The sequence below is a fragment of the Miniopterus schreibersii genome (genome assembly GCF_964146895.1).
Source record: "Miniopterus schreibersii genome assembly, chromosome: 1".
NCBI classification, from domain to species: Eukaryota; Metazoa; Chordata; class Mammalia; order Chiroptera; family Miniopteridae; genus Miniopterus; species Miniopterus schreibersii.
In genome coordinates, this window is record NC_138101.1 from 201238196 (window position 1) to 201288854 (window position 50659).

Sequence of the window (50659 nt, forward strand, 5' to 3'; positions counted from 1 at the left end):
CGCTGACCCACCTGCCGGACTCGCCCGCCGGGCTTGCCCTCCGCCCCCCCTGGACGGGGCCCCTACCCTCCGTGCGCGCCCATGGGTGCCTGGCGCCGTCGCTGCCGGAGGCTTCAAGGTGATGATGCGGGAGACGAGTTACCCGCACGCGCGCCGCGGCGCCTGGTGTGACCGCAGGGCCCGAGCCAGCGGGGCTGTCCTGCGTGGACGCGGGGCCGGACCGGCAGGCTGCGCCCTGGGGGGGGGCTGCGCCCTGGGGGGGGGCTGCGCCCTGGGGGGGGGCTGCGCCCTGGGGGGGGGCTGCGCCCTGGGGCGGGGTGCCCTGCCCCGCCCTCCCCGCTGCCCCGCGCGGGCTGCAGCCCTGCTGAGCCCTTCCCCGTGTCCCTGGACGGACCGGGACGGGGCCCAGCCTCGGGGGCACCCTCCGTGTCGCCCCTGCCGGGCTCACCCCGGGCGCGCCAGGCCAGGCCGGGCTGCAAGAGGCCGGTGCACCCGGCGGCCTGAAGCTCCGCGCGGCGTGGGTTTCCCTGCGGGGCGCGGAGGGCGGCTTGGAGGCGGCCGTGGGCCTGAGCAGGATCCCGACCCCATCTCCAAAGGCCGAGGGCCGAGAGCTTTCAAAGGAAAAGACGCCACTGCCCCGGGGGCCTTCGTGCAGGGGGCGGCCTCGCTGGAGAGCGCGGTTTGGCACAAGCCTCGGAGGCCTGCAGCGCCTCCCGACCCCGCCTCGCACAGCAAACCGCCCTCCACGGGCGCCTGCAGAGTGCACCCTCCACCTCCCTCCCGGTCTGCCTCTCAGCGGCTGTCTGTGCTCCCCTCTTCTTTCCTTCAGTCCCCCTAAAAACAAGCTCAACTGTCTCCTAACCTTGCTAAAGCAATGACAAGCTTTGTTAACAAGGAAGGAGGGAAGGAAGGGAGGAAGGGAGGAAGGAGAGGGAGGGAGGGAGGGAGGGAAGGAGGATGGGAGGGAGGATAGCGTATCCCTTAGAAGTACTTTTGGGTTCAAGCCGCAGAAATTCTGACAGGTGCAGTGGTTTGAGTTAATGGGGATTTCTTTTTCTACCCAAACAAGAAGCAGGGGCGGGGGGGGCAGTCATGTCTGTGTTAACCAAGCGGCCCAGGGGTGTCGGGCCAGCACCTCTGCAGTCCTGTTGCCCTTTTTCTCGTGGCCGCAGAGGGCTGCCACCGCTCCAGGTGCCACCTCCCTGCTCCAGACTGGATAAAGCGGGGAGAATAGCGAGAGAGATGTCCATCTCTTCTATCATGGAGGCAAAATTCCCAGAAGCTCTCCGTAGGCTTCCGGCTCCAGCTCACTGGCCAGAACTATCTCCCGTGCCCGAGGCTCCCGCAGCACAGTGTGGGGAGGGGGCGCTAAGTTTTCCAGTGTTTAGAGTGGGAGAGGGGAGAAGAGAACAGAGTTACGGACTGGGGCCGCCCAGCGCCTTTTGAATGTCCCCTCTGCCTTTTGATCGCTCCATATCTCGAATCCGGTTTTCCCCACTTAGAATTCAGAAGGAGGACACTGGTCTGCACCCCCTCTCCACTAGGGGCAGGCATGGGACCTGCCCTGTGATGGGGCTGTGGGAGCTGGCCCCTGCCAAGGCACCATCCTTCTGGGGCTGGGGAGGTGTCAGCTTCCTGCTGCTGCAGAGACAGAGTAGTTCTCGGCTTGGTGGGGGGAGCAGACCCGTCTGGCAGGGGGTCTGGCACTGTTCCCGGAAGCTTAGCCTGATCCGTGAGCCATCCCACGGCTCCGTAGGAGTTCGTATCTGCTTAACTGAGCTGCTGGAGTGGATTCTATCTGCAACGGTTATGGGCTGGATTGTGTCCCCTGCCTCCAACGCTGCTGCATTGAGTCCTAAGGCCTGGCACCTATGAATGAGACTTTATCCAATTAGGGTGAGGTTGTTAGGGTGGCCTCAATTTGGTGACCTTATAAGAGGAGGGAAATTTGGACACAGATGCACGGGAGGGTGCCATGTGATGACAGACAGAGAGACTGACACGCTGCAGCCACAAGCCCAGGACTGAGGGTCACTGCCTGAACTGCCTCCTACTCACCCAGACACTGCTTGGGGAATGGACTGGGCTCTTAGCTGCTGTGTGAGCTGGGGGGCGGGGAGGAGCTGTAACAAAGGAGCACAACTGGGTGGCTTACTCTCCCCCATTCTAGAGGCAGACCCACTATTTTTTTTTTAATGCTCACCTGAGGATATTTTTCCCATTGCTTTTTCAGAGAGAGTGAAAGGGAGGGGGGGAGAGAGAGACATGGATCTGAGAGAGACACATCAATTGGTTGCCTCCCACACCCACCCCTGCCAGGGCTGAGGATGGGGCCTGCAACTGAGGTACATGCTCTTGGCAGAAATCGAACCTGGGACCCTCCAGTCCTGGGGTGGACACTAACCACTGAGCCAAACCAGCTAGGGCCAGACCCACTCTTCTTGGTGTCAGGTGCTGGAGCCAATGAGCAGCCCCCACCCCCACCCCAGTTTAGATCCCTGAGTCACGGCTATGGCCAGCAAGGGGAATTAGTGTGGGAGGGGGCCTACACTGGCAATGAGATGGGTACTTTAAATTACCTGGCCCGTTCTCATGCCTGAACTTTGTGGGCCCTGTCTAGGCCTGAGATGCAATTACAGGATGGAAGGAGCACAGGACTTTACATCCCGGTGAGCTGAGATGCCTCCAAAGAGCAGGTGCAGGTGGATGATTCAGTGGGTTGAGGATGGATGGGTGGATGGACAGATGGCTGTTCGGGTGGGTGGAGAGGGAGGTGGCTGGATGGATGGACGATCAGCAGGGACATTGCCTGGGAACTCTGGGAGGTTCAGAAACCCTGATCATGTCCTCCGTGGGTTACTTTGCTACCCTGTCCTCGCCGGGGGGCCCTCTGCATGTCAGTGACCTGCTGTGCCGGCCGAGAGGCGAGGGGGAAGCTGTCCCGGGGCCAGCTGGAGGCCGTGCGGGGCGGAGGTGGGGAGGCGCGGGCCCCGAGTTGAGCGCAGGTGTTCTCGGGGCAGGGCCTGCGGTCTGCTGCAGAAGCCACTGGGGGCTCCCGGTGATTCTAGGCCCCGGGGCCCTTCTGGGTGGCATTCATGGGGCAAGTTCTCCTGTCCAGTGGGCAGAGAGGAGAGACGGGATGACCGGTGCGAGGGCGTGGCACGGGAGATTTGGCAGAGGCGGGAGGGTCCCCGCAGCGCGGGGGCGTTGGGCGCAGCCAGGCGGCCGGTGGTGGCGCCCTGACTTTCACTCCGAGCGTCGGGGCGCAGCTGGAGGGCCCCACCCGCCGACCGCCGAGGGACGCGGGTCCTGGCCGCGCACGGCACGCAGGGCGGGCGGGAGCCGGGGGCCGAGCCCGCAGCCTGGCCGCGGAGGCGGCAGGATCCCGGCTCTGGGCTGCGCGGGGTGGGCCCCGCCCCCGGGACGTGCGCTGTGGTCGCCCCAGCGGGCCCCAGGGGCGCGCCCCAAAGAGGGCTCCCAGGGCGGCCGTGCGGGCGGGGGCGGCCGGGCAGGGGTCCCACATCATGCCGAGGCCCAGCGCCCGCCCGGAGCCGGGTCTACCGGGGGGGGGGGGGGGGGGCACCCCGCGCCCGGGGCCGCCCGGCTGGGTCCCCGCGGCCAGCGCGCCACCTGGCGGCCAGGCGCCGCAGTAGCGCCCGCGCAGGGCCCCTGCTTGGGGCTGCGCCCCGGGCTCATCGGTGCCAACGCGCCCCCCCCCCCCCCCGAACGCTGCTGACGCGCCGAGGGGCGGGCGGGGCGCAGGCTCGGGGGCAGAGACGGGGCGCCCCTCTCCATCCGCGGGGGGCGAGAGGGCCGGACGGGGCTGAGGGTCTGCAGGGCGGGGGCGTCGGGGGGGCGAGGGGAGGACGCGCGTCGCGGGGGGTGACCCACGTGCCAGGCCCGGGCGGCAGGGACGCCCAGGCGCAGGGATGGGGCTGCGGGAGACCCGAGGGGAGCGGGGTGAACGTCGCCGAACTGGGGGGGGCCCTAGGAGGAATGGGGAAGCGGGGTGCACTGCGGGAGAGCTGGGAGGGGGCGGCTGCTGGTCCCGGCTCGGGCGAGCCCCTGCGCCCCTATGCCCGGTGCGCCCCCGACGTGTTGAAGGCCTGGGTCGTCCACAGGTGTGGATGCGGGGCCCAGGACCCCGGTTAGGGAACAGGAAAGGTTGGGGGGCACCAGGGCAGTGACCTCAGCGCTGGCACCGGAGTGGGGGGCTGTGGTGGAACCCGGGTGCAGGACAAACCTCCCGCCCCCAGCCCTGCCCTCCCAGATGCCCCAGGGGAGAGCGTGGCCTGGAGCTTAGAGACAGGCGCTGGGGAGGCCCCAGGTGCAGGGTCCCCCACCCAGCTCAGGTGAGACTGGACCCTCAAGGCCACAGGGAGCCAGGTGGTGTTTAGGGGCCACGGCTCACTGCCGGGTGGTGGAGACAGGGGTGAGAGAGCACAGGCCTGGGAAAAGGGGTGAAGGAGGCCAGGCCCGGCTGCCATCTGCTTACCCAGGGTCCCAGGACGGGGTGGGGTGGTGGTGAATCAGCCACTATCCTCCTGAATGGGCTGAAGGGGGCAGTGGGGTATTCTGGGGAAAGCCGGGCTCCTGCTCCTGCACCCAGGTGTGTGCCCCCCCCCCCAGCTACCCCCCAGCCCCTCCCAGGTCAGGCCCAGACCCAGGCATCCTCACCTTGCCCGCAGCCTGCAGGCCAGCTCCCCCTCTCCAGTCAGGACTCCCTGATATGGGGGCTCTGCACGTCTGTAGGGTGTCCCAGGAGCAGACCCCGAGACAAGGACTGGAGTGCACACTGAGGAAGGGGGTGGGAAGGGCTGGAAAGGCAGCCCTGGGGCCGCAGGAACCTCACCGCCAGGGGAACCTGGGGGAAGGTTGGCAGTGACCTCCCCGCGCTCAGGACACAGACTCCTCCACCGAGAGATGCCCCCCAGGGTCTGCGGAGGTTAATGGCTACTAGACTCCAGGCAGGTTCCTAATTTCAGTTATTTTATGGTTAATTCTAGAATTCCCATCGGATTGTTTTTGTGGGGTACTTTTCCCCATAGATTCTAGGCCTCTGGTAAAATTCTCCATCTTGTCATTTATTGTGGAGTGTTTAATCATAATTATTTAAAAACCCATGTCCGGTCACCTGTGAGTCCACTTCTTTTCTTTTTTCTCTAGTTTTTTTCTTTCTTTTCTATGATTTTGTTCCTGTCTCCTGGCCCACCTGGTGATTTTGAGTGGATGTTGGATTGGACATTGTGCATGACAACCTACGGAGGGTGGGGACGGGGTGTGTTTCCAGTTTGCTGCAGTGACCGTCACATTCGGGGGCCTCAGCCGGGAGCCTGGGTGGTTTCCACGCAGCTGCTGCTTGATGCCCGCGGGCTCCGCCTGCTGGGCTTTTAGCTGCCACTTTCTGACCAGCCTCTTAGCTCTCGCCCCACACCCCTTAGAAATGGGCAGGTACCTGGAGGGAGAGAGGCACCGAAGGGTGGGTGGTCGCTCTCAGCACCCACACTTGTCCCTCAGGCCAGGAAAGCTGCCCACCCTTGGCCTGCTTGGCCTCTAGGCCCAGCACCATCCACAAATCAGCCAGTTTCCCCAAGGAGCAAAGCCCCAGAACTCGGCTCACTCACGTCAGCGCCGTTCGCTCTGCTCAGGCCCCCGGCCCCTCGAGTCCTGGCTGCCTCGTTGCTCACCGATCCTTCCAACAGCTGTTTTCAACGCAGCTTTCAGAGTTGCTTTCGGTGCAGGGTTCTGTCTGATGCTTGCTTTCCTTGGAAGCAGAAGTGTTTCATGATGATGATTAAAAACTAAGTGGTCTAATAAATATTACGACTGGTATAGATTTGCTTGGTAGACAGTAAAAATAATCCACTGGATGATTCGATTGATGTAGGAAATTTCTAAAATGTGTGTTTTAAATTTTATAACAGAATAAATAGCAAAAGAAATCAGGTTGCATAAGAACCCTATTAAGAAAGGAAGCCTGTCGTCCTGGCTGGTTGCTCAGTGGTTAGGGTGTCGGCCCTCGGACTGAAAGGTCCAGAGTTTGATTCTGGCCAAGGGCATGTACCTCAATGTTTCTCTCTCTCTCCCTCCCTCCTACTCTCTGAAAAGCAATGTACTGGGCTCCCCCTTCCAGTGTCTCTGAAAAGCAATGGAAAAAAATCCTCAGGTGAGGATTACAAAAAAATAAAATATCTTTCAAAAAAAAAGACATATCAAGATAGAACATTTACTTTTCTTCTCCTAAAATTTGTCCTAAGAGAGGAAGAACCTTCATCCACCCGCCTGGTTCCCCTGGTGGGTGATTTCCGTGGGAGTCGTACTCTCAGCTCAGCCTGGTTCCTTCCAGAATAGTCTGGGAAGCCCAGTGCGAAAACCTCACAGGAGGCGGCGGCCAGCGGCCGTGGTCCCGTCTCGCACGGAGGAATTGAACTCCGGCTCGAGTCGGTCCAGTGCGGGACCTCGTGTTCATGTGCAGTCCCTCCCTGCTGAGCCACGGAACCCAGAGGGACAAGTCCGGCAGCCGACGTCACAGGCACCCTGACGCATGTGCAACTCGCAAACCCAGGGGCCTGATGGCAGCAGCGGGCGGGCAGGGCTGGCGCTGTCTCCTGGGCGGGCAGAGCCGACCTGGGCCTGGTGTGGACGGGGAGAGGGGACCCTGGACCTGGCCTGGTGTGCGCGGTGGGACTCCAAGGTGGGTTGTGCATAACAATATCTATAAATGCTGCTGTAACACTTTTAAAAATTTTGTTGAATTTTATTAAAACTTTCAATCTGGACAAAGAGCACAAGTCACAGAGGACATCAACGCAGAGTGTTAAAAATGTAAAATAAATGAGATGTGAAACAAAAAATTCCATTCTGTGCGTCAAAATAAAAAGGCACTTTGCTGAATAAAAGGGGGTATTTCAACATATTAAGAAGACTTTGATCCCGGCCCTGGAGACCTCCCTGTCCCTTCATTATAGACCCGATCTGGCCTCAGGGACCCGTGAGGCCAGCACATGATGTCACCAGCCCGGCAGCCTGCTCCCCGGGTGTGCAGTGGTGTCTCATCTGCGGGTGGGACAGTGAATTCACCGTGGATGTCATCCTTCAACTTCCATCCGGGAGACCCAGCCATTGTTCCGCTGTGACTCTCAGAGGGGTTTTCTCATTTAACCAGAGCTGTGCCCAGTGCTGGGGGTGGCTTTGCACTGTCCCACTTCTGATGCAGGAGACCAGCGGTGACCTTTAGGAAGGCCACCAGGCTGTGCAAGTGCAGGGAGGGGGCAGTGGGGACAGGAATGCGGTAGGGGGGTGGTTACTGCCTCCCCGTTCCTGAGTTCCCTGTGTAGGGGTGAGTCCTGCGAGGGGTGCGGGCAGACACCATGCCCTTCAGAGAGGGACTGGGGGACAGCCTTGAAGCCCCTCCACTCCGCCCCGCCCCTCGAGTTTAGTGGTCCTGGGGCCAATGATTGTCCTGCCACAGCCCCGCACTCTGCTCCTTCATAGCCAGGCCCTGGGAGGACAGTGCTCCATCCCCCAGGGGTGGGGCCCCTTTTGCTGCTGGGCCTCAGCTGGACGAACAATTGAACATGGAGACCGCCAAGCTGAGGCTCTGTGGACCCGGCCCTCCTGCTGTCTGAGGGTAATTACCTTGGCCTAAGACGGGGTCTCAGACAGCGAGGCCAGCAGGCCTGGGAGAGCAGCTGGGGGCCTCCACTTCTGACAGGGACGAGGCCATGGGGGGCCTATCTGGCCGGGACCCCTGCCTCCTGGCCAGAGCACAGCCTCTGCCCCTGCTGCCCAGCTGGGGGCCGCCAGGGCGAGGCCTGCAGGCCACTCCTGTCCTCTCCTGGGCTGGACAGGTCCACACAGACCTGGGCAGCCACATAGGACACATCAAACTGGAAGTCAGCGGGGTGTCCTTAGCCTCACTCCGGGAGGCCCAGCTCCTGGCTGCAGCTGACCGCTGGCTCTGGTCACCACCAGGGCCTGCAAGGCTGGACTCTTGGAACCTGCCTGTATTCCCTGCTGGGGTCTGTCTGCCACCTTTGTGTCACACATACATCATTGGCCAGCGCTGGGGTTTCCTTCTCCTGTGAGTGGCAAAGGCGTCCAGCTCCTAGGGCTTGGCTGTGGCCAGAAGCTTGTAATGCACTGAGCGAAATTGGAGGCTAAATGCAAACAATCCAAAGGCAAAGGGACAGCCAGAGTCCCACAGTCCTACAGTCCTGCCCTCGGAGGACAGGGCAGCTGTGCGGACAGAGACCCCGGCCCAAGTCAGGTTCAGGAGGAGGCCGGAGGGAATGTGGGCTGATGACCTGCACGTGGTCCCAGCCCCAGCCCCAGCCCCAGCCCGCCCGGACCTGCTGAGTCCAAGGCTTCAAAAGGCAGCAGGGCCCTGAGGCTGGGGACAGGGCGGGAGCAGGAGGGGAGGCCCCTGCCCCCTCCACCTTCCTTTTCTCTTCTACTCACCCCCTGGCTCCGCTCCCACCCCAGGAAGGGGGCATCTGCACACCCCACGTCAACCCCAGGCACCAACTCAGGCCCCTGCCAGGCCCTGAAGCCAGGCGCCCTTGGACCGAAGCCCACCAGACAGACCTGCTGGGCTCTCCCCGGAGTGGAGTCTCTGCTGCGTTCTGCAGGGGGACCCCCAGTCCCCTCCTGTCTCCCCTGAAGAGCACAGCAGGTCTTGTCACGGTTAATACGGCTTCACGGTTTGAAAATTCAGGCAGAACCAAGGGCTCGCAGGAAACAAGGTCCAGTTCCCACCACTGTGAGGCCGCCACTCTGAGAGGGCAGGGATGAGGGAGGGGGCTGGGAACATCACCGTGGTTCTGTGCCCGCCCAGGGAGCGTGCCTGTCGCGCCCCCGGCGGTGGGTGCGTCTGACCCACAAGCGTCCCAGCTGTTTCCAGCTTGGCTGGTAGGGGCAAGGTCCTCATCACACCTGTGCTGGGTGCACTCGTGGGTGCCAGAGGCAGACGACAAATCCCTTTAGGAAGCTGACAGGCACTGTCTCCCCACCTCGAACCCCAGACACACTCCAGCGCATAACTGGGGTTCCCGTCTCCCCACCCCGCCCCTCCCGTGTTTGCTGGTCTGCGGGCGAGAGCTCCATTCTCAGCGGCGCGGATTCGAGTTTCCCCGGTTAGGTGATTGAGTACAGACCTACTGTCACTGGCCCTCATCCATCACTGGACGCGGCGGCTGCCAGCTTTTGGCTGCTGTGACCGCAGGCGCCCAGCTCCTGCGCGCTCCTGCTTTCAGTTCTTTTGGGTGAATCCTCAGAAGTGGGGTCACTGGATCACATGGTAGTTCTATTTTTAAGTTTTTAAGGACTCTCTAGTCTGTTTTCCATAGCGGCTGCACCACTTGCGTTCCTGCCCGCCGAGCGCAGGGTTCCCTTCTCCCCACATCCTCGCCAATACTTTTTTTTTTTTTTTTTTTCTTGACAGTGGCCCTCTAGGTGGTTTCGATGTGCGTTTTCTTGCTGACTGCGGAGGTTGTGCCTCCTCCCATTGGCTTCCTGGCCGTTCGCCTATCTTCTCGGGATACCTGTCTATGCAAGAACTTTCAGGCTATTTATTCTTAATTTTTTCAATTACAGTTTACATTATTACCTTGTATTAGTTCCAGGTGTGCGGCACTATTTATTCGCGCACCTTTGTTCTCCTCCTGGACTTCAGACTTGGTTCACGTGGTTATAAAAACATCCTGCACCTTCTTTGCTGGGTTGCGGTCAGTGTATGGAACAGTTTGGGGGAACTGTGGCCTCTCCTCCTCGGTCTCCCCTGCAGGCCCCTGACTCAGTCTACCGCCTTCTTTCTACCGCCTTCCCTGTGGCTGCAAGGTCCACCCACACCTGCTCCCCCAGCTCTGTGCTGAGCTCCCAAGCGCTACTGGACAGCTCGCCTAAGTGTCCTCGGGCCTCTCCATCCCTGCACCAAACTCTGAACTCCTTCCCCTGCACACCTGCTCTCACCTGTTTCCCAGCAGGGGGTCCAGGTGACCACTGGGCACCATCCCTGCCTCCCCCGCCCTTCACCTTGGAAGAAGGCTGGGTCCTGGCCGGTGAAAGATGCACTTTTGAAGGGCTATTCACCAGGGTGTGGACAAGGGGTTGGAGGACCTGCAGGTGGTGGAAGTCCGGGGTGGGGCTGGTCCCAGAGCCCTCAGCAGGCAGAGGCTGGGCCTCAGGGCGAGAGCTGGGGAAGTCCCCCAACTTCTGGGCTGGAGGCCAGGCTCAGTGGGGTGCAGGGAGGATGGGGCTTAGGGTCACTGATGCTGCCCTGAGGTCTGGGGGGGACACTGGGACTACGCTGCCCGACCCCCTTCCCCTCATGGGCCTCCCCCGTTACAGCCCAGGCCTCGGGCTGGACACAGGGGCCCTGCCCCTGCCCGGGACCGTTCTCCAGCTCGCCCTGCACCCGCCCTGAGCGGGCCTCGCGGGCACCGCCCCTCCCGAGGCGCAGTCCCGGGAAGGAGTCCGGGCTGGGCGGTCACCTGCGCAGGTCCCTCCCCGCCGGCCCCTCCGGCCGCGCCTGTTCCCACCGCCCGTCCTTCCGCACGGCCCCGCCCACGGCCGCGACCTCCCAGCCCCGCGGGTGGGTGTCCACACTGCCGGGTGCCCCCCAGGTCGGGCCTGGACCCAGACGGCTGACCACGAGGGCGGAGTGCGTCCTAGGGCCGGGGGCGGGGGGGCCCGGCCTTCACCTGCGGGCGCGGGCACGGCGCCCGCCCCCCCGGGGCTCCCCTCCGCGCTCGCCGCGCGCTCACCCCACGCAGCGCGGTCCCCGCGCCAGGCGCCCCCGCGGGGATCCCCCGCCCGCTCCTGCGGCACCGACACCCCTATTGCGGCGCCCAGCGCGGGGCCGGACCCCGAACTCTGCCCGGGAGTGGGGAGCCCCTCGGGGCGCCCAGCCAACCCCGCCCTCCGCGGGGCCTGGCCACGGTCGGCGCCCGGGTAGGACGGTGCCGCCCCCGCCACCCCCCGCCGCGTCCAGCCCAGAACGCGGGGGGCGGGGGCGCGGGAGGGGGCCCCGGGGGGAGCCTGGGGGCCACCGCCCCTCCCCCTCCCCTTCCCATCCCCCCGGAGGGCGGGGCCAAAGGTTCGGGCCCGCGCTCCCGAGGCGCGGTTAAGCGTTGGCCAGGACGCGGGGCCAGGACGCGGGGCCAGGACGCGGGCGGCTGGACGCCGGGTTCCCACCGGCTCGCGGGGGCCGCTCCGGCCCCGACGGGGCCCGGGGAGAGGGAGGGGGCGGGGCCTGGCGGGGGCGGGGCCTGTGGGGCGGGGCCTGGCGGGGGCGGGGCCGAGGGTCGGGGGCGCGGGCCGCGCTCACCTGGCGCCCCACCGACCTAACCTGAATTTCCGGGGGCGGGGCCGGACCGGGCGGGGCGGGGCGGGCGGGGCGGGGCGGGCCCGGCGGGCGGGGCGGGCGCCCGCAGACGTCAGGGACCCGCCGCGGGAGGCCGCGGCCGCCGCTCTGCCCGGGCTCGGCCGGGGCTGCGCCTGGCAGGTCCTCGGGGCGGCCCGCGCGGCCCAGCGCCCGGCGGCCGGACGGGAGGCCCGGGGCCGAGCCGCAGGTAAGACGCGCCGCCTGCGCCCGCCGCGGCCCGAGCCTCCGCCGCCCGCACCTGTGCGCCTGCGGGCCCGGGGCGGGGGCCGGGGGCCGGGGGCCGGGGGCCGGGGGCCGGGGCGGGGGCCGGGGCCGGGGAGCGGGGTCCCCGCCGGGCCGGACAAAGGCGCGGGGTGGGGGCGGCGGGCGCACCTGGCCAGGCCGGTGCCTGCGCTGCGGAGACGGCCCGGGTCCGTGCCAGGCTGGGCGGGGCCGCGGGGCGCGCGTCTGCGTCTCCGCCGCCCGGGAGGGGCGCGGGCGCGGGCCCGGCTCCGGCTCCGGCTGGGGCTCGGCCTTGGCCTCGGGCGGCGGGGCCGGCGCCGCTGCCTCCGCTCCGGCCGCGCGCCCCGCGGCCGCCTCCGGCCTGGTCTCGCGCTGCCCCGCGCCGCTGCCCCGGCCCCCGCTCCCCCGCCGCCCCGTCTCCCCTCCCAGCCTGTCCCCGGCCCCGCGTCTGCGCCGCTTCCCCGCCCGCCCCGCGCCCGGCCCGGCCCCGCGGCGACTGCGCCCCCCCGCCCTGCCCTCCTGGCGGCGGCTCGCTGGCCGGGGCGCGGGGACGAGTTTGGGGGGTGCCTTCTCCCGCCCGGCGACGATGGCGCGCAGCCCCGAGCTCGGCGGGCGGCTGGGGCGCATCCCTGGCCCCAGGCCTGGGCCTTCTCAGGACCGGCCGGCGCGGCCCGGCTCCGGCTCCCGGCTCCCGGCTCCGGCTCCCGGCTCCCGGCTCCGGCTCCCGGCTCCCGGCTCCGGCTCCGGCTCCCGGCGGCAGGACGGGCTTTGGGGGCTGGGCCTCCCTCTGCACTAGCGGAGGCTGTGGCCTCCCGGGGCGGGGTCTCCGAGCCGCCGCCTCTGGGTAGCAGGCCCGGGCACAGCGTGGGCCCCACCGGGCGTCGGGGCTGGGGGATGGATGGGGCCTGGAAAACACGATGGGGCGGGGGCTCTTCAAGAGGGAGCCCTGTCTCTACCCCAGAGGGGTTTCTGAGGAGGTTGGGGTTGTGGAAGCCTCTGGGGGCTGCAGGGGCCTGGAATAGTGCCGGCCCCTTGGTCCCCAGGGTCAGCCCCCCCCCAGTGGACCCTGGAGAAGTGCAGGGGACCCAGGGGCTCTGACCGGCCAGAGCTGCCTTCGGGGGTGGAGTTACCACATCTTCCCACCTGCCTGCCCCAGGTGACATGAGGGTTTGCCGGGGATGCATGGTCACTTGGCCTTCACAGATGGGTGGGGCCTGGCGTTGGCCTGCCCGGAAGGTGGCTGAGGCCTCTGGGTGTGGGCCTGCAGGAGCAGGGCCTGGGGCACCCCACCTGGTGCCAGCACCAACAGCTCCCCTGGTTTCTGACTCAGCTCTTAGCCAGTCTCCTGCTCAGCCTCTGCCTCTTCTCCAGGCAGTCAGGCCATGGACTTGGGACCATTATCACAGGGCCCTGCACTCAGGCTGGGCCTCCAGGGATTCCCCGCTGGCTCCAGGACCAGCCACAGGCCTCCCAGATGCTGGAGGGCCCAGCACCTTTGCTCTGCCTAGAATGCGCCCCCCATGTTCATGTACCCTCTTCCACCTGCTCCTGTGTTGCTCAGATGTCACCTTCCCAGCAAGCCTTCCCTGACCACTCTCTTTAAACAGACCCCTCTCTGTGTCACTCACACCTCATTCTTTTGAGGGAAGCCCCAGGATGCATTTGACCTCGTGTGTACATGAGCTTGTGTGAGTGTGCATGTGTGTGCAGTGTGAGCGTGTGAATGTAGTGCAAGTGTATATAGTGTGACTGTACATGTGTGTGCACATAGTGTGTGTGCACATATTTTGTGTGCCCTGTGAGTGAGCAGTGCAAGTGTGCATGTAGTGTGTGTCTGGTGAGTGTGCATGTGTGTGCCATGTGAGTGTGTGTATGTAGTGTGTGTCTAGTAAGTGTGCATGTGTGTGCCGTGTGAGTGTGTGTAGTGAGTGTACATGTGTGTGCCATGTGAGTGTGCATGTGTGTAGCAAGTGTGCATGTGTGTGCCGTGTGAGTGTGTGTAGTGAGTGTACATGTGTGTGCCATGTGTGTGCCATGTGTGTGCAGTGAGTGTGCATGAGTGTGTGTGTGGTGTATGTGCAGTGAGTGTGCATGTATGTACCATGTGAGTGTGTGTGCAGAGGAGAGTGGCCAGGACCTTGTGGGCTTGTGGGTGGTGCTCCAGGTGCACATGAGTGTGGCACAGGCGAGTCTGCACGTCAGTGCCTATGCCCCTGTGCTGGTGTACCCCTCTGCTCCTGCTCTGGGCGGATGAGTGCAGTGACTGCAGGTGGCCGGTGCTGCTCCAGGGCCTGGTCTCAGGTGGCATTGGCCCTTTTCATTGCTCAGGTTGCCCCCACTGGGCCCCTCAAACCACCCTGCATCCCCTGCTGTCCTGACTACATCAGCCCTCAGATCCTGCTTCGCCAACGCCCCCAGGACCTTGGGCACCAAAGCACCACTTCCCTCCTGGGCAATAGAGAGGCTGCCCCATGCCCTGACTGCTGCTCCTGTCCTGGCCTGGGGGTGTCTGCGGGATGGTCACCGTGACCACTGAGGGATATTTGGTCTTCTCAGTGGTGGGAGTATTGGTGGGCCAGGCAGGGGTCCTGTCCCCAGCTCTCCCCCTAGCCCCAGTGCCCAGGGCTCTGCCCAGAATGTCTGGCTGGGAGAAGTGGAGCCTCTGGTTCAGAATTTGTGTTCTGGGGAGGGTCTGGTGCATGGGCCTGACATTGTGGGGACCCTGACTGTGGGGAGCTGCTCCTGGTCAGGTCACAGGGACACCTGTGGATCCACACACAGGCTGTGCAGCTGATGCCCACAGTCTCCACCCTTCCTGCACCTACAGGAGAGAGAAGGGGCTACAGCTTGGGTGGGGATTCACGGGGACAGACACGCCCAGGGAAGGACAGGGGGCCTGGTGTGGCTGGAGCTCAGCATTTCTGGAGGTGCTGCAATGGTGGTGTGGGGAAGATGCTTGAACCTCAGAGGGATCTGTCTGTGCTGGGCCTCGGGGTGTCAGGGGCCTGGGCTTGGACAGGGGAGCCACTCTGACAACCCCTTTACCCCCAGGGCCTGCCGCCAAGATGAGCGTCACCTCCTGGTTCCTGGTGAGCAGTAGCGGCACCCGCCACCGGCTCCCGCGAGAGCTCATCTTTGTGGGGCGTGATGAGTGTGAGCTCATGCTGCAGGTGAGTGTGGGCCCCTCTGGGGCCTAGAGGGTGGGGCCACGACCAGGGGCCCCCACTTGCTGTGGGACACCTGGTAAAGAGGCCTCCGCACAGCTCCCTGGGCCCTGGATCCACAGGTGGGCTCTGGGCCTGGGGTGGGCGTGTGCAGGCCCAAGTGCTTGCTCCAGGGTGAGGGTCTGACACAAGGCTGCTCAGGTTTCTGTTGGACTCTCACGATGTTGGGGGCCCACCTCTGGAAGGTGTTGGAAAGCCGATCTGTCCATGTCCTTGTCGTCTGAGGGCCCGACTTGGGCTGTGAGTCTGGTGGGGAGCCACAGGGCCAGCTCCGACCATCGGGCCTGTCCACGGTGGCTGGTGCCCCTTCGAGGTGCCCTGGGAGGAGGGCTTTCTCATGCATGAGAGGCTGACAGCGGGCACAGTGAGCCAGGCACTGGACACTTGACAGCCAAGACTTTGTTTCTGGCCAAAGTTTCAGAATCTGAGTTCGGCTTCTATGGGACTCACATGTCTAACTCTTTGGGAACAGGATGGAGGGGCAGGGCAACGGGCTGATCCTGCAGGGCCCACCCTAGCCTGGGTGTCCTTTCCTCTGCCCCTCACGGTGTGATTGAGTGGGCTCCCCGTAGCCCTGATGGGGCCTGTGGGGGCCGCGGGTACTAAGGGTCTTTAGGTATTAGGGGCCTGGGTGCTCTTCCTGCCCCCCAGCCCGGGTCTGTCCCCCCTACCGTCTCCCACAGACCCTCACTCTGCTTCTTTTCCCAGATGTTGGGAGAGGCTGGGGGGGGGGGCAGTGTGCTCAGTAGGAGTTTGGGGTCCCATTCCTAGTTTCTGGATGGTCAGTAGTGGAGCCTTGAGCAGGAGGGGAGCAACAGGGACAGTCCCTGGCGTGGGCCTGCCTATGTTGCTGTCCCTTGCTGTCTTCCATCCTGTGGGGAAACTGAGGCTCGGGGAGGTTACGCAGGTGTAGAGTGAGTGTGGGAATGCCACTCATCTCCCACCACCCTGTCCTGGCCTCCTGCCTCCTGCCATTGACTTCTCAGAGGCAGCCCAGGCCTGGTGCCAAACCAGACCCATCCTTCTCTGTGCCCCCACTGGGGTCCCTGCCAGCATGAGCGTCCCGCCAGCTCTCTAGGGGCAAACCCTGACCTTCTCTCACCCTTACTCGAGCCTTAAGGGTCCCTGAGGGCACCCCACCCAACAGGCCTGTGCTGGGCCCCAGCCTCTCCCACACCTGCCCTAAGAAGGTGGCACCGGGGATGGGACAGGGCTGCGGGGAGTGGACATGGTGGGGGAGGGAGGAGGCGGCCTGAGGAGGGAGAAGCCGAGGCCAGGGAGCAGGGACGGCCTGCAGGCCTGTGCCCAGTCTGGGCAGGAGGGGCCGTGGCTTGGACTCCCAGGCAGAGGAGGTGGGGGAGGCTGTGTCCTGGAGGCGGAGCTGGCCAGCCTGGCCTTGTGCCTCCCCCGCTCTGCAGCAGCCCCACGCTTGCTGACCGCAGTGTCCTGGCCCCTGCACGCCTGACACAGCGAGGACGTTACGCGACGCAAACGTGAGCGGAGACGCGGCCCAGGTCTCCTGGTGCCAGAGCTCCGGCGCAGGGCAGGCACACGTACCCTGGATGCGTGTGCACTCACACGCCTGTGCACACCTGTGTGTGTGTGTGAGCACACGTGTGGCTGCACGCTGTGTGCACTGCCTTTGTGTCTGTGGCGGGTCATCTCTCCGCCCTGCCCCTTCTGCCCCGTGGGAATCTGTGACAGCCGGGATTTGTCCGCTCACACCCTGCCCGGAAACCGTGGCCGTGGGCGGCTCGAGAGCCCCTGCACACTCACGCTCACACTCACTCACACTCAGGGCCGAGCGGTCGCTGGGGTGGTGCTGGGTGAGCTGGCAGGAGGGCGGGCCCAGCCCGGGGTTTGGGCCTCCGCCCGGTCAGCGGAGCCCTGGGCGGGGCTTCCCCTGAGGAGGGCGGCAGGCACGAATTTGGGAAGCGCATCTTGGTTCTGTTTTAAAATGAGTGCAAACAGACCCTTTTCCAAAGCTCCGTGTGTTTGAGCGTTAGGCCCTTTACGAGCCTCTTGTAGCCGCCGCTCGCCCGGTGTGTGGGCACTCTGCACACAGCCCGGTTTGTGTCAGGGCCCAGGCCCCGGCCCCGGGGCGCCCAGCCTCTGCGCACCTGGGCTGGGAGTGGGGAGGGGCCCGGAGGAGGCTCTGGTGGGGGGGCTCCTCCCTGCTCCTGGGAGCCTGATGCTACTTGAGGTCTAGGGAGGGGGCTTGGCAGGAGTTGTGCCTGGTGACAGGCCCTGGCCAGGAGTGGATGGGGCAGCACAGGCTTTGGGTACAAATTGGGGGGTGGGTTGTGCCAAGTCCAAGGAACCAGAGGAGGGTGGGGCATCTTGCTGGGAGAGGGAAGGTGGGCACAGGGCGGGGGGTGGTCCTGGGCACAGGACCCAGACCCGGCAGAGAGCATGGGAGCTCCAGAGCTGGCAGAGGCAGCGGGCCTGCTGGGGAGGAGTGTGGAGGGGAGGGTTTGGAGAGGCTTTCAGGGCCTGTGGCTCATGGGAAAGGCCGACCTTTCCTCCCAGGAAATTTCAGCAGAAGAGAGACATGCAGGGCCAGGCGGGGGCTGGGAAGACAGGACAGAGGTAGCCACAGGGGTGGAAACAGGTGTACAGGTTGAGGGGCACTGAGGAGGAAGACCAGTGGGCACTGGCCCTGGTGCGAGAGGGTGTGTGGCTGGGGCAGGGAGCTTGGCTGGTGATGTCCTGGAGGAAGGTGGGAGGGCCAAGTGGGGCCATAAGCAGGGTAAGGAAGGATCGTGGTTTGGCCGGGTTGGGCTTGAGCTGCCTGGGGGTGGCCAGGGGGGTGGCCAAGGGTTGGGAGGGAGGAGAGTGGTTCCGGCTGGATCAGCCCAGAGGCCCCTCCAGGGGTTGCTCTCAGCAGAGGTGGCACCCAGGCGTGAGGGACAGGGTGCCCTTGCTGCTTCCCACCCGTGTGCCTCGGGTGCGGCAGAGCCTGGGCCGGCCCTCATCCCACTGTCCTGGTGTGGAGCATGGAGTGATGGGCAGCCCGAGGCTGACGTGCCCCTCTCAGTGCCCCTGCCCGGCCGATATCCCTGTGAGGGCTGATGCCCGGCCCCTGGGCCTCAGGGTTCGCTTTCTTGAGATGGCGGGTCCCTTTGGCCCATTGGCATCTGTGTGCTGGGCAGGGCTGAGGCTGGCAGCTGACCTGTTCCGAGCCCTGGGCTGTGCATGGGAGGGGGGCAGAGAAGGAGGTGAGCCTGCCCGGTCGGCGTGGCTCTGTCGTTGAGCGTTGACCTAGGATCCAGGACATCAAGGTTCGATTCCTAGCAGGAGGTGTGCAGGAGGCAGCCAATCCATGACTCTCTCATCACTGATGTTTTTACCTCTCTCCCTTTCCCTTCCTTTCTCTGAAACCAATAAAACTATATGTATATATATATATATATATATACATACATACATATATTATAACTTTATTGATTTCAGAGAGAGGAAAGGAGAGAGAGAGAGAGAGATAGAAACCTCAATGATGAGAGAGTCATGGATCAGCTGTAGCCCGCAACCCGGGCCTGTGCCCTGACCGGGAATCGAACCCTGGTCTCCTGGATCCTAGGTCGATGCTCAACTGCTGAGCCACGCCCGGCTGGGCAATAAAACTATATTTTTTTTTAAAAATTAGGAGATGAGCCTGGTCCTCCTGCTGCTAGACTGGGCCCTAAGAAATCGTAGTGCCTGACCCTGGGGCTGCTGAGAGGGGTAGTGACCTGGCCTGGGGGGGGGGGGCGACACAGACCCCGTCGCTGGGTCCTGGGAAGCTCCTCCAATGCCCTGCGGCTGGGAGACTGAGGCCTGGAGCCGGGACTGCAGTGTCCCTGAGCGAGCCAGGGTGGGGCGGCCCCAGGCAAGGCCAGTGGGCAGGGTCATCAAGGTGGCTTCTGGGGGAGGTGAGTGCCCAGCAGGCCTGCGTGGGGACAGAGCAAGGAGTCCAGTGGAGGAGGTGGTGCCTGGTGTCCGGGGTGGGTGGCCAGGAGCTGTCTAGCTGTAGGTTCTGACTTAAATGAGGCATCAGGACAGGCAGAAGTGAGGCCGAGGGGGCGAGGGCAGTGGGTCCTAACGTCAGACCCACCTGCCAGGGACAGGCAAGTTGCACCAGGAGTCCCACCAGCATCCTTTCTGGGGGCTTCCTGGGGAGGCACCTGGAGCAGGGGGAACTGCTTGTTCTTCCCTGGCTCGGGTGGGTGGTGCTGGGGCAGGTGACTCAGGGATGGCCTGTGTCCCGGGAGCCTGGCTGGCCCTGTAGACAGTACTCTGCCCTCTGAATCACCCCGGCCCCCTTCGGAGGATCCGTGGCAGGAGGATGTGTGGGCCCGCCCCCCACTTCTCTCCCTCCTCACGATACCCCCAGGTCCCCCACTGCGGTGTCATTGTTGTGGGTTGAAGCCACCACCTTGGGGCGTCTGATTCCAGAACAGCTTGGGGCATGGAGGCCGCGCTCAGGCCCAGGGCTACAGCCCCACGAGCCCTGCCTGCTGGTCTCTCCAGGGGGAACCTGGTGCCTCTGCCAAGCTCAGTGACCTTGGCTGGGGCAGGGCAGGGCTGGGCCGGAGCCCATATCCACGCCACCTCCCCATGTCCTGTGCTCGAGCCTCTGGGTGAGAAAGGAAGCCTGACCCTGGGAGCTTCCAGCCCTTGGGTGGATGCTGGGGCCTCCCCAGCCTCTGGTCATTTCAGGATGGTGCCCAAGGTGCTGGGCAGGTTGGGAGTATGGGAGACATGGGCTCAGAGGTGGTGGCCCGCTACCCGGGCGAGGGAGGGTCTGGGCACACACCTGTGAGAACTGAAGCCTGGTGCTGTGGGGACGCAGGAACTCAGGCCCTGGTCTGAGATGTGTCACCCGTTTGAGTATGCAAGTGCCCATCACTTGGAGAGCTTGTGAGCCCCGGGGGGGAGCTGGCTGGGCCGACCAGGAGTGGGGGAGGCCTCTCCCTGAGCCACCGCCCCAGCCCTTCAATCCTCTCTCCGGGCTCTGCCCGACCTGCCTGGCCTCCCTCGCCTGCCCTTGGGAGCGAACATCACGTCCCAGCTGACCAGGGGTTCCCAGCCCCTCCCCCGGCAGACCCAGGAGCACCCACTGGGGTGGGAGGGGCACTGGCCTGTGATGCTGTGGAGGGCTGGTCACAAGGGAGGGGCCCGGGTGGCCTCAGTGGGGTGGGAGGAACTGGCCCAGGCATCTTGGCAAATCTCTGTGGCCTGATCTGGTTGCTGGGACGGCTGGCCGAGCCCGGCCCGGGCGAGATTTCCGGGGAGCACACACTCAAGGTGTGAGGGTGCGGGTGGGACCTCAGGGGCTCCAGGGCCCACGGGGCTGGCGTTGGTGTCCTGGTGGCAGAGGGGCGATGGGGGCTCCTGCAGGGAAGGTCCCCTGAAGGTCCCCTGTGTCTCCCAGTCCCGCAGTGTGGACAAGCAGCATGCTGTCATCAACTATGACCAGGACAGGGATGAGCACTGGGTGAAGGACCTGGGCAGCTTGAACGGGGTGAGTGTTGGCCCTGCCCCTCCACGACCCCTCCCTCTGCACTGTCTCTGTCCCTTTCCACGGCTCCTCAGGCCTCTGCACTGTCCCTGCCCCTCCACGGCCCCTCCCTCTGCTGGCCTCACCCCAGCTCTGTCCCTCTCTGGGGCCCCACCGCCTCCATGAACACACCCCTCTGCTGTGGCCCACCTGGCCCCTCCAGGGCCTCTGCTCAGGTGGGGAGCCAGCCTCCTCAGGAGGGTTCCCGCTGGACCGTGCCTGGGGGGAGAGGGATGGGCCTCAGGTGAGCAGGGGAGGTACCGGGACCCCCTGCGGGCTGGGAAATGGGACTCCGGAGATGGATGGGGCTGTGCTGGGGTATCATGTGCTGGGTGGGCGTTATGTGACCTCTTTTGTGAGTTGGGGTGCTGAGGACAGGGAGGTGACCAGGAGGAAGGCCCTGACTGTAGGAGCAGGGATGGGGGTCCGGTGAGAGGAACCTGGTGTTTGGGGTGGAAACGGGGCAGGAAGGACGGGAGCAAGGGTGGGGCCCAGTGTTGGTCTGTGTGCTGTCTGTCTGTCCAGAGGATGTCTATTTGGGAGTCTTGTTTCTTTCTGGGTTTGGTGGACAGGAGCCTGCCCTGGGCACTGTTTTAATGAGAAAACCAAGCCACCAACCTCTGCCCACTTTTGCTGGAGCCAAGGAGGGCCCTTCCCCAGCCCTCCCTGTGTGGTCCTGCCCCCCATCCTGAGCCGGGGTCCCACAGGAGGCTCAGGCTGGCCCCACCTCTGTCATGCCTCACCCACTGTCTCCTCTCGGGGTGCTCGCACCCAGCTGGGGTCTCAGACTGTGCTGGGTTCTGCCCCCCGGGTCCCTCTCCCGTCTGTCCTCAGGATGGGCTGCAAGGGAGGCTGGCACTGGCCCCCTGATTGAGGGGACTTCAGGAAGGTCCAGGGGTGCTGGCCTGTTCCCTGCTCTTCACCCCAGGGGCAGGCTCTGCAGAGGCCTGTGAAGTGGGGCCAGCGCCCACCTGCCCGTTCGACACCGGGCTCAGACAAGGACACAGGCTGGCAGGCAGGGTGGTTCTGCAGAGCCTTGCAGCTGTCCCCACGCCAGGCCTGCTGTCCTCTGCTCCCTGCTCGGTGCCCAAGGACCCCTGTTTTACATCAGTGTGTCCAAAACCATGCTCGCCTTGGCTGCAGCGCTCTCCCAGGCCAGCCCGCTGTGCCACCTCTCGGATCACAGCTGCCACGATCCACGTGTGCTCAGCAGACACCTGCCCGGAGCTGCCCTTCCTCTGGGCTCCAGACTGTCCTGTGACGAGTCCTGATAGTTCCTTCTTTCTTTTCTTTTTTAAATTTTATAATTATTTTTTTAATCCTGAGGATATTTTTTCCATTGCTTTTCAGAGAGAGTGGAAGTGGGGGGGGTGGGGAGACATTGGAGTGAGAGACACATCAATTGGTTGCCTTCCAAACTCACCCCAACTGCGGCCAGGGATTGTGCCCTTGACTGGGAATCAGACCCGGGACACTTCAGTCCTTGGGCCGACGATCTAACCGCTGAGCCAAACCGGCCAGGGCCCGTTCCTTGTTTCTTTACCAGACTCCAGGCACAGTTCATGCCTGAGCCACCTCTGCCATCCCCCTGGCAGCCTGGCTTGTCCCAGAGGCGTGCAGAGCCAGCTGGGGTCTTGTGTTCACCTGAGCACAGTGTGGTGTTGGGTGGTGGCCCATGAGGGGCTCCCCCTGGAGGGAAGACTGTTTTCGGGGGCTGGCTGCCCGAGGCCCTGCGAGCCTCCGTGGAGAGCATTGGAACAGCCTGGCCAGCCCTGCCATGGGGCCACCCTGGAGGCATCGTGGGGTCTGGGTGGGGGGCTGCAGCCAGCATGAGTCTGTCTGGACGAGAGGATGGTCTGTTTCACAAACATGTCCAGGGGCTTTCTGCTTGGGGGGCTGCGTCCGAGTCCCTGGGCACCGGGTAAGGCCTGGCACTTCGACCCGCTCACCAGTCCCTTGGCGGTGTCTGTCCCTGCCTGGCGCAAGGGTGCCCGTGTGTTGGAGGGATGGCACTTGGTCCAGAGCCGGAGGGAGGGAGGGCGCCAGAGCCGGTGCCCCGCACGCGCCAGCTCAGCTGGGCCTGTTTCCCCACAGACGTTCGTGAATGAGGTGCGCATCCCGGACCAGAAGTACATCACGCTGAAGCTCAATGATGTCATCCGCTTCGGCTATGATATCCTTTCCTCCCGCTCCTCCTCCTGGCTCCTCCCTGGTCCCCAAGGGAGCAGGTGGGGGCCTCAGCGGTCACAACTGGGGTTAGAGGCTGGCAAGAATGAACCCCAACTGCAGCCCCTGCCGTCCATTCCCCAAGTCCTGGCCCCGGGCACCTACAGTCTGCCCGCTGGCCTGAATTCACACGGGGCCCAAGGAACAAGGGAGCCCTCCCTGGGACGCAGAGCCCCATGGCACCCAGGGGCTGAGCAGGCGTGGCGTTCTGTGCCCAGGGCACGGGCGAGGGGTGGCTGTGCCTCCCCCCTGGGCAGCTGGGGCCTGTATGCACAATAGGATAGCATACTGGTTTCAGCCCACACTAGAGCTGGCACGGGTTGGGGATGTGGCCCTGGCTGCTGGCGGAGGTCCCCCCCACCCCAGGAACCCTAAGAGGCCGCGGGCCGGCGGGTGGTCTAGGATAGCTGGACGGGAGTCGTAACCTCTGGGTTTCCTGCCTGCCTGCCGTGCCCTCGGCTGAGTGCGGGGTGGAGGGCATGCCCCGAGTCCTTGAGCGTGTATGTGCTGTGACCTGGAGTGGCCCCTGCCCTCCTCCCCATCCAGCAGGCAGCACGTGTACAGGCTGTCCCCACAGTGTGGACACATGTCCGGTGTACCCGTGGGGGGTGCTTGCAGATGTCCACACTCGGGGGGCAGCGTGACCCCCCAGGGCTGAGGCTGCTGGGCACCCCACCCCAGTGTTCTCCTTAGCTCACGGCCACATTCCAACATGTACGTGCTGGAGCGTGTGCAGCACCGCGTGCCCGAGGAGGCGCTCAGGGTCAGTGCCAGCGCGCAGCCCCGGACCCCCCCCCCGTCCCCCCTTCCCCCCCCCGTCCCCCCTTCCCCCCCCTCCCCACAGCCCTCGGCTCCCCGCTGCCCACCCCTCCCGGCCAACACCCCCAGGCTGCCCTGGCGGGGCTGTGGTTCCTCGGCTGGCCGGGCCTGCTCTGCAGGATCACCCGGTCTGGCAGGTGGGGAGACAGTCATTCCCCACCGGGCTGATGCGGCGCCACGGTGGGCGTGGCTAGTGGGTGTGGCCAGAGCCCTAGAGGCCTTGCCCAGCAGCCTCCTGTGTCCTGGGAGGCCCCTGCTCAGGCCGCCGTGGGTCAGGGTGGCCAGGAGCAGGCAGGAGAGGGTGTTTGAGGCTGGCGTTCAGGCTTGAGGGTCCTGGGTCGGGGGCCACTGCAGGTGGGGTGTTACAGAGCATGGTCTCGGGGGACTCTGTCCAGAGTTTTACCCAGGAGCTGTTTCAGGGGTGGGGGCAGGCCTCGGCTCACCTTCCCAATGAGCCCCAGGCAGCCCAGGGACATGGGTGGCCTGCCTGGAGTCACAGGGCTCATGAGGGGACAGCCAGTGTGAGCCCAGCACTGACGACCACAGAGCTCAGCCAGGTAGCCCCTGGCATGCAGACACACACCCGCACGCGCACACACACATGTACATGTACAGACACACTCATGCACACACATGTACACGCACAGACACTCATACACATGTACAAATACATGTGCAGACATGTGTGTGCACATGTATGGACACATATGAACATACATGTGCACACACATGCCTGCATGCACAGATGCTTGCACACACACATGCATATAATTAAATACGTGCACTGCTCCCCAAACACACAGCCCCTGATGGCTGACCCCGTGCCCTGGGGCCTGTCCCGCCCCTCTGGTGGGTCTGGGGTGTCAGTCTCCCCTCTGACGTTGCTGCCCACTCCTCCTCCACCCAAGCAAGCAGCCCCCTCCTGGCAGCTCTGTGGTCCTGAGGATCCCCCAGGCTTGGGCACGGAGCTACCTGCTGTGCGTGGGGGTGTCCCCCTGAGGCAGCTGCTGCCCCTCACGCCCCCCCCCCGCCCACAGCATGAGAAATACACCAGCCAGCTGCAGGTGAGCCTCAGGGGTGCAGCTCCCAAGAGAGGCGAGGCCGTCCCAGAGCAGGCGCCCTACTGCGAGTCCTCGAACCCCAGGCTGGAGCGGGACCGGAGGCCGGGAGCAGGTACGATGGCACGGCAGGGGGCCGGGGGCATACACAGGCCCCCCCCCCACATGCCTCCCCACCCCGAAGTAGTGCTTTTGCCCCCACAGGACCCCTTGCTCCACCTCGACCTCCTGGGCTCACCCCCCCCCCCCAGCAGTCACAGTACAGCCTGCTCACATATGAGCTCAGGTGCCCATGGGCACTGCCTCCACTCTCTGTAGACACTCCCACCCACGCACCCCTGCACCCCTGCAGACACGCACCCCTGCACCCCTGCAGACACACGCACCCCTGCACCCCTGCAGACACACGCACCCCTGCACCCCTGCAGACACATGCACCCAGTGTGTCCGCGTTCCTGCACCCATATACATGCACCCTCCTGTGCACTCCCAGCCCATGCAGTCTGTAGACACACACACTTGTGTGTGCCCACATTCCTGCATCCTGCAGACACAGACCTGTGCACCCCGCCCCCCTGCACCTGGTGTGGCCCAGTCAGACTGTGGTGGCACGCAGCCTCCAGGGTCACCCATCTGTGGCCTAAACCACTCGCAGAGCCTGGTGAGAGGTGGGCTCGCTGTGGGGCCGGCTCTGGAGGCAGAGGCCCTAGGGCAGGACTAAAGAGATTGTTTGCCCCAGGTGGGTGCTGAGAACAGTGCTTCCCTAGGGACCAGCCTCCCCCACAACACCCACCTGGCAGGCAGGCCCCGATGGGGCCGGGGGAGGTAAATGGCATAGACTTTGGGCAGCGAGTTGTCACTGTCATCAACATGGAAACAGCTCAGAACCATTGGCAGCTGGCCGGGGTCCTGGGCAGCTGCAGGCCTGAGCTGGGAGGTGATGCCAGGGCTCCTTCCACACCCCAATCCCCCCGTCTGTGTTGGGGCCACAGTGACCCAGAGTCCAACGCTCCCTCCGCAGAAGCGGCGGCCTACCGCACCCCCCTATACGGGCAACCCTCCTGGTGGGGGGAGGATGACAGCTCTGCGCCCGAGGACCGGCAGCAGGAGGGGCCGTACCCAGGTAGGTCCCAGGCCGGGCCCGTGGGAGCCCCAGAACTTCGGAGTGCAGCCTCGCCGGAGCGGCCTGCTCTGAGGAGAGGGAGCTGACGGTCCCAGAAACGGTGGGTGGGTGAGGGTGCCGCCCTCAGTCCTACCTGAGGACGTGTGTCCCCCCCCCCCCCCCCCCCGCCCAGAGCGGCCCAAGGAGCTGGCGCAGCAGGATGGCGACCTCACTGGGACCACGGCCGGCTTCCGGGCGCCCACAGAGCCTCAGGGCTACTCATTCCGCCGGGAGCCCAGCTACTTCGAGATTCCCACGAAGGAGGCCCTGCAGCCCCCGCGGCCCCCCGAGGTGCCGGCCCACGAGGCGCCCACCAAGGACGTGGAGCCGGGAGGGGCGGCGCCCGTGGTGCAGAGCCACGCCTCCTTTACCATCGAGTTTGACGACTGCAGCCCGGGCAAGGTGAAGATCAAGGACCACGTCACCAAGTTTTCCCTGCGCCAGCGGCGGCCCCCGGGCAAAGCCACACCCGTCGAGGTGGTCTCCGCGGAGACCAAGGTGGCCGACTGGCTGGTGCAGAACGACCCGAGCCTGCTGCGCCAGGCGGGCCCCGGAGACGACCGGCACAGCGCCAAGAGCGACCTGCCCGTCCACACCCGCACCCTGAAGGGTGAGTGCCCCGCCGGGTGGCTGAACGACCCCCTCCCGGTTGGGGACCCTAATCAGCTTGATCAATTTCAGTTTTTCAATGAATTGCCCGAGACCCGCCTGCCCCATTGGGAGTGACCAGCATGTTCCTGGTGCTCACCTGGGTCGTGTGTGCCGGGTTCCACGTTGTGTGGAGTGGGGCGCTGTGTCCCCCACCACGTGTGGCAGCTGTGGTTGGGTGTGTCGGCCCCCCTCAGCCTGACGCGTCGGGATCCCTGCCCCCAGGCCACAAACACGAGGACGGCACGCAGAGCGACTCGGAGGACCCCATGGCCAAGGCGGCCGCGGCCGGGGCCCCTGTGGAGAATGGGGAGCAGGTGCGTCTGCAGCGGCAGATCAAGCGGGACCCCCAGGAGCTGCTTCACAACCAGCAGGCCTTCGTCATCGAGTTTTTCGACGAGGACACGCCTCGCAAGAAGCGCTCCCAGTCCTTCACGCACGCCCCGCCTGGGGACCCCAAGGCCGACAAGCGCCGGGGCCCCGGGCCGGCCGACAGGGACCGCCCCGGCGCCCCGGCCCCGGCCCGGGGAGGGGGCAGCAGCTCCGGGCCGCAGCGGGCCAGCTCCCTGAAGCGCGAGAAGACGGAAGAGCGGCTGGGCGGCCCCGCGACCCCCGCCCGGGCCTCCGCGCGCCCCTTCGGCAGCGTAGGGCGCCGCTCCCGCCTCGCCCAGGACTTCGTGGCCCAGTGCCTGCGGGAGGGCTCCCCGGCCGCCCGGCCGGGCCCCGAGAAGGCGCCCCCGGCACCGCCCGCTGCCCTGACTCCCCGTGGGGCCAGTCCCGCGGCCCCCTCGCCCCCGCCCCCCCCCACGGACCCGCAGCTCACCAAGGCTCGCAGGCAGGAGGATGACGACAGCCTCAGCGACGCAGGGACCTACACCATCGAGACGGACCAGGACCAGGAGGTGGAAGAGGCCCGCAAGAGGATCGACCAGGTGCGGTCGGTGGGGCCTCGCGGCTGCTCTGCCCGGGCTGCCCTTGTCCTCCCAGAGCCCCGGGCCCAGCGGGAGCTCGAGGGGGCCCCGCCTGTGTGCCCCGCGCCGGGGCGGACAGTCCCGCCGGGCGTTCTCGCCCTGCCTCTCACTTCCCCACCCGGCCCTGGAAGGTCCCAGCAGCTGCATGTCCCGGCCGCCCGCCAGTCTGTCCAACCGGGTCCCCTGCTGTCCTGGAATCGGGGTGGGGCTGTGTCCGAGCGGAGGGCGGGAGCTGGGTGCTCTGACCCGCAGGCCCGCTGTCCCTCCCCACAGGTGTTTGGCGTCCTCGAGTCCCCTGAGCTCTCCAGGGGGTCCTCGGCCATTTTTCGCCCAGTCATCAGAGGGGACAGAGACGAGTCCGGCGATGCGATGGTTCCACGGGTGTCCCTGCTGCAGGAGTTTGCCTCCCGGCCAGTGGGCCTGGCCCCGCAGGGGGAGCTCCAGGTGCGTAGACTGGGCCCAGACAGCGCCGGTGTCCAGGCTGGGCCGCGTCCTCGGGTCCTGTTCCCGCTCACTTTGAGGCTCTGGTTCTGCCTGGAGCTGGGCTCCGGACCCCAGACAAGGCTGGGCTAGACGTTTTCCTGAGGAGTGTACCCGCCTGGCAGGTGGCGGGACCAGGTGTGGAGGCCTCAGCGGGTTCTGAGGCCCTGAGTCAGGTTTGGCGCCTGGGTGTGTGCTGCCCACGGGCAGGGCAGGGCTGGGCTGAGCAGCAGCTGCCGACCTCGGAGCCGCTGAATTGGGCTCCGATATAGGTAGTATGTTGGGGTCCTACAGGCTCAGGTGAGGCAGCCGGGGCCTCTGGCCGTTTCTGCAGGGGGAACAGGGGGCAGACATGGAGGTGGCATCGGGGTAGGCTGCCTTGGATGCCCCCTCATAACTCCGCCCTTCCCTGCGGGGCTCCTGCCTCCTGCGGGTACACTCCTACCTTCTCTCCGCAGGACCTCCCCGTGCCGGGCTCCCCTGGAGGGCAGAAGTGGGTGTCCCGCTGGGCCAGTCTGGCCGACAGCTACTCAGACCCTGGCCTGGCAGGTGAGTAGCCCTGGGGTGCAGCGGGGAGAGGGCAGGGAGGCGAGCTTGTGCCAGCCATGCCTGCGGCAAGATCAGGCTCCCGTACGCCCAGGGGCCTGCGGGCCAGCGGCTGCTCTAACTGGGCTGCCCTTGCCTTCCCAGAGGACAGCCCCGGGCCCCGAGCGGGGGAGCTCGAGGGGGCCCCGCCCGTGCGCCAGCGCCGACGGCTCCCACAGCTGCCCAGCGACAGGGCGGACAGTCCCGCTGGCCCCGAAGCCGTCAGGAAGAGCGGGCCTGGGCCACCAGAGGCGGGCAGTGAGCCGGCCGGCCGCCTCCTGGGCCAGGAGGACTTGGAGCCCGACAGCCTCAGTGATGCCAGTGGATCAGACGGGGGGCGGGGCCCCGAGCCAGGCAGGGGCCCCCCGGAGGAGAGGCGCAGGAGTCCCCAGGAGGGACTGGTGTGGATGAGGGGCCGGTGCTCCCCCAGGGCCACCGGGGAGCTGTCCCCCAGCTCTCTCTTCACTGCGGACCAGAACGGGGAGACTGTTTTTCCCCGGAAAACGTCTGCGGCTCCAGGGGAGGTCGAGGGCCCTGGGCGGGCAGCCCAGCCCAGCACCCCCTCAAGGGACAGTGTTTACGTCAGTGCCAGTCGCAGGATGGTGATCCAGCTGCAGACCGGGCGGTCCCCAGAGCCTGAGGGTCCTGCCCAGGCCAAGGAGGCCGGGGCCTTCATCCGGCAGGAGAGCTTCACCAAGGAGCCGGCCAGCAGCCCCCCAGCACCTGGCCAGCTCCCGAACATCTCCAGCCACCCCCTCCTACAGGACTTGGCTGCAGTCCGGGCCTCACGCATGGACATCCACTCCCAGGACACCCAGCTGATCTTGAAGGAGACAGAGACGGCCCTGGCAGCACTGGAGGCCCGACTGCTCTCCAAGTCTGGGGCTGAGGCAGAGGGCAAGGTGGGCAACACCCCGGGGCCCCCAGAGGACTCCCTGTCTGGGGACTCCGATGTGGACACGGCCAGCACCGTCAGCCTGCTCAGTGGCAAGAACGGGCCCAGCCCAACAAGCCCCCAGCTCATGGGGCTGCAGAAGGAGAAGCCGCCGTCCCCGCCAGCAGCGCAGAACCTGGGGGGGGTTACCCTGAACAGCACCCGGGAGTGGCTCTCGGAGAAGCATCGTCACCCAGTGGGCCCGACGGACGCAGGCCGTGGAGAGCCCGTGCGGCGCCTGGCTGTGCGGCATGGCCAGGGTCCCCAGGGTTCCCTGGACTGGCCCGACGAGGACCGAGGCTCTGGCCTTACCCACCCGCCTGGCTCAGACACGGTCACCTCTGACCACGAGACCCCCTCGGTCACCAGGGCAGGGCGGCCAGGGTCTCGCCGGAAACCCACAGCCCCACCGCCGTCCCCAGCCGCCCGGGAAGAGCAGAGCCGCGTGTCGGCCAGCGCCCAGAAGGTGCAGCAGGTGCTGACCCGCTCCAACAGCTTGTCCACCCCACGGCCCACGCGGGCCTCCCGGCTGAGGCGGGCCCGGCTGGGGGACGCCTCGGACACAGAGGCCGCGGACGGCGAACGGGGGCCCCTGGCCAACCACGAGCCAGCGGGGCGGCCGGCGGCTGAGCAGGCCAAGAAGCTGTCGCGCCTGGACATCCTGGCCATGCCCAGGAAGCGGGCAGGCTCCTTCACGGGGCCCAGTGACTCTGAGGCGGCCCCCGCCCGCACCGGCTTCTCTGGCCGCAGCGTGGAGTTGTCCTGCGCCGGCCGCAGGCTCACCAGGGCCGAGGCTCCGACTGCCACCCGGAAGACTGCCAACACTGCCACCGCCTCCCGCCAGCCCTTCAGCAGGGCCCGCCCGGGCAGTGCCCGATACTCATCCAGTGAGTGCCGTGGGAGCGGGCGGGCAGGGGGTCTGAGGCCTGTCCCTGTGGGCAGGCACGTCACCACGGACTCGCACACCTGAGCGGGCGTAGGCAGTGGCCTCCCACAGCCCTCAGGCTGCTCTGTGTGAGGGCAGAAGACGCCAGCCATGTACAGATGTCCAGGGTGGAGGGGCTCCTTCCGTCCCCTGGGTGGGCCTGCCCCTTGTTCCCTGGAGCTGGGACTTCAGGCTGGGACCCCGATGGCATGTGAGGCGCGTGTGCAGGCTGAGCCACCCACATGGGCTGGGGGCCGGGGGAGGGCCCTGTGCCCAGCTGCTGTTGGTGTGCAGCTCCCTCAGGGGTACCCTGTGAGCCCAGGCTGTGGCCAGGAGACAGCCGTGTCTATCGCCTCACCCCACACAAGCAGCCTGCAACCCTTGCGTGCAGCAAGGAGGGATGGGCTGCTGTGGCCACTAGCGCCAGCCTCCTGCCCAGGGCCTGGACATCCACCTCCCTGTCGGGAGCTAACCCGTGCTCCGAGTGAATTGGTTTAAGGTGTAGACGCTGCTGTTCTAGCTTCCCACCCGGCACCCCCTCCCCCACCCCCACGCTGACTCAGCCTGAGCCTAGTCCCGAGGCAGGGTGCTGAGCTGAGCGGCTCATTGGAGGAAGGGACAGGTGCCCGAGAACCATGGTTGCTTGTTTGGAATGCTGGCTTCTCCCCTCCTTTTATTGTGCATGTTCCCAGCCACCGCGGGGGAGGCTTGGAGCCGGGTTGGGCCGGGAGTCAGGTGTGAAGACCAGGCAGGTGCAGGGAGGGGTTGCAAGGAATGAACTCAGGCTCTGCCTGCTGGCCAGGCCCTGCTCAGCCACCCTCTTGGCCCAGCCCAGGGCCACACAGGGAGGATTACCCATTTGGGGTATGAGCACCACTTCCCTGCCACCGAGACATGGTTCCCGTCTGGCTCACGTAGCCTGGCCTGTTGAAGCGCCAGGCTGCCCATCCCTGCACGTGCCTCTGGGCTGGTGGCAGCCTCGCAGACCGTGGAGCTTAGCTGCTGCTGGCACTTCAGCTGAAGGCTCTGGGTGCAGGGGTGCCAGCCGCAGGGTGGCCACCCCGAAGCCCTGGGCCCTTGCCTGGAGGGACCTGGGGGCTGCTGCGGGGTGCTGAGGGCCGCTCTGTTCTGTTCTTGCTTCTGGAACCAATTCACTCGCCCAGGCACACGTCGCCGGCAGCAGGGCTCTGATTGCACGTCCACCTCTGAGGAGGAGTACGGCTCCCACCACGGCTCCCCCAAACACACACGCTCCCGTGCCTCAACAGCCACGCAGACCCCACGGGCAGGCAGCTGCACCCGGGCCCGGCCCCGGGCCCCTGGCCTCCGGGACACAGATGACGACGAAGAAGAGGAGCCCGACCCCTATGGGCTCATTGTGCAGACGGCGGAGATTGCGGAGATTGCCAGGTAAGCGGCGCCCGTTCACAGTGGGAGCTGCTGACCCACTGGGGCCTCCCCTTGGGGCTGAGAGCATCCCGAGGGCAGGGGCTCTCTTCCCAAATGGGCTTTGCAAAAACTCTGGATGGATGGATGAGTGGATGGGAGGATGGATGAGGGATGTATAGTTGGATGGCTGGCTGGCTGGATGGGTGGGTGGATGGATGAAGAATGAATAGTTGGATGGATGGTTGGGTGGGTGGATGGATGGATGGGTGGGTGGGTGGGTGGATGGATGGATGGATGAATGGATGGGTAGATGGTTGGATGATTGGATGGATGGATGGATGGATGGATGGATGGATGGATGGGAGGATGGATGAAGAATGAATAGTTGGATGGATGGTTGGGTGGATAGATGGATGGATGGTTGGATGAATGGATGGATGGATGGATGAATGGATGGGTAGATGGTTGGATGATTGGATGGATGGATGGATGGATGGATGGATGGGAGGATGGATGAAGAATGAATAGTTGGATGGATGGTTGGGTGGATAGATGGATGGATGGTTGGATGAATGGATGGATGGATGGATGAATGGATGGGTAGATGGTTGGATGATTGGATGGATGGATGGATGGATGGATGGATGGATGGATGGATGGGAGGATGGATGAAGAATGAATAGTTGGATGGATGGTTGGGTGGATAGATGGATGGGTGAATGAAAGGACGGATGAGGGATGAATGGATAGATGGGTGGATGAAACATGGATGGTCAGATAGGTAGATGAGTGGATGGATGGAAAGATGCAGATATTCCTGGGATGGTGAGGGACCTCCAATTCAAGGAAGAACTGCACCAAGATTTTTATTAAAGGTGTACTCCCTCATGTGGTCATTTAGCAGAAGGGCCCACCTCTAGGCCAGGTGCTGGGGAGGATGGTGCAGAAAGGTGGGCAGTGGGTGAGAGCGTGGTCTTTCTCTGAGCAATGGTTGGTGCTCAATGGCTGGGCCCTGCGGGGCCTTTAGAGGGATGGGAGGGTCCTGGGGCTTGGTGGATGGTGAGTGTTTGGTGTTGAGGATGCTGACCTTGAGCCCATGAGGCACCCAGAAGAAGGTGACCAGAGGCAGGTGACTCCTAGGAGAGTGCCCCGTGTGGGTTTTGGAGACATGGGCATCGCCAGGACAAGGATAGCGACTGGGCCATGAGGTTGTGCAGAGAGGACATGAGAGTGTGAAGAGAGCCAGGGCAGAGGGCCAAGGGGTGCCGGGGGTGTCACCTGTGCAGGGCGAGGTGAGGGGGCTGCAGTGCCGGCTGAGACAGGAGGTAGCAGGTGGAGGGTCGGGAAGGAGGCGCTGCACCTGGGTGAGAGGGAGGAGGGGGTGGGGTGGAGGAGAGAGGAGGGGGGGCGCAGGGCCTGGTTATGAGGTCTCTGCTCACATCCCGGCACCTGAGTGCGGGAGCAGAGGCTGCAGGGGGTGGGGCGGACTGGGAACAGGCACTGAGGCACTGGTCGGTTTCTCACCAGGAGTTAGAGGGAAGCCCTGTGTTTCCTCTGTCAAGGAAAGGTGGGGTCCTGGTGAAGGACCCCCACATCCAGGGCCCAAGGTCAACCCTGGTTGGGGGCAGAGCTCTGGTATCCATGCCGGGCAGGGGCCGGTGGTGCCTCCAGGAGTGAACAGGCCTGAGGTCGAGCTGGGAGGTGCCTGGGCAGAGCTCGGACAGCTGAGGATGGAGACCCTGGCATCCTCCTGGGAGGGGTGTCTCCCGGGGAGGGGGAACATTGAGTCCCACCCGCTCCTGCTCCCCGACCTCCTTGCACTGTGCCCCTCTGGGAAGTCCCCACGGGATCTGCCTTCTCTCCTGCCGGCTGCAGACTGAGCCAGACGCTGGTGAAGGACGTGGCCATCCTCGCCCGGGAGATCCACGACGTGGCGGGTGACGGGGACTCGCTGGGCTCCCCAGGGCCTGCCCGCAGCCCCGCCCTCAACAATGTACCCAGCACCCCAGCCTCGACCATCTCTGCCCGAGAGGAGGTGAGCCTGGCCCCAGGCCCTTAGCAGAGGGCTGAGGGCAGAGGGCAGAGGGAGCCATGGACTCTCACCGAAATCCTGCTTCCCTATGTGGCCCCAGCCACCCTGGGAGCATGGGGTCCAAGACCTGCCTCTATTGAGTGGGGGCATCCGGGGACCCTGAGCAGAGGGCTTGGGGCCCATCGCTCTCATAGCAGGGGAGGTGGTGGTCTCTCCACTTTCTGGTGGATGTTCTCCCCGCTGGGCTGACCCCTCCCCACACACAGCTGGTACAGCGCATCCCCGAGGCCAGCCTCAACTTCCAGAAGGTGCCACCTGGCTCCCTGAACTCTCGGGACTTGGACCAGAACATGAACGACCGCCGTGAGGACACCCTGGCCAACAAGACTCGGCCTCGGAACCGTGAGGAGGCAGGCACCCTACCCCGCCCCCTCCCCTGACCTGGCTCATGAATGGGATCCTTCTGGGCCGGGGGAGCAGGACTTTCTGGGGGGCACCTGGGCACTGTGCTGAGGCCTGGTCCTCACAGGTGATCTTCGATAACCTGATGCTAAACCCCGTGTCCCAGCTGTCCCAGGCCATCCGTGAGAACACGGAGCACCTCGCCGAGAAGATGAAGTGAGTCGCCCCCCCCCCCCAGAATGCTCTGCTGGCTGTGGGACCCCCACCAGAAGGGAGTACCGGGGGGCCCAGCCCGACTCCCCTCAGACACAGAGGAACACGGGCATGTGAGCCTGGACTGGGTGGAGCTGGTGTCCTCCCAGGGCACACGCTCCAAAGGGCACACGTGTGTGTTTCCACCGCTCCCAGAAATGGAGCCTGGGGGAGCCAGAGCCCCCAGGACGACCCGCATCCCAGCCCCACTCCCTCTCCCCAGTCCTTCCTCGCCCTGACCCGGGCCAGGCAGAAACAGACTCTGGTACCAGCCAGCCCAGGTCCTGCTCCTCCGGGCCTCAGTTTTCCCTGGGGCACAGGAGGGGTGGTCTGGGAAGGGGCTCAGGTTCCATGTCACCGTCCTCTGTCTGCTCCCCCCAACCCCGGCTGGGCAGGATCCTCTTCCAGAACTCGGGGCGCGCATGGGAGGACCTGGAGGCTAGGATCAACACTGAGAACGAGGTGCCCATCCTGAAGACATCCAACAAGGTGAGGACAGGCAGCCCTGCCGGACCCCAGAGCGCCCCGGCCACCTGGCTGCAGAGGAAGTGGGGCTCTGGCCCAAGCTGGGGCCCCAGCTCCTCCCCCAGGCCCCAGGAAGAGGCCGCCTCTCTCTCGGGGGTCAGTCGGGTTCCCTCTGCTCCATCGGCCCCCTTCCTGCTGCTTCTAGGAAATCAGCTCCATCCTGAAAGAACTGAGGCGCGTGCAGAAGCAGTTGGAAGGTGGGTGCGGCCAGGCCTGGGGTGGAGGCTCGGGACCTTAGCCGGAGAACCCAGGGCGGGCGTGGGAGGCAGGGCAGGACCCTCCACCACCTAACCCTCCCTCCCCTGCAGTCATCAACGCCATCGTGGACCCCAGTGGGAACCTGGACCTGCTGACCACAAGCAGGAGCTCTGCGGGCTCTGGCCAGCTCGGGAAAGGCCGGCCGGCCGCCCAGAGCCCAGCTTCCCCCCCTTCAGCCCTGTCCCTGAGGAGCTTCCCGCAGAGAGCCACCTGTGGGTCCCCTGGCCTCCCGGACCCTGCCTTCCTCCCCGACTTCCTTCCGGACTCAGAGAGGTTCCTGATCTAGGCGGTAGGGCCAGGCGGCCCCCCTGTGTGCGAGTGTCTGGTGCCTCCCGCTCACCCTGTCCCTGCCTCGGCCCCTCCCGGCTGTGGCCGGTTCACCGTGAAGACCCCCCACATGTGCCATAACCCCACAGGTGGGTGCTGCACCCAGGCCCCATCTCAGCTCCCAGCCAGCAGCCCGGAGGATTGTTCAGCCCCACCCCACCCCCACCCCGCTGGCCTCATGGCCCAGCTCCTGCTGTGGCCACTGCCAAGGGCCAGGTCCCCGAGCCCTCTGCATTGCTGTTATTTTTGTCTTTAATTTTCAAGGAAAGAGTAGTTTGTCCCATTTCAGCAGCCTCTCTGCCCGGAGGGGCCCACCCTGCCTCGTGGGCTGGGAATGCATGTTTACCTGTCTTGTCCCTGTGTGCTGGCCGGCCAGGCAGAAGAAGGGGCCGTCCGTGGGGTCATTCAGTGCCAAACAGGGAGCTGGGAGGGGCTCAGCTCCCCACCCCAGGACTCGAGGGTGCAGGACAGGCAGGGTGCTGCCGCCAGGCTGCCCCCGAGTCCAGCGGCCAGGGCAGGGATGTCGCTGTGGCAACGTCTGGGGTGGGAACCCCAGAGCTTCGAGCCTTTGGTGCCAACACATCTGCAAACCCATGTGTTCAGGCTGCCGCAGGGAGGCTGCTGGGTGTGCCGGCTGCCTCGCAGGTGCCGCCCACGCTCACACCTGCTCACCACCAGCCCGGGCACATCTGTGTGTGCTGTGCCCTTGGGCTTGGCGTCTGGTGGTCCTGGGCCAGGTGGGGTGAGCGCCAGACCAAAGTGGCTGCAGGCGGGCTTTCAGAGGCTGCCGAGGCAACACGCCACCCTGTCCTGGACGCTGGGCATTAATGGGGCACCTATAAGCAGCTCGGGCCCCACAGGCCCCGGTCCCGTGGGGCGGTGTTAGGCACAGGCCCCAGGAGTGTTTCGTTTTCTCAGGATTCTGTTGGGAACATGCCAGGCGGCCCCTCCTGGAGCCTCTAAGCCAAAGAGCCCTTTTGGGGTGTGGGGGTGCCCCACCTCAAGCAGAGTGGCATGGGTGCACTCTGCACCCCCTGGCATCTCTATGAGTGTTGACTGCAGGAGGAATCAGCTGCTGGGGGGGCCCCTGCGGCTGGATGGAGCCCACATGGCTGACGTGGCTCTGTTTACATTGGGCACCCAGTGCGTGGCCTGCGCCCCACCCAGTGTTTACGTGTGTGAGTGGCGGTGGGGTCCCCGCCTGGCCCCCACCCGAGAGCTGCTGTGTCGCTCGGAGGAGGTGCTAGTCCCAGTCCCCACCCTGCATGCCCCACGTAGCTGCCCGCAGCCGTCCCGGAGACACGCGGTGGCCACAGCTCCTCCATCCACCACACCTTCTCCATCCACCCCCACCCCCCGATCGCTGTACAATTTTTTTTATTCATAGATTCGTGTGCCCCTCCAGCCCTCGACCTGGGATTGGTAACTTACTCGTCTGGGTTCGCCGAGGCTCCTCTGTGTTTGTCCTCAGGTGGTCTATGGGTGTCTTTCAGAAAATGGTTATTTTATATGATTTGTCATGGAATTTGTTCTAATAAATCATTCTATCATGTGGCAGCATCCCGGCGGCCTCGCCTGGGCCTCGTTTCTTGGTGGTGGCGGCTGGTGGGGGTGGGGAGTTCTTGGCCCCGGGGTCTCCCTTCCTGGGCTGGAAACTCCCTTTGACCCCCAAGACCAGGGGGCCCTGCAATGCAGAGAATCGCCACCAGGTGGCAGCCTGGGCGAGAAAGCGAAGCAGAAATTTCCAGATGTTGGCTCATCAGAGAGGTCATTTTATTCCAGCTGGTCAAGGCGGCCACGTCCGCAGGCTCATCTCAAGCTGGCTGTGCCGCCAAGCCCGCTCCTCCCTCTGGATGGGTGCAGGGGTGGGGTGCTCTTGGCACTCGCTCTGCGCTGACGTCCCCCACCTGCAGTGTGACGCCCCCTGGTCTTCGCACCGGGGGCAGTCCCAGCCCCACCTCCAGCTGCGGGGAGGACCCTGAGGCCAGAGGGGGAGTTGAGCCCTGGCGGGTGGCTCCGTGGGCTGGGGTGTCATCCTGTGCACCAGGAGTTTGTGGATTCCGTCCAGTCAGGGAGCGTGTGGGAGGCAACCCATCGATGTTTCTGTCTCATATCGGTGTTTCTCTATCTCTTCTCCCCGCTTCCTCTCCCTAAAAATCAATAAAAAAAAATCCTTGGGTGAGGATTTAAAAAAAATTAAATAAAAGGGCAGGCTGGGCTGGAGCAAATGTCCAGCATGCGATGAGCCCACAAGGCCGGCCACGACCAGAGCATGCTCATGGGTGACTCGACCAGCGGAGCAGGGGCCACTTGTACCTCAGCACTTCCCCACTCCAGGTCTGTTCCCCACTCCAGGTCTGTTCCCCACTCCAGGTCTGTTCCCCAAGCCAGCTCTGTTCCCCACGCCAGCTCTGTTCCCCACGCCAGCTCTGTTCCCCACTCCAGGTCTGTTCCCCACGCCAGCTCTGTTCCCCACGCCGGCTCTGTTCCCCACGCCGGCTCTGTTCCCCACGCCGGCTCTGTTCCCCACGCCGGCTGTGTTCCCCACTCCGGCTCTGTTCCCCACGCCGGCTCTGTTCCCCACGCCGGCTCTGTTCCCCACGCCGGCTCTGTTCCCCACGCCGGCTGTGTTCCCCACGCCGGCTCTGTTCCCCACGCCGGCTGTGTTCCCCACGCCGGCTCTGTTCCCCACGCCGGCTCTGTTCCCCACGCCGGCTCTGTTCCCCACACCGGCTGTGTTCCCCACTCCAGCTCTGTTCCCCACGCCAGGTCTGTTCCCCACACCGGCTGCGTTCCCTACGCCAGTCTGAGCAGCTAGGCCCTCCTGCTGCCCAATGGAGACCTTCAGACCTGCTGCTCCCTGCTGGGCCTCACTTTTCTGGCCCCATGGTGGCCCCTCAGGCACTCAATTCATCAAAAAACACCTGTAAGAAGTGAATAGGAAAAATGTTAACTATTTTTAGATCCAATAAACACTTTGTGTGTGAGTACACAACTACCACAAGCAGAAAAAGAGAGCTGGCCCAATAAAAAACGGGCCGAGGGCTTGAGCAGGCAGTTGACATTCAGTTGTCTGAGTGGTCAGTAACCACGAGGTCACCTGTTCAGAGAAGTGCACCGTTACCACCACGAGGCACCGCGACGCCCACCAGGACAGCTCCACCGGGGTGCTTGTCGGGGCTGGTGAGTCGGGCAGCATTCACCACAACTGTGTGAGCGTCAGCCTCTGACCCAGGAGGACTGCGTGCACACGACCATGGGAAGGCACGTGCGAGTGCTCACGGCAGCCCTGTCCACACAGCCACCACCGGACGCACACCCCACGGCCGCCGACAGAATTCACGTCCCTCCTGCTGTGTCCATGCTCCTGAGAGTGCAAAGCAATAAGAAAGAGCTGCGACCTCACACGTTCTGATGGACGACAGAGCCAACGCCAAGGTCTACGTGCGGCAAGAATACGCATCCACAGAAGTCACCACCGCGGTTCCATCTCGGAGAGAGGTGTGGACCGAGAAGGTAGTCGGGGGACTGTCTTCCGCCTCAGTCTGGATGGTGGTTCCACAGGTGTGTGACCTGTACACACCTATCAAGGTGCACACGCAAACCTCGGTGCCTGCCCACATGGCTGCTCTACAGCAAGAAAGCTTTGAAAACTGAGCATTTAACTGAAACCTGAGCATTTATACCCACTCAAGGCAAGTGGTGGACAACCAAGAATTTTATACCCAGCTAAATTAGTGTTCAGGTGGCTTCTAAAGGAGGTATTCCAGGAAGAAGGACAGTGGTCACCGGGGGAGAGTCGGAAGTAAAACAAGTAATGTGAGTAGATAAATTGGTAAAAGTGGGTATTCTAAACGTACCCTGACCGATAAAATAATTATAAGATGGATAATTTACGAGACTGAAAATAATAATAATAGCATTGCAAGAATTTGATAAAATTAAGAAATTATTGACTTGGTCAGGAGGGATCATTGTGTTGTGATTTTGTAGGAAATTTATTTATTTAGAAATGCATACTAATGCAGTTAGGAGTGAAATGTCATTTGTGCTCTCCTTTACTTTACAATGCCTTAGCAAAACTATCGATGAAGCTGGTGTGACAGTGTCTACAGTCGTGGGCCAAGGGGCCATTAAGAAAGTGAGGGGACCCAGGGCCATCATTTCCCATTCATTTCCCAGGCCACCCACATTGACCCCAAGGCTTCCCTGTTGACCCTGACCTTGGGAACTGCTGGTCACCCTCAGGCCAGCACCCTGGACAGGGTCCCCTGAAGCTCCTGCCCTGAATGGGAGCTTAAAAGGGGGAACTAGGGCAGACACCCAGACCTCATTCAAAGTGAGAGAGCTATTCTAAAGGTAAAGTCTGTGGGGCAACAGGGTCCTGTATTCAGGGAGCCCCAGTTGGAGGGGTAAAGGGTGAGGCAGAGCCCTTTGCTGGGGTTGAGACCTGGTAACCTCTAGCCGGGCCTGCCTTTTTGGACAGCCAATGAGCAACCCCACCTGCCTTCCCCAGGATGGAGGTCCTAGCTGCCTCCATTTCCTAGCCTCCCTTGCAGCCAGATGCAGTCATGAGACTAAGTTCTAGATGAGGAAACATAAGTAGAAATCCCCTGTGGGACTTCCAGGAAGTCTCTGGGATATCCTTTAAGCTCTGCTAGGAGCATGTGGGTGATGGCTGAGCTCAGGCAGCCATTGTGGGGTCATGAGGCTGCTGGTCAACCTTAGGGACAAGCTGAGAGCTGGAGGGATCTGGTGTTGGATCTGTGAAGCCAACACCATTTCTAGACCACCAGCCCCTGAACTTGGTCGGTGTGAGAGAGAAATAAGCAATCTCACTTGAGCCGTGGTTCCCTGGGTCCCCTGGGGCTTGCATGAAACCTGGTACACAGGCTGTGCCTGGAGTGCGTCCACGGTAGAGGTGGAGAGGGGAGTGGCTTTTATCTGGAAGTAAAAGTTCTCAGCCTCACCCTGGAGCTGACCTACCCTGTTCCAGATGTCATCTGCCCGGGTGCAGAGCGAGGTGCTCAGGACTGAGAGGAAGTGACCGAAGGGGAAGCACAGGCTGTGGAGCAGAGGCCAGTGGGCGGGGTGGAGGCCGCGGGGAGCCCGCCCAGAGAGCTGAGGGCTGCAGTCAGGCTGGAGCTAAGATGAGTGCCAAGGCAGCACCCTCAGAGGTAAGTGCCAGCCGAGCCAGGGCGGGTTGGGAGGGCCAGGCCACAGGCTCTGGGAAAGAGGCTGTGGCCCTTCCCAGCCCCATGCCGCCAGCAACCCCAGGCCCCCAGGGTCACAGAGCCAAGAGCCGGGCCTGCGACCACCCACTCCTCCCCAGTTTCTACCGCAGGACCGCTAGGGCCTAGGGGTCTCCCAGCGAGTTGACAGCAGGTCCTCTGTCCCAGCCTGGGCCCGGTGGCCACACCCCACATCTTGCAGGGCAGGAGATCCTGCACCTCCAGCTAAGACCTCTGAGGCCTCCAGGGTCACACGGCTGCCCACACGGGGCTTGGGGGGCTCAGCCACTTCTCCCAGCCTATCGCAGCCCTGAGATACCAGAGCTAGGGGGTCATTCTCTCCCAACAGCTGGCCCCCCTGCAGGGACAACCAGGGTCCCCAGGGCTCAGTGAGTAAACAGGTCTGCGCCTGCCTAGAGCCATCCCGGTGGCCAGTCTCCCAGTCCTATGAGTTCCTAGTGGCCAAGAGGAGATGAACGGCTCTTGGGGTCAGGCCTGGAAGGTGCCTTGGCCAGAGGCCCATCCCGGCCACACCCAGGATGGAGGGAGGGCTGTGTGTCCTCTCTGAAGGTGTCAAAGTTTGGCCATCCAGAGTGGCCCAGTGACTGGCCATGGGCCTTTCGCTGAACCCCAGGGAGGGCACATTGAACTCGGGAGAGCCCTGCTTGTGGTGGCACTGGAGGCCACTGTGGGGAGAGGCCCAACTCCAGCAGGGGCCAGCTGGCCTGGCTTCGGGCTCCTTGGGTAAGTGACCACTCTGAAGAGACAAGACCAGTCCTCTGTTCCCAGATGGCTGCCGAGTCCTACTGCAGAGGGACAGCCCCCAGACAGTGACACGGGGTCCTCACTCAGCCCTCAGCCTTCCAGACAGCATCTCAGGGTCCCCACTGAGTCCACAGCCCCCAGGCAGCATCTCAGGGTCCCCACTCAGCCCACAGCCACCCAGACAGCATCTTGGGGGCCCCGCTCAGCCCACTGCCCCCCTGATAGCATTGTGGGGTCCACACTCTGCCACCGCCCCCCTGATAGCTGTGGGGTCCCTGCCTGACTCAGCCCACACCAGGTTTCTCTGCCTCTCCATGTGGCAGCTTTTTGGCCAAGACAAGGGCACTGCAGCTCTGGGAGGTTGCGGGGGGGACACAGGGGCCCAGCCTGGGGAGGGAAGCGGTTATTTATAGGCCTGTAAAGGGGGCCAAGCTCGAAAGCAGAACTGACTCTCACCCTCACTGCAGTTGTGGTTGAAACAAGGAACTGAGATTCTGACACCCAGACACCCACCGGGAGGGAGACCGAGAGAGGGGCTCACACAGCCGGTCACACGCATACACACACACACACACACACACACACACACACACACATAGACAGGTGAAAACACACACAGACTCACACACACAGAGAGACAGACACACACGTATAGACACACAGACACACACACACAGACACGCACAGACACACAGACAGAAACACACAGACATGACACGCAGACATACACAGAGAAACACATACACACAGGCACACACACAGGAACACACTCACATAGACACACCGACAGACGGACACACACACAGAGTCACTAGGCAAAGTCCAGGGGCTCTTCCAGCTTCAGGGGCCACCACCCGCAGGCCACACTGCCCGGGGGGGCAGCAGACTGGAGCCTCACACCCCAGTGGGGCCTTGGGCAGGAGCAGGGAGGCCTCGGGGGTTTGAGCAGGTGTCTGTAGGGTCCTCATGGTGGGGGTGTCCCCAGCGCCCAGCTCCCCGGGCACTATGGCCAGGGCTGTGAGTGACACCAGGCCGTCCCGTGCAGATGCTGAGACCTCCGCAGAGAGCGTCGGTGGCCCCTGAGTGGCCCTGCTCCACGCTGCCCCACAGCCCACAGAGCAGGGAGGTGGGCATGGTAAGACGGGGGCCGAGGGAGGGGGCTCAGCAGTCTCACAGGCCTGTGGGCAGAGCAGCAAGGACGAAACCAGCCAAGGGGGAGCCTTAGGGCACCCCAACCTGAGGGGCTGCTCAGCACCTGCCCAAATCCACTAGTCATGGGGGGACCTGGAAGGACAGCCGGTGACCACATGGCCACCTGATGCTACCAACACTGTGGGTCTGGCCCCTGCTCAGCGCCTTCCCCCTCTGTCCCGCCTGACCCCACCCCAGCGGCAGGCCTGGCCCTCCCCAGGGGCCGGGGACCCCTCGGTGACGCCTTCTTCAGTTGCAGGTGCTGGGAGCACTGGCCGTGCTGTGGTTTGGCGGCGTGACCCTCATCTGCCTCCTGTGGGGGGGGCCCTGTCTGACCACCTGGGGCCAGCGGCACCCCGAGGACAGGCCCGCCAAGTCCCAGGGTTGGGGCTCCAGCCCAGCCTGGGAGCCCCTGGGAGGGGAGGCCCAGTGGCAGCGGCCAGACTCCTGCCAGTGAGTGAGCCTGCGGGATCTGCAGGGTGGGGGCCACGCCATCCTCCTGGGGGCTCCCCTGTGGGCTAAGCCATGCCCTCTGCCAGCTGCTCTTGGAAGATGCGGGGAGGGAGGCAGTGAGACAGGGGAGCCGGGGGTGGGGGGAAGGCCCCGGACTGGATGGGCTGGAGCAGGGGCTGGGAACGGGGTGGACTTGAGGTGTGCCCTGCAGCAAACACAAGGTGCCCCCTGGGGGCTCTGACAAGGCAGGTGAACCGGGTCCTACTGGGCCGAGGTGTGGCACCTTCACGGCCAGCCCTGGGAGTGGTGTCTGTCCCTGTGTGCAGGGACTGGGGCTCACCATGCCTTGGGCCAGCCCTTCCCTGTGGGTCAGTCCTGGTCGCCTCCAGGGCTTCCACACCAGCTCTGCTGGGCTCCAGGGCCCCGGGCAGTGTCTGAGATTGGGGTAGGGCCTCAGTCCCCAATCTGCCCTGCTCAAAGCCCCCTCCCTGGCAGGCTCCTGGGTGTCACCTCCCCCTGCAGGCTTGCTGGGCTCAGGCCTGCCCTTCCCAGACTGGTTGGCTGCCCCTCCCTGCATCCTTGGCCTGGGCCCTGGGGCCCTGTTGACAGCAGCCCCTCTGGTTTGGCTGGCAGGGACAAGGCGGGTGACAGGAGGCAGGCTGCTGGCTCCCGAACTCATGCTCGGGCCCATGGGCTCCCTCCACAGGCTGGTCCTCGTGGAAAGCAGCCCCCAGGACCTGCCCTTCGCAGCTGGCAGCCCATCCGCCCAGCCCCTGGCCCAGGCCTGGCTGCAGCTGCTGGATGCCGCCCAGGAGAGCGTCCACATAGCCTCGTACTACTGGTCACTCACGGGCCCGGACATCGGGGTCAACGACTCCTCTTCCCAGCTGGTGCGCCCCTCCACCCCACCACCCAGACACGCACAGCAAGCTGGGCCGCCCGTCAGTCTGACTGAGCTGCGGGTGGGGGAGTCTCTGGGGAAGGTCTGGGTCCTTCTGGTGGGGGCAGCAGAGGGCCTGCCTAGGCGGACAGCTCACTGCCACCCTGGTTTTGCAGGGAGAGGCCCTTCTGCGGAAGCTGCAGCAGGTCCTGGACCGGAACGTGTCCCTGGCTGTGGCCACCAGCTACCCAACACTGGCCAGGAACTCCACCGACCTGAAGGTCCTGGAAGCCCGAGGCAGGTGCCTGTCCCGCACCTTCTGCGCTGGGGTTGAACGTGGGCTGACTTGCTGGCATCATGGACAAGGACAGGGACAGGGACAGGGACAGGGACAGGGACAGCAGAGGTGCTGCAAAGAGGCTGGAAAAACACCCTGTGCTTTCCCAGGACCCCGGGAGGGTAGGAGCTCCGAGCCTCGGGCTTCTTCGAGTCAGCTTCATGGGACCCGCTGGTGACAAAGAGCCGGGGGTGTCCTTGTCCACAGGGTGCAGCACAGGGTGGACCGGGGTCCTGCGGAACCAGCTGCTCTGACCTGCGGGGGGGAGGCTTGGCCAGGCCGCAGGAGGCAGGCAGCAAAGTCGGTACGAGGTGGCTCGGCTCTGGAGCCAGGCTGCCCTGGGGAGGTCCCGGGCCAGTCAATGCCTCAGTTTCCCCACCTGTAAAATGGGAGTGACAGTGATAGCGACCGAGCAGGACTGTTGTGAGGATAAATGAGTGGACCCAGCGGTAAGAGCCGGCTCACCAGGGAGCTGGCTCACCCTGTCTTTCTGGACTCCCGGCCAGGTGCCCAGGTACGATATGTGCCCATGGGGAAGCTCACCAGGGGCGTTCTGCATTCCAAGTTCTGGGTCGTGGATGGGCGGCACACCTACGTGGGCAGTGCCAACATGGACTGGCGGTCCCTGACACAGGTGAGCCCCAGGGCCCGGACGGGGAGATGCCCCACTCCCGACGCTGGTCCCCTGCCCATGCTCTGGGAGCTTTGCCTGGTGTCCCCTGCGGCTAGTCACCAAATGGAGCCCTGGGTGACACAGCCACGTCTATAACGCCACCCTAGCGGCACCCGCCGGAGGCTGATTCCGTAAGTTACAGAACTCCGCCTGGCCACCGGCCCATGCCGTGGAACCTCATGCACTCGCTCCCTCCATCCAGGCAAACACGCAGAGGGCGAGCCCGGTCCCCTCGGGAAAAGCAGTGGGGAGGTAACTGCCTGGGCCTTGCAGGTGAAGGGGGAGGTGATCTTTCTCGGCGCTTTTATTCGTTTTCCATTGTTTTGTTTGTTCCGTTAATTCTCACCTGGGATATTTTTCCCATGATTTTTTTTTAGAGAGAGTGGAAGGGAGAGAGGGAGAGAGAGAGAAAAAAAAAACATTCATGTGTGAGAGACACATCAATTTGTTGCCTCTAGCACCCGCCCTGACCCAGGCCAGGGTTCGAAAACTGCAACCCTTCGGCGCACCGGGTGACGCTCTAACCAATGAGCCGCACCGGCCAGGGCTCCGTTGCCTTTTGGGTAGCGAGCATGGATTGCTTCGATCCTTGGAAGCCATGTTCAAGACAAACAGGGACCCGCTGGGCACCCCACCCCAGGGCTCCCCGGCACCCTGTCCGCCCTGGCCGTGCCCTGCCGCTGGTGTCGGGGCTGCCCCCTGCCTGGCAGCCCTGCCTGGGGCCCTCCTCCCACAGCCGCGGCCTGACCGTCCCGTAGGTGAAGGAGCTGGGCGCGGTCATCTACAATTGCAGCCGCCTGGCCCGCGACCTGGAGAAGACCTTCCAAACCTACTGGGTGTTGGGGGCGCCCAAGGCTGTGCTCCCCAGGCACTGGCCTCACACCTTCTCGTCCCACATCAACCACTTCCAGCCCCTCCGGGCCCGTTTCGATGGGGTGCCCACCACAGCCTACTTCTCGGTAAGAGGGCCAAGGAGACCCACGGGAGCCCTGCTCCCCCCGGCCCACCCTGCAGCCTTCGCAGAGCCTGCAGGGTCCTCAGGGGGACCGGCTGCGGTCCTGGGCGAGGGGCAGGCCATTAGCACCCGCAGGACACAGCCAGCCTGGCGGTGCCTTGGGGGCAGGGGTGTCTCCAAACACACTGCCAGTGGGGGCCAAGGGGCTCTAGCTTGGACTAGGGAGGTTTGGGGGGGCAGGTGATCCAGCGATCGTGTCACTGCGGGGACGGAAGGAGACGGGGGGCCGCCATGGCCCCCAGCAGACGCCCTTTCCCGCGGGACACAGCCTCCCACCCCGTGGCTGGTCCACAGCAGGGAGCTGGTGTCAGGGTGGGGATGCTGCCCCGGAAGGGGGGCGCCCTAGCAGGTGTGCAGCCCCCCCTAGCACGGGGGGCCTCTTTCTCAGGGAAGTCAGGGTGGCCCGGCCGTCCTGCCTCTCCAGGCAGCGCCTGTCTCCCTCCTGGGCCCCAGATCCCGGAGGGCGGGTCCGGGAGCCTCGTGGTTCAGAACAGGGGCAGTGCCCTCAGGGACCCCTCTCTCCCGGAACAGGCGTCACCACCCAAGCTCTGCCCCCGCGGCCGCACCCACGACCTGGACGCGCTGCTGGCGGTGATGCGCGCAGCTCGGCGGTTCATCTACGTCTCGGTGATGGACTATTTCCCCACCACGCGCTTCCGCCGTCCTGCCAGGTGGGGCCGGTGGCCCTGGGGCGGAGGCCTGCCTTGCTCACGGGCGGCTCCCGGCGCGTTCCCCTTCCCGCCAGGACCTTGACCTTCCGCTCCCCCAGGTACTGGCCGGTGCTGGACAACGCGCTACGGGCCGCGGCCTTCAGCCGGCAGGTGCAGGTGCGGCTGCTGGTCAGCTGCTGGCTCAACACGGACCCCAGCATGTTCTCTTACCTGCGGTCCCTGCAGGCCTTCAGCGACCCCGCCATCAACGTCTCCGTGGACGTGGTGAGGACCCACTCCCTGGGCCGGGCTGGGCCGGGCTGGGCCGGGCTGGGCCGGGCTGGGCTGGGCGAGGGCGGCCCTCCTCCCATCCCTGACACGCTCCCTCTCTGCCCCCAAAGAAAGTCTTCATCGTGCCTGTGGGGAATCACTCCAACATCCCCTTCAGCAGGGTGAACCACAGCAAGTTCATGGTCACAGAGAAGGCGGCCTACATAGGTGAGCCGCAGGGGGAGGCCTGCGGTGGGGCCGGGCCTGGCAGCCTCGGGACCCTTGAGTCCTCGAGGGGCGCCAGGGGAGTGCTGTGACTCACAGAGGCTACACAAACCTGCAGAAAGGGGGACGCGCCCGGGCTGTGGCCAGGCCGGGGGCTGACCGGGGCATGGCTCTTAGATCAGAGGACAGAGGGGCTGCCAGCGGGGTCTCTGTGGGGTCTCCGTGCAGCTCTGAGGACCATGCAACCAGCCCAGTGGCCACCTGTCCCCACAGGCCTGGGCCAGGCCGGAGGGGCCCGTGTGAGTCCAGGCGCCCAGCATCTCTCCTGCCCCTCACCTCCCGCAGGCACCTCCAACTGGTCGGAAGATTACTTCAGCAGCACCTCGGGCGTGGGCCTGGTGGTCAGCCAGAGGGCCTCTGGCCCCGGGGCAGGGGCGGGCACTGTGCAGGAGCAGCTGCGGCAGCTGTTTGCGCGAGACTGGAGCTCCCCCTACGCCGTGGGCCTGGACGGACAAGCGCAGGGCCAAGACTGCGTGTGGCAGGACTGAGGCCCAGCCTGCTTGGCTCTGGCCTTCGCAGCTCTTGCGGACACTGCCTCCCACCAGGCTTCCCGGTCTGTCTTTCCTCTGGGCTCCAAGTGACTCCTTTCACACAAGCCGTGGTCAGGGTCAAGACTGCCCAGTGCCCAGTATTGCGAACTGTTTGCTCTCCTCCTGCTGTTCAAATACAGCTCCCTTAAGCCCCCACCTCCTCCTGGGAGCCCTCCGGGATGCCTCTTGCTGATTTCCACAGAACTGCAATCCTGGCCCACACGTGGGGCCTTTGGAGTATGTGTGCCTCCTGGTCTCTCTGTGTGTGTCCAGCCCAGGGCTGGAGTTCAAACCCCGACCCTGCGAGGAGCCGTTGTCCACATGGCAGCCAGGCGAGGTGGGCCGCATGTCTGCCATGGGACCCTTTGACTCTCCTCAATACCCAGCCCCAGCCCCCAGGAACCCGGGGGGGACTGACGCACGCCAGAGCCGTTGGCTGGGGGTGGGGGAACAGGAGCAGATGGACTGGCCCCCATGACCACCGGGTTCGTCCCGGGCAGTTGCTGGTGTAGCAGAGTGGGACCCAGACTTGTGGGGTGGGGCTGGAGGGGAGAGGCGGGCCCAGGACTGTGGGGTAGAGTGAAGAGGACCTGGGACTGAGCTGGGGGAGGGTGACGCCAAGCTGGGATGGGGCTTGGACCCAGCCCCACTGGAATTCACCCTACCCTGGGAACCACCTGGGCACCTGCCGGCAGAGGCGGGGTCTGAATTCGGCTCCAGCCCTTTGGTAGAAAAGCTCGATCAGACGCCTGTCTCACCTGCTGGCTTCTGACTCAGGCTTGGAGCCCACCTACCCTGGTGGAGGCCCCCGAGTCACCTGAGGCTGGACGGAGCCGGGGGCTGGCCCAGTGGTCCCAGGGGCACTGGACACAGAGGGAGCTAAGCGAGTAGATGCCAGGGTTCTGCTCTCCCACATCCTGGGATGCCTGTGCCCCCCTCCCCCGTCTTCTCTATTTCTGGGGGAGCTGGGGGGTTGGTGTTAGACGCTTCAGACACCAGCGTTCATGTCCATGAGGAAGCTCCCCCAACGCCAGCCTGCCTCCCTACCACTCGCAAGGATCTGAGGGGGGTGCCGGGGATCTATGCTGTGCTGCAGGGTGTCCGGGGCATCTGGGGGCTGGTCAGCGTGTGAGCCGCACTGACCAAGCTGGGCAAGGAGCCTCCCATCCTTGCCCCAGAGCAGACGCCATCTCACACCCACCTGCTGCCCAGGGCCGTCTGCCGTGGTCCAGGCCACAGCCGATGCCCGGCGGCCCTCAGCCAGTGCCAGGCCGAGCACTCCGGGCCTGGTGGCCACACCTGTGGCAGCCTCGAAGGCCTGCTCCAAAGCAGAGCCCAAATCCTGGAGGGTGGGTGCATGGAGAGCCAGATGGATAAGGGACTGAGACATGCCAGGGGGGCTCCCTGATGTGGCCCTTCCTGGGGTGTGGCACCTCCTTGAACCCCGACCTTGAGGGCAGCGAGACCTGTCCTTCCTTGTAACCAATCGAGTGCACACAGGTGGGATGGGACGGGTCGTGAGATAGTAACAACTAAGAGTGCCCCCTGCTGGCTGCTGAGAGGTGCTGACCGCTGCTGGGCAGGAAACAGGCCCCTGTCCCCATGTCCCCGTGTCCCTGTGTCCCCATGTCTCCGTGTCCCCGGGTCCCGTTTCCCAGGCAGAGGAGCTGAACTCGGCCAGGAGTCTGCGGGTTTGGAAGGAGCTCCTTCCCCATCAAGCCTGCAGAGGGGACCGCAGTCCCTCCGTCACCTCGGCCACAGCCTGTGGGACCCTGCCGAGGACCAGCTGAGCCGTGCTCGGACTCCCACCCACAGAAGCTGGCAGATGATAAATGTGTGTCATTTTAAGCCGCTCATTTGTGGTGGTTTCTTACACAGTGCAGACAACGGGTACCCGGGAGACGGGCGGTGCTGGTCAGCAGCTCCTACAGTGCCCACTGCCCCCAGCCCTCGGCCTCCAGACCAAGGCCCCCGCATCGCAGGCCTGGACTCGGGTTCTGGGTTCTGAGAAGGATGAAACCTCTGAAGCCAGGCCACCCCACCCCAGTGTTCCCAGGGGCCTGCGTGGGGACAGCCCTGCCTGACTGCAGGACAAATGCCCACTGGCTCCGCCTTCCCGCCTCCTCGCTCGGGAGCCACCCAGGGACCTGCTGTCGGCTCCCTTCGGAGGGTTCCATGCCCCCTAACTTGGAGAACTTTTCCATGACTTGCCCACGGTGGCAGGTGGCATGGGGCAGGAACCCAGCCTCTCCTCCCACCTGAACCCCTGCTCCCTGTGGACACTGCCCTCCTGCCGTCCCAGGGCCGCACCGGGTGGGCACCCTCAGGAGCAGCAGACCACCCCCGGGCCCACGGTCCCTCAGAGGGGCTCGGAGCCCAGCTCCTGCCCCCGCACCCACAGCCAGGCGAGCAGCGTCCCCCCGAGGGAGAACTGCAGGGCGGGGGCACGTGGCCGGGCTCCTCAGAACACGGCACGCCCGGGAGCCCGGGAGCCCTGGCTACTGTCGGAAACCTGTGAACCTCCCGCATTGCCCTGCACGGACTTGCTCCCCGAGGGCCGCGCGGAGGAGGGCACTGTCTGAGGACCCCGCCGACTCTCCAGGCCGGGCCCTCTCTGTGCCGTCCAGCTGGGTGGGGGCGTGTGTCCATATTCCCAACACACCTCCTCTTGGTCTCCCAGGTGAGGCTCCCAGGAGGACCTGGACAGACAAATGGACCTGTGGACAGCCCCTCTAAGACTCTCCCCTGAGTCTGTTCCCAGTAGAAACTGGGACCAGCAGTGGGGGGGGGGGCACCTCAGGACGGTTCTTCCGGGAACAAAAGGCCTCGCAGCCGCCACTGTGGGTGCATCACCTCCTTTATTGCCTGTCGGGGAACAGCGAGTGGAGTCTGGTGCAGCGTGTGGGCGAGGGGCGGGGGCGCAGGGCAGCGATGCCGGACAGAGCTCCTCGCACCCCTGCAGGCTCACCACCCACAGCCGCCCCTGTGCACGGCCCCAGCCAGCGCCGGCCACCGCCC

At 64.5% G+C, this 50659-nt stretch overlaps 2 protein-coding genes across 8 annotated transcripts; both read left to right on the plus strand.

Moving 5' to 3' along the window:
* Positions 1–11499: 11499 nt before the first annotated feature.
* CEP170B (centrosomal protein 170B) lies at positions 11500–36928 on the plus strand. 4 transcript variants are annotated; one of them, XM_081132958.1, is made up of 19 exons: positions 11500–11570; positions 14657–14775; positions 20243–20332; positions 22463–22541; positions 23299–23357; positions 24451–24586; positions 25493–25594; positions 25767–26243; positions 26507–27213; positions 27526–27696; positions 28191–28281; positions 28423–30138; positions 31445–31586; positions 33441–33600; positions 33864–34007; positions 34127–34215; positions 34647–34740; positions 34922–34973; positions 35085–36928. In XM_081132958.1, exons 2-19 carry the CDS (start codon positions 14671–14673, stop codon positions 35318–35320), a joined length of 4650 nt encoding a protein of 1549 aa, XP_080989084.1. In that variant the 5' UTR covers positions 11500–11570; positions 14657–14670; the 3' UTR covers positions 35321–36928. The 4 variants fall into 4 exon arrangements, with proteins under 4 accessions (XP_080989084.1, XP_080989081.1, XP_080989083.1 ...); XM_081132955.1 differs by having other exon boundaries at positions 31340–31586; positions 35085–36922; XM_081132956.1 differs by lacking the exon at positions 11500–11570 and adding an exon at positions 13631–14175 and having other exon boundaries at positions 31340–31586; positions 35085–36922.
* Positions 36929–40363: 3435 nt separating this feature from the next.
* Positions 40364–47881, plus strand: PLD4 (phospholipase D family member 4). 4 transcript variants are annotated; one of them, XM_081142077.1, is made up of 11 exons: positions 40364–40538; positions 42403–42492; positions 42802–43001; positions 43708–43891; positions 44058–44178; positions 44725–44852; positions 45650–45850; positions 46438–46577; positions 46676–46841; positions 46958–47054; positions 47397–47881. In XM_081142077.1, exons 1-11 carry the CDS (start codon positions 40512–40514, stop codon positions 47597–47599), a joined length of 1557 nt encoding a protein of 518 aa, XP_080998203.1. In that variant the 5' UTR covers positions 40364–40511; the 3' UTR covers positions 47600–47881. The 4 variants fall into 4 exon arrangements, with proteins under 4 accessions (XP_080998203.1, XP_080998204.1, XP_080998201.1 ...); XM_081142078.1 differs by having other exon boundaries at positions 40449–40538; positions 42808–43001; XM_081142075.1 differs by having other exon boundaries at positions 40449–40538; positions 44058–44182; positions 47397–47880.
* Positions 47882–50659: the final 2778 nt, after the last annotated feature.

Excerpts from the sequence above, each read along its gene's own strand:
- CEP170B (XM_081132955.1), top strand. The coding sequence starts at position 14,671 with ATGAGCGTCACCTCCTGGTTCCTGGTGAGCAGTAGCGGCACCCGCCAC. Across the intron at positions 20,333-22,462 it reads ACCTGGGCAGCTTGAACGGG|ACGTTCGTGAATGAGGTGCG; the intron begins GTGAGTGTTGGC and ends GTTTCCCCACAG. Across the intron at positions 27,697-28,190 it reads CCCCGCAGGGGGAGCTCCAG|GACCTCCCCGTGCCGGGCTC; the intron begins GTGCGTAGACTG and ends TTCTCTCCGCAG.
- PLD4 (XM_081142075.1), top strand. The coding sequence starts at position 40,512 with ATGAGTGCCAAGGCAGCACCCTCAGAG. Across the intron at positions 40,539-42,402 it reads CCAAGGCAGCACCCTCAGAG|ATGCTGAGACCTCCGCAGAG; the intron begins GTAAGTGCCAGC and ends CGTCCCGTGCAG. Across the intron at positions 44,183-44,724 it reads GTCCTGGAAGCCCGAGGCAG|GTGCCCAGGTACGATATGTG; the intron begins GTGCCTGTCCCG and ends ACTCCCGGCCAG.